Below are 72,089 nucleotides of genomic sequence, written 5' to 3' on the forward strand. Positions count from 1 at the left end.
GTGTACCGCCAGAATCCAGAAACAATTGAACAGCTGAAGCAGTACATCTCATCTGCATGTGAAGTCATTCCGCCAGACACGTTGTCAAAGGTTTCGGGTAATTTCATTCAGAGACTACGCCATATTATTGCTACGCATGGTGGATATGTGGAAAATATCGTACTATAGAGTTTCCCAGACCGCAGCGCTATCTGTTGTTGAAAATTGTAACTACTGTAATTTCGAAAGTTTGTCTGCCTGAAAATGTACTGTTGTCCCAAGCATATTGCAACAAACGGTGTATTTCTATCACTGCTCGTTTAGTTTTTATTGCCGTTTCAAATATACCGGTCATTTTTGAAACACCCTGTAAGTGCAACACTTGCTACGCCTTCTTCAGCATGCGTTTTAAGGAAAATTCAAATATTTAGGCAATTATTCTTCCGCCATGACCGAGTTCGCTTGTAGTGTCTTTGCTGAACTTATTCTGCTTGACCCATAGTAATTTATTGTAATAAGCATGGGTTTAGGTATAACTGTGTGCTTGTATAAAATTACATTGAAGCCAGGTCTGCGCTCCCCTCTCCCTTTCCATAATTATGTGTCGAAAGTGAATCATGTTAACTAGAGAGACCAGTTGTGATGATGTATATTCCAACAGACACACGGCTAGTTATTGAAATGCCATCGGTACTGAATAAATATCAGTTAACCTATACCCTCGACTGATTATTTCCTCCCGTCATCATAAAGAATAGATGAAAGTAAGTACCACAGTTGAAAGCTGGGTCATGAAAGTAAATAACGGCTCTATGCTCCCTATTAAGCCCTGCACAGCTGCCTTCTCTAGTGGTTCCAAAAAAAATGCGTTATCCGTTGCGTTCAAATTCTTTACCCGTTGGTTAAACTCTCCCGTTAGAAATTATTAATACCCGGCAACAACTCGCTGGGGCCTGTAATTTCGTGGACCACACAAATTTGTTAATCCATTACTATACAAGGTAGCTTGCAGGAGCTGTAGGTCATGACTAGCGACGGTAATGCTCCTACCATGTCGAGTTATACCATTGACTATAACACCGCCAGTGGGAAGGCTGCGTTGCAATTTACTATAGTCACGAAAAAATTACGAATATGAAAGACACGAGCAGAGCACGCAGATATCGTATCACGGCTACCTGAGACTAAGACACCCAAATCAATGTCGCCGCAGTCCGTGCGAGTCTTATGTGTGTGGCGGACAACTGCGAGTTGAATAGCTGGCAGCTGGAGTCAGGAGAGGTAGAAAGAGAGAGAGAGAGAGAGAGAGAGAGAGAGAGAGAGATGGTAGGTCAGATTGACGCCTGGAACACATAGCGTCGAGGCATTTTAAACGCATGCAACTGTCGCGATAGATTTCTGGCAGCTTAGAACCAGGACTACACGAGCAGGGACGGGCAGCTATCCGAATGTTGTTCACACACTGTAGCAACAATCTGCCACCATAGATTCAGCAATCAGAGCGTAAGAGATAGCTAAGATTATCTGCTCGCTTTTCGTCGTGTTTGTTAACTGTATTATCAGTTCAAATGGCTATGAGCACTATGGGACTTAACATCTGTCATCAATCCCCTAGAACTTAGAACTACTTAAACCTAACTAACTTAAGGACATCACACACATCCATGCCCGAGGCAGGATTCGAACCTGCGACCGTAGCGGTCGCGCTGTTCCAGACTGAAGCGCCTTGAACCGCTCGGCCACACCGCCAGGCGAATCATCAGTACAGAGGCATTATCGTCATCACAGTTACGTAACAAACCATTAGGGCAATTAAATGAATGCATAATATGGAATGATAAAGTCTGTTTACCATTAGGATTGATAGCGTTCAGAAGCATTAGGACCCATAGGTTAGGAAAGGATGGAAACGATTCTCTGAGTGACAGATACATTACATAAAGGAGATTTATTTTAAAAAAATTCACAACCTAACACATTACAGTTGTGTGCTCTATAGAAAAATTGCCCTTCATCCTCAAACATCTCATAGGAACAAATTATTATCCTGAAAGATGATAATTACTCAAACTATAATAGCTTAAGATTATTAAACTGCTCTTAAAATACTTCTTGATCCAATAGCAAAGAAGCTGACCGAATTAAAAATTAATTGAACGCAGTAAACAGTTCTTCACAAGCGCTACAAGTAAGTTGTCTGAATTGAAGCTACACTACGAACACAAGAATATTCGCAAGTCCCAAACTCTGGGTACCGAAATCGCACAGCTGGTGACTCTACGTAGGTTGTAGTTTTATAAGAAGGAAGGAAGAAAGATTGGGTTTAACTTCCCGTCAACGTCGAGTTCTTTAGAGACAGAGCACAAGCTCGGACTGTGTCAAGGATGGGGAAGGAAATCTGTCGTGCACTTTCAAGGGAACATTCCCGGCACTTCACTGGAGCGATTTACGAAAATAACGGAAAACCTAAATCTGGATAGCAGGACTCTCGTATTTTGAAAGAAAACTCCACCAAAAAGTTAGTAACGGTATCATCAACTAAATTTTAACACATCAGTATGTTACATGGGTCGTACTCAGAACACCAACTACTAACGAACATAACCATACACTGAGCAAATTCCGCCGAATCCATCTGGCACCCAGGTCAACTCTGAAATTTATTATTATCAACCAAAATAATTAGAAACAATTCCTCCCCTTTTGCAACGCTCATTCTGTTTCTAGGAGCCTTTCCTTGCATGCAGATACTCGTCTGATAGGTTTGCAAGATCTTCATACAGCGTAGAATATATCTCATAGTACATTTAAAACAACGCAGAATTAAAAACGGCACTACAATGTTTCACTAATGTATGTGCTCAGTGCAAGATTATCACAAATCAGCAGAATCAAGCGACTACAGCAAGTACGTTGTACATGTTTTTAATGCAATTCCGCCGTCCGCGGTGGCCGAGCGGTTCTAGGCGCTTCAGTCGGGAACCGCGCGACTGCTACGGCCGCAGGTTCGAATCGTGCCACGGGCATGGATGTGTGTGACTTCCTTAGGTTAGTTAGGTTTAAGTAGTTCTAAGTTCTAGGGGACTGATGATCTCAGATGTTAAGTCCCATAGTGCTCAGAGCCATTTTAACCATTTAATGCAATACCGGCATTGGCTACCACTGACTACAAAGGAAAACAAAATGTATGCTACGTAGTGAAGGTGAGCCTAATAGCACATGCGCAAGTAGTTAATGCAGCGTACATCAACTTTACTCAGATTAGTAATACATGGCGAAGGCGGGTATGAATAGAGCATGGCAACTGAAAGAATGCGTACGCAATCCGAGTGTACTTCAAAGGCTCATGTGGGGTACCAAATCTAGCAGTTGCCTCACGAACAGTTACCGTACGTGATAGCAAGAAGCCATAAGCTGAGACACAATGATCATTATAGATCTTTTGAAGGTAGGAGATGAGGAACTGGCGGAATTGAAGCTGTGAGGACGGGTCGTGAGTCGTGCTTGGGTAGCTAAGTTGGTAGAGCACTTGCACGCGAAAGGCAAAGGTCCCGAGTTCGAGTCTCGGTCCGGCACACAGTTTTAATCAGCCAGGAAATTTCATCATTATAGAGTACCTGAAAACACTGAGCGTGCAACAACGCTGAAGTAGACAATTCCTATACATCTTATTCGCTCACAAACTTCATGCTCAGTACACTTGTGACCAGTATACACTATGACAACATCCAGTGCACGGCGCCTTCCGTCCAAAGCCAGAGCCAAGTTCTCTGTTCTGATCGCGCAATTCTTGCTTACTCGCTGTCGCAGATCGCTGCTGCCCTTCTACAGGAAAAATTGATATGAGTGGGTGCCGTCATCTGCCGGGAGGTTCCTTACGGGGCAGGTCCGGCCGCCTTGGTGCAGGTCTTATTACATTCGACGCCACATTGGGCGACCTGCGCGCCGGGTGGGGATGAAATGATAATGAAGACAACAGAACACCCAGTCCCTGAGCGGAGAAAGTCCCCGACCCAGCCCGGAATCGAACCCGGGCCCGTAGGACGGCAATCCGTCAAACTGACCACTCAGCTATCGGGGTGGACTGCCTTTCTACTGCTACACTGTCACAGATAAGGCCTCACTTCAGTCAAAGTGGTCACCTCAGCCTCCATGCAGATTATGAATAAGCGCATGGCCGAGGTGAAAGCCGACAGGGGCCCGCGATTACCAGTTTCTAGGAAGGTACGTCAGACCCACCCGGGCAGTCAACTGCGGACACGGGCAGCATCCGGTGCCTTTTGTGTCTGGCAGGTTGATTCCTTGGGAGGCTAGGTGAGTGCCCTGCAGGCTTAGGATGTCCTCCTGAGCCTTGCACTTTGGCGACCTTTCTCGTGGAGCGGTGGTATTGAGAAGGGAATCAGGGTAGAATTCTTCTGGAAATTTGGCGGAGGTCCGCCCAAGAATGCGTTCAGTCCGGCTTGGGCGGTGCCAGCCATTTACGAACTCAGGATGTCACTTGCGACACTCTGACGCACATTTAAAGTATCGCTCTGCGGAGAAGACATTGTTTGACGCGGGAAGTAATTTTTACGCCAGGATAGCGTGGGAGTCCAAAGCGCATCAAAACATTCCTGATTCGGGACAATCTCCGCGTGAATGGGGAGATATTGTAGCCCAATACGACAGTCGCTAACGCCAGAGCACGTTGTGTGGGTGTACACAGCTTTTAGCGGCAAGCTGGCCTACTGGAAGATTGCTTTATACCGTGCCCAGGAGGGAGCTACGGGGCTGTTATGATTACGCCATTGGCGTGGTTTACTAGCGCTGCCCGACGGTTGGAGATGATAACGTTTCGGCGACTTTCCTCGTAGAGAATGGAAGCAGGGGAGGATTTTTCTGGGAATTTGTCGGAGGTCCGCCCGAAAATATGATCTTGGTTGGTGGCGGGCGCCAGCCCGGATTCTCCGCTCAACTTGGTGCAAGGCTGCATTTGTTGTGGTTTTAGTAGCTCCGCACCTACGAGCCGACTGCATACCGCACGTTATGCAGTACATTGGTGAGCATATTACTGATTTTTCATTGAGAAGATTAGTCTTCACCGCAGCGAATCTATCTGGCCTGCAGCTCATATATTTCAGCCAATCTACGTCGTATTGAACTGCCAGCAACGTTTCCACAGTCTCTTTCAGTTCAAGATACAGGAATCAGATAGCATTTATGTTGCGGTTATTTTCTAAGAGGCATCTTGTTAACATGAGCGCCGCCTTGCCATTTATTAAATTTGCCAACTGTCGATATCATCCATCACCGTCAATACTGATTCGTTTTTATCAAATCATTTTGACCAATGTTTTATTTCTGTGTTTTCATAGTGTAACAAAATTAAGTCTGAGGAGAAGAAAATGGATACCTTAGGAGATCAGGAGTCTATACTAAAATTCCCAGCTTAAGATCACTGCTAGGAGGGAAGGCACAGTTTGACTGAGATATTAACTCTGCAGCGGAATGTGCGCTGATATGAAACTTCCTGGCAGATTAAAACTGTGTGCCGGACCGAGACTCGAACTCGGGACCTTTGCCTTTCGCGGGCAAGTGCTCTACCAACTGAGCTACCCAAGCACGACTCACGGCCCGTCCTCACAGCTCATTCTAGAAACATCCCTAGGCTGTGGCTAAGCCATATCCCCGCAATATCCTTTCTTTCAGGAGTGCTAGTTCTGCAAGGTTCCCAGGAGAGCTTCTGTTAAGTTAGGAAGGTAGGAGACGAGGTACTGGCAGAAGTAAAGCTGTGAGGACGGGGCGTGAGTCGTGCGTGGGTAGCTCAGTTGGTAGAGCACTTGCCCGCGAAAGGCAAAGGTCCCGAGTTCGAGTCTCGAGGTTTCACACAGTTTGACTGTTTGCGTTGTAAAGTCTGATGCTCGAATTTTACTCGTGGTAAGCCTTAAGGATGGTTCTGGCGCTAGGATGGGATTCCGGGTCAGATAGTCCATTAATGTAAATTGAACTTTACCTCTTACTACTTTCAAACTACTGTCGAATTTTGTAAGTAAGTGAAATTATGTACCCCAGAGACGTACTAAGTCTCAGCTTAATCTGTGATAATGACTGCAGGCCGAAGACATGAATTAAAATTTCTACGGACGTCGGGAATCGAACCCGAGTGGCCTGCTAACTGACACATCACTCACTACGGCATCACCCAGCACTGCAGCCAACATAGCTGATCAGATTACCCTAGTATGTTTCCTGTTCCCCTATACAAACCCCAGTTCACGTCTCAGCCCATCTTGATGTTAAGTTTCTTAACTCATATCAGTATTGCAGAGGCTCTCCACCATCACCTTTGCAGTGACTGAAATGAGAATAATATTGCCTGCACCTGATTAATAGACGGAGGTGACCGAAGTCATGGGATAAGGATATGCAGATATACATATGGGGGTAACATGGCGTACACAATGTATATCAGTGCAGTGCATTGGCAGAGGTGTCATTTTTAATCAGGTGATTCAAGTGGAAAGATTTCCGACGTGACACTGAACACGGAGTGATAGCTGGAGCTAAACGCTTGGGACATTCTGTACAGTTCGAGCGAATGGCGTTGCCACGCACATCGCCCGATGTGAATCCCATTGTCATTTAGGGGACATAATCGAGGGGTCACGCCGTTCACAAAATCCTACACTGGCAATTCTTTCACAACTATGGACGGCTACAGAGGCAGCATGGCTCAACATTTCTGCAGGGGTCTCCCAACGACTTCACGTCCATGCCACGTCGAGTTGCTGCAGTACCTCGGGAAAGCGAGGTCCTACACTACGTTAGCAGGTATCCTATGACTTCTGTCATATCAGGTCAGATCGTTGTTGCAGAAGCAACGAGAAAAGCATGCCAAATTTAAAAGAACGAAAAATCCCCAAGATTGGCAAAGTTGTACAGAAGTTCGAAATATGGCGCGTACTTCAATGCGAGATGCTTTTAATAATTTCCACAACGAAATTCTGTCTCGAAATCTGGCAGAAAACCCAAAGAGATTCGGGTCATACATAAAGCACACCAGTGGCAAGACACAATCAATATCTCCACTGAGCGATAACAACGGTGAAGTCACTGATGACATTGCCACTAAAGCAGAGTTATTAGACACGGTTTTCCGAAATTCCTTCACCAAAGAAGACGAAGTAAATATGCCTGAATTCCAATCAAGAACAACTGCCAAGATGAGAAACATAGAAGTAGATATCCTCGGTGTAACAAAGTAGCTTAAATCACTTAATAAAGGCAAGGCCTCCGGTCCAGATTGTATACCAGTCAGGTTCCTCTAAGAGTATGCTATAAAGTAGTTCCATATTTAGCAATTATATACAACCACTCGCTCACAGAAAGATACGTAACTAAAGACTGGAAAATTGCTCAATTCACACCAATACCCAAACAAAGGAAGTAGGAGTAATCCACTGAATTACAAGCCTATATCACTAACGTCGATTTGTAGTAGGGATTTAGAACATATACTGTATTCGAACCTTATCAAGTACCTCGAAGAAACCGATTTATTGACATGTAGTCAGCACGGATTCAGAAAATATCGTTCTTGTGAAACGCAACTAGCTCTTTATACACATGAAGTAATAAATGCTATCGACAGGGGATGTCAAATTGATTCCATATTCTTAGATTTCCAGAAGGCTTTCGACGCCGTTCCGTACAAGCGTCTTCCAATCAAACTGCGTGCCTACGGAGTATCTCAGTTGTGCGACTGCATTCGTGATTTCCTGTCAGAAAGGCCATAGTTTGCAGTAATAGACGGAAAGTCTTCGAGTAAAACAGAAGTAATATCCGGCGTTCCCCAAGGAAGTGTTATAGGCCCTCTATTGTTCCTGATCTATATTAACGACATAGGAGACAATCTGAGCAGCCGTCTTAGATTGTTTGCAGATGATGCTGTCATTTACCATCTTGTAAAGTCATCAGATGATCAAAACGACTTGCAAAATGATTTAGATAAGATATATGTATGGTGCGAAAAGTGGCAATTGACCCTGAATAAAGAAAAGTGCGAAGTTATTCACATGAGTAATAAAAGAAATCAGCTAAATTTAGATTACGCGAAAACTGACACAAATCTGAGGGCAGTAAATTTAACTAAATACTTAGGGATTACAATTACAAATAACCTAAATTGGAACGACCACATAGATAATATTCTGGGTAGAGCAAACCAAAGACTGCAATTCATTGGCAGAACACTTAGAAGGTGCAACAGGTCTACCAAAGAGACTGCGTACACTACGCTTGTCCGCCCTATTCTGGAGTACTGCTGCGCGGTGTGGGATCCGCATCAGGTGGCACTGACGGATGACATCGAAAAAGTACAAATAGGGGCAGCTCGTTTTGTATTATAGCGAAATATGGGAGATAGTGTCACAGACATGATACGTGAATTGGATGGCTATCATTAAAACAAAGGCGTTTTTCGTTGCGACGGGATCTTCTCATGAAATTTCAATCACCAGTTTTCTCCTCCGATTGCGAAAACATTCTTTTGGCACCCACCTACATAGGGAGAAATGATCATCACGATAAAATAAGAGAAATCAGGGCTCGCACAGAATAATTTAAGTGCTCGTTTTTCCAGCGTGCCGTTCGAGAGTGGAACGGTAGAGAGACAGCATGAAGGTGGTTCATTGAACCCTCTGCCAGGCACTTTATTGTAAATAGCAAAGTAATCACGTAGATGTACATGTAGAAATATTATCTACGCCTGAGGTACAGGCATCGTTATCCCCATTTCGTTCAATGCTAAATTGCTATTCCAAAGCCGGAGAGCTTCTGCAATACCGATACGAGTTAAGAAGGGGAACATCAAGATGGGCTGAGGCGTAAACTGGAGTTTGTATTATGGAGGGAGACATACAACGTATAAGCCATGCAGCTGCTTTGGCTGTAGTGCAAGGATGGTGCAGTGGTTAGCGCATATGCCTGCTGAGCAGAATATCCCGTTTTGTATCCCGGACTTGGTAGAAATTATAATTCGTTGCCTCAGCCTTCATTCATTATCGTAGATGTTGTAAACGTTCAACCAAAAACGGTCGCGAGACCATTAGCGGCATCTGCTGTCAGAGACTTATGGGAATAAATTCGCGACTCTGTCTCAAATGCTATATATCTTTTGCCGAAATCACCAAAATATTGTTAGCAATGGGGACAGAAAACATCATGGAGCCGGTATTCGCAGAGGTAGATTAGGCACATGCACTTTCAGTGTGCAGGCTAAGAAGGGCACGGGAATTTAGAATAATGCAGAACCATTTTCTTCACGAATAATCTCACTTGGCTCCCACAGGCAGCAGATATGGCTGCTCTGAAGGCACGCTTGTACCTTTTAATATCCCACAATCATCAGCGAAATGCATTTCTACAGATAGGTAAGCTTCTTTGTGTGGGTGGATATACCTTTAGGGGGAACCACAGAGTTCCTTACGCATTCTAGTGGAACTATGACATTTCAAATCTATAAGGTTGTGTACGTTCTTAAATGTTGATGAAGTGGGTTCCGATTTCAGGAATGTGACATTCTCATAGGATGTTACAAGTTGACGAGATGCATTAAGTCAACTGAATTTTTTGTTTACCTGGGGTAATGTACAGAGTGAAAATGATATCACGGTCCCGCATTGAGTGACAATTTTGTTGTTTTAGTATTTATTTTTATTCCTCTTCCATTTACATTTTTCCCCAGAAATGTGTAATGTCAAGGTATTATGCTAAAGCGTAATGTTATTACCTTTCTAACTGCCATCCCTACAATTTAATATTGCTTATTAGTACAGGTGATACCACCCACAGATTTCGTTGCTCAGCTAAATTCTTTGAATTTACTATCCCTAACTGTGTTAAACCCTTACTGTGTTAACTATGCTCAAGGGCTCAGGTGCACCTCGCATACACTGGTGTAACGTGCAGTGCAGAGCTATGCACTGAGCGAGATACTGGTATCACATTGGATTCTCGTTAAGCAAAGCGGCATTTTAAATCCCCATCCGACAATCCATATTTAGATATCAGCTAGTTTCCATAGACTGAATAAGGCAAATGTGTAACTGGTTAAATAGGGCATCGAATACACTGATCAACAATGGATGTGGTTCCCAAATGGGAGTAACATCTATTAACTGAAGTCGGTATGCAGATTCCAAAACTACCAACAAAAATCGCTAATTGGGTCTAGTTTCTGAGAAATCGTGTTAGGTTGGTCACCCTCAGTGTTCTTTTATATTATATAAATAAAACTGTTTTGTTTTAGGCTTTCATCATTCGCTGTGAGCTAGTGGTTAGTACTGCAATAAAATGCCACACTCGTGTGTGAACATTTAGTTCTGTTACAAAATTCCACACTCATGTGTGAACGATATTGACAATTTCTGTTACATTTATGGCGAGTTTTTATTTACGACACGGAAGAGGTAGCTGACGCCTTTTGTCTACAAAGTTTATCAGTTGTACTTTGGATGCAAGGAGATGCAGTAGAGAGGATAGGCTCCTCATTTCAGCGGTAATACCTGTGCTGTGCATCTAAGAGAGTGGCTCAATGGGAAGCAAACATCCATACGATTTGAAGTGTAAGGAAAGAACCATATTGACGACTGTAATTTTTGTGCAACACTATCAGTCAAAGGCATGACAATGGCAAAGAAAAAGATGATTGTGTACCTCAATCCCCTAGACATTGGATGTCGACGAAAAAGAACATTTATCATCTCCTGATGAACCTGTAATGCAAGATGAAGAGTTTAGAGTTAATGAGTCAGAGATTCATCGTCCTACACAGGAACAAGTCGATGACCTTGTTCGGGATATTGACTCAGCAAGGCCAAAACAGAACTTTTGAGCACCTCGCTGAAAGGGTGGAAAGTAATTTTTTCTGGCGTAAGCGTCTCATGTCGACTTTTTTTCAGTGGATGGAACCGTCTGTGTCTGCAATAATGTTGATTGGTTGCTGGAAGCATTGGGCATTGAATACGACCCACAGGAAGGGAGGCTTTCCATAGATACTTTAATGGTGAGTCTGAAATGTGTGCTTCTACATAATGGGAATGCGAAAAACCTTCATTCCCGTTGTTCGTTATGCACAGATGAAAGGGACATTCAGCTCATTGAAGCATATTCTACAACTATCTATAAGTGGAAAATCTGTGTTTATCTGAAGGTCGTAGCGCTCCTCCCAGGTAAGCAATTAGTATATTCGAGTTCTCGTGTTTCATTTGCGAGTGGCGCAGACGTGTAACTGACAAACATTACATTGTGAAAGTGTGGCCAAAGCGAAGCAACCTAGAACCAAGGAAGATGAATCTATAGTGTCTATAGAGTCTCTTGCAGACAGGGAACAGATTCTGCTGCCTCCACTCGACAACAAACTCGGTCTCATGCAGATTTTCCTAAAGGCCCGGAACAAGGAGAGTGCAGTCTATAAGTGTCTTCAAGCAATGTTCCCCCAGATGACAGATGCTAAGCTCGAGGAAGGTATACTTATCGGCCAACGAATTAGGACAGTCCTGAAGAGCCATCATTTCACTGAACTACTGGACGAAAGGAAAAAAACAGCATGGTGCTCCTATAAAGATGTGACCATCATTTTTCTTGGAAACACAAAAGCAGAAAATTGTGTGGAATTGGTGGAGAACATGGTGACATCTTTAGAAACCATGGGTTGTCTCACCACTCTTAAGTTGCACTACTTACACTAACACTTAAACTTCTTTTCAAAGTCTTTTCATGCTATCAGCGATCAACATGGGGAGAAGTTCCATCAGCATGTCGCTACGATGGAGAAGTGTTATCGGGGAAAATGGAATCCTAATATGTTAGGACCGCTAGACAATCAACAAGAAGACTTCAGAAACTCCTTTCAAACTAAAATCTCTAAAGAGGAAAATTTGAGAGTATTTTCTTTAAATGTGCATAGATATATACGGAAATTATGTTCGTAATAAATATACTGAAGTGACGTGTTTGTACATAAGAGATGGAAATTCCGTATACAGAAAGCAAATAGAATGGTTAATGTTACATATACACACTACTGGCCATTAAAATTGCTACACCAAGAAGAAATGCAGATGATAAACGGGTATTCATTGGACGCATGTATTATACTGGAACTGACATGTGATTACATTTTCACGCAATTTGGGTGCATGGATCCTGAGAAATCAGTACCCATAACAACCACATCTGGCCGTAAAAATGGCCTTGATACGCCTGGGCATTGAGCCATACAGAGCTTGGATGGCGTGTACAGGTACAGCTGCCGAAGCAGCTTCAACACGATACCACAGTTCATCAAGAGTAGTGACTGGCGTATTGTGACGAGCCAGTTGCTGGGCCACCATTGACCAGACGTTTTCAATTGGTGAGAGATCTGGAGAATGTGCTGGCCAGGGCAGCAGTCGAACTTTTTCTGTATCCAGAAAGGCCTGTAAAGCAACTGCAACATGCGGTCGTGCATTATCCTGCTGAAATGTATGGTTTCGCAGGGATCGAATGAAGGGTACAGCCAAGGGTCGTAACATATCTGAAATATAACGTCCACTCTTCAGAGTGCCGTCAGTGTGAACAAAAGGTAACCGAGACGTGTAACCAATGGCACCACATATGCTCATGCCGGGTGATACGCCAGTATGGCGATGACGAATACACGCTTCCAATGTGCGTTCACCGCGATGTCGCCAAACACGGATGCGACAATCATGATGCTGTAAACAGAACCTGGATTCATCCGAAAAAATGACGTTTTGCCATTCGTGCACTCAGGTTCGTTGTTGAGTACACCATCACAGGCGCTCCTTTCTGTGATGCAGCGTCAGGGGTAACTGCAGCCATGGTCTCCGAGTTGATAGTCCATGCTGCTGCAAACGTCGTCGAATTGTTCGTGAAGATGGTTGTTGTCTTGCAAATGTCCCCATCTATTGACTCAGGGATCAAGACGTGGCTGCACGATCCGTTACAGCAATGCGGATAAGATGCCTGTCGTCTCGACTGCTAGTGATACTAGGCCGTTGGGATGCAGCACGGTATTCTGTATTACCCTCCTGAATCCACCGATTCCATATTCTGCTAACAGTCATTGGATCTCGACCAAAGCGAACAGCAATGTCGCGATACGATAAACCGCAATCGCGATAGGCTACAATCTGACCTTTATCAAGAGTCGGAAACGTGATGGTACGCATTTCTCCTCCTTACACGAGGCTTCACAACAACGTTTCACCGGGAAACGCCGGTCAAATGCTGACTGTGTATGAGAAATCGGTTGGAAACTTTCCTCATGTCAGCACGTTGTATGTGTAGCCACCGGCGCCAACCTTGTGTGTATGCTCTGAAAAGCTAATTATTTGCATATCAGAGCATCTTCTTCGTGTCGGTTAAATTTCGTGCCTGTAGGACGTCATCTCCGTGGTGTAGCCATTTTAATGGCCAGTAGTGTATTATAATTATACTGCAGCGATCATCATCAGATCTACTTTCCTTGGTGGTAGCAGGAATTCCTGATGTGCTGACGTTGAGAACACCGCTCAACACCAGCTCGGACGGGGTCTGCCCCACACCAGGGATTCCTACTACCACCAAGGAATGTAGATATGATGATCTTTGTACTAGATCTAAACGGGTCATCAACACATGAATAGTAACAACTTATACGCGATCACGGCTGTGTTAGTAAATAATCCTAAGTTATCTTTTTTTGTGAAGCTTCATTCAACAGCAGGTTTTACCACGTGTCTCCTCATCCAGTGACTTCATATTGCTGCAGCTATCTATGATGGCCTTTTCAACGCACCCATTCAGCATTTAGAATTGAATTGCCCCTTAGTGCACTTCTAGTCATAGCTCTACACCAGTACAGTGCCCACTATAGCAGATGTGAACAAAACACAATCAGGATCATATTAAAAATTGTTACCCATAGTGTTCTGTGTTCATAAATGTCTCGAAAGACACCTGGTGTCGGAACAAAGCGTACTCGGCTGGTGAACCCACTGCGTGGGCAGACGCCAATAGAGAGAAGATGGAACATGTGGTGTGAGGCAAAGACAGAGGCCATAGTCATATTAACAACGCAGCCAAGTATTCTTCTCACAGCACATATTGATCATCTAACCAACTTCTTAAGTGCATTAGCTCCTAGCTTGCTTTACGAACCAAGCCTAGTCAGCAATTTTGTAGCGCAATATTTCTGAGGATGGGTTTGTTTCCAAATAATTCTTCTGTTACCATTCATGATTTTCTTTTATTTACATTTCACACGACGCGTTTCAGGAAATGATTCCCATTTTCAAGTGCGTTCCTCTCTATTCTATTCCTGTTTTGTAACGTTTTGGATGTGTGTGGTTCTACATTGTTCTGTTAACTTTACTGCAATCTATACAAAATGTGCCATTTTTCAGTTGATTATCGATATTTATATATAGTCAGTGGCGATATTTGGAAGAACGTGTACTTACAGTTGTCTAATAGTCCATTTCATCATTTGTTTTTATATGCACTGGTTCATGGTATGGGCTCCTCTTGTCATGTTCTAGTTCATGAACCACGGGCAACGTATGGTATGAGTGGCCAAGTAAGTGGTCCTGACAGTCGGGATACCAGTTACTTTGGAATAAGGCTGGGCATCTCGGACATATTCTGAGTCGTGGTCACCTTTGTGCTCAGACGGCAAAGACTACCAAATCCACCGGTTAGTCCCTCAACCGTTAGGGATAAAACTCAATGGGACCCGGGGCAAGTAAGGCTAGCAACCTGTTTCCCTGATACTTTAAATATGATGGTGGCAACAATCAGAGCAAAATGCCTCGGACTTTGGAAGTGACGGAGTCCCACCTCTAATTGACAAACCAAGGACTCCTAAGATACGACTCGGCAAACGAATAGTAACGAGTTGGGGAACTATTAATATCAATGGAGGCTACTCTGGTTAATATCAATGGAGGCTACTCTGGGAAGAAGGTAGAGCTGGCAGAGGCTGCAAGTAAGATGGGGTTGGACGTTTTAGCTGTTACTGATATTCGGGTAAGGGGTGAGAAAGAAGAGGAAGTGGGAGAATACAAGGTCTACCTGTCAGGAACCAAAGAAGGAATAACACGATGGGGTGTAGGGCTTTACATCAGGAAAGAAATGGAACCCAGCGTAGTTGCAATAAGGTACGTAAACGAACGACTGATGTGGATAGATTTGACAGTATCTATCAAGAAAATTAGGATTGTGTCAGTATGTTCGCATTATGAAGGGCAGATCAAGATAAGATGGATAGTTTTTATGATGCACTCAGTGATGTAGTTGTTAGGGTAAAGGACAAGGACAGTGTTCATCTCATGTGTGATTTTAATGCCAGGACTGGAAATCGAACAGAAGGGTATGAAAAGGTTATGGGTAAATTTGGAGAGGATATGGAGGCCAACAGGAATGGGAAACAACTCTTGGATTGCTGTGTCAGTATGGGCTTAGTAATCACAAACTCCTTTTTTAAACATAAGAACGTTCACCGGTATACTTGGGAAGGCAGGGGAACCAGATCTGTCATTGACTATATAATAACAGATCAGGAATTCAGGAAGGCTGTGAGGGACACACGTGTATTTCTGGGGATTCTTTGATGACACTGATCACTATTTAGTCTGCAGTGAAATTGGTATTGTGAGGCCGAAAGTGCAGGAGGTCATGTCCACATGTAGGAGGATAAGAGTGGAGAAACTTCAGGATAAGGAAATCAGGCATAAGTACATAACAGTGATCTCAGAAAGGTACCAGTTAGTTGAATGTAGTCAATTACAGTCATTGGAAAAGGAATGGACAAGGTATAGGGACACAGTACTAGAAGTGGCTAAAGAATGTCTTGGAACAGTAGTTTGTAAAGGTAGGATGAAACAAACAGCTTGGTGGAATGACACAGTCAAGGCAGCCTGTAAGAAGAAAAAGAAGGTGTATCAAAAATGACTACATACTAGAACTCAGGTAGACAGAGAAAGTTATGTTGAAGAAAGAAGAAAAGCCAAACAGATAATTGCAGCATCCAAGAAGAAATCTTGGGAAGACTGTGGAAACAGGTTGGAGACTTTGGGTCAAGCTCCTGGAAAACCATCCTGGAGTGTAATTAGCAGTATTCGAAAGGGAGGTAAGAAGGAAATGACAAGTATTTTGGACAGGTCAGGAAAACTGCTGGTGAATCCTGTTGATGCCTTCGGTAGATGCAGGGAATATTTTGAAAAGTTGCTCAATGTAGGTGAAAATACGATCAGTAATGTTTCAGATTTCGATGTACAATGGGATAGGAATGATGATGGAAATAGGATCACATTTGAGGAGGTGGAGAATATGGTCAATAGAATGCAGTGCAATAAAGCGGGTGGGGTGGATGAAATTATGTCGGAACTCATCAAATTCAGTGGAATATCGGGTCTTAAATGGCTACACAGGACAACTGAAATGGCGTGGGAGTCGGGACAGGTTCCATCAGACTGTACGAAAGCAGTTATCACACCAATCTTTAAACATGGTAACAGAAAAGATTGTAACAACTACAGAGGTATGTCTTTAATCAGCGTTGTGGGTAAAATCTTCTCAGGTATTGTTGAAAGGAAAGTGCGAGCATTAGTTGAGGACAAATTGGATGAAAATCAGTGTGGGTTTAGGCCTCTTAGAGGTTGTCAGGACCAAATCTTTAGCTTACGGCAAATAATGGAGAAGTGTTACGAGTGGAACAGGGAATTGTATCTATGCTTTATAGATCTAGAAAAGGCGTATGACCGGGTTCCTAGGAGGAAGCTATTGTCTGTTTTACGAGTTATCGAATAGGAGGCAAACTTTTGCAGGCAATTAAAGGTCTTTACACAGATAGTCAGACAGCAGTTAGAGTTGACGGTAAATTGCGTTCATGGTTCTCAGTAGTTTTAGGGGTAAGACAAGGCTGCAACCTGTCACCACTGTTGTTCGTATTATTCATGGATCATATGTTGAAAACAATAGGCTGGCTGGATGAGATTAAGATATGTGAACACAAAATAAGCAGTCTCGCATATGCAGATGACTTAGTTGTGATGGCAGATTCGATTGAAAGTTTGCAAAGTAATGTTTCAGAGCTAGATCAGAAATGTGAGGACTATGGTATGAAGATTAGCATCTCCAAAACGAAAGTAAAGTCATTGGGAAAGAGATATAAACGGATTGAGTGCCAAGTAGGAGGAAGAAAGTTAGAACAGGTGGACGGTTTCAAGTACTTAGGATGCATATTCTCACAGGATGGCAGCATAGTGAAAGAACTGGAAGCGAGGTGTAGCAAGGCTAATGCAGTGAGCGCTCAGCTACGATCTACTCTCTTCTGCAAGAAGGAAGTCAGTACTAAGACTAAGTTATCTGTGCACCGTTGAATCGTTCGACCAACTTTGTTGTATGCGAGTCAAAGTTGGGTGGATTCAGGTTACCTTATCAATAAGGTTGAGGTTAAGGATATGAAAGTAGCTAGAATGAATGATTGCAGGTACTAGTATATGAGAACAATGGCAGGAGGGTGTCCACAATGAGGAAATCAAAGAAAAACTGGGAATGAACTCTATAGATGTAGCAGTCAGGGCGAACAGGCTTAGATGGTGGGGTTCATGTTACACGCATGGGAGAAATGGCTCTGAGCACTATGCGACTCAACTTCTGAGGTCATCAGTCGCCTAGAACTAATTAAACCTAACTAACCTAAGGAAATCACACACATCCATGCCCGAGGCAGGATTCAAACCTGCGACCGTAGCTGTCACGCGGTTCCAGACTGAAGCGCCTTTAACCGCACGGCCACACCGGCCGGCCACGCATGGGAGAAGCAAGGTTACCCAAGAGATTCATGGGTTCAGCAGTAGAGGGTAGGAAGAGTGGGGGTAGATCAAGGAAAAGGTACCTGGTTTCGGTTAAGAATGATTTTGAAGTAAAAGACTTAACATCAGAAGAGGCACCAATGTTAGCACTGAATAGGAGATCATGGAGGAATTTTATAAGGGGGGCTATGCTCCAGATAGAAAGCCGAAAGGCATAATCAGTCTTAAATGATGATGATGATGATGATGATGATGATGCAGTCAACAGAGATTATGTTACTGGTCTTCCACACACTATGATATACTTATGTATAGAGGATATGTATCTTAACAATCTCTTTCATAATTTGCTTGTTTCGTTTTACAATAGTGCTTCTTTCTATGTGTTAAGAATTTTTTTAAGTATCCTGTCGAAGCATCTGTAGAAATTCTCTAGCATTGCATCTCCTCGTTTTCTATTACGTGAATACATCTCCAGTTCTAACAGAAGCATCTTATTCCCTTTATTTAGTCGTTTGACATTTTGCTGTACTTTTCCACATGAGAGCCCTCTACAGTGTATTTGAGCTGCTAATTCTGATATTGTGTTGCGGATATAGGAATTAATGTGTTCTGCTTACGTTGTGTTGAAATCGCGCTCTTTTCGACCTAGGTAGAACATGGAGTATTCCTTGCATGTTACTTTATATATACATTTATGTTTTATTTCTAAAAAAAACCTTTGTTGTCACAGTAGCTGGTCTTCACAGACCGTTTCTAATGAGTCAAGTCAGATCTTTGACGATGGTGACCAAACGTTGCAGCACTGCTCTTATACAAGACACCAAATGACAATAGGAAACTCAAGGTTCTGTATTCTCGACGCTTAGACTTCCGTGTTACACCTACGTGCTGTTCACACGGCTATGGTGTGAGAGAGAGAGGGCGGGGAAACTTCGCACAGCTTGGCGGAAAATGCTGAAAGAGCCCGACACTATCTCGCCTTATGACGCAGCCCCTTGCATGGCTTGCACAGCCACGCAGAAAACATATGGATATGAATAGGCTGCAAAGGCTGGTGTGTGCACACGCTGGATGGTCTGACTACGCGTCGCACAGCATTGTGAAGTAGCTAACTACTGTGTTTTATTAATCCAGGGAAACGAGCCATACGCCCGCTTAGTCACAATCGGCGACTGCTGGCTTGCGTGAAATTGATTGAAGACTCTGTGGGCAGTGGGTGATACGGACCTACTGCCGCGCCCTCGACTACGTGACATTGACTAAGTGCTCTAGTATTAGTTACTTTGTACCACATCTTAACCCCTCCAGTACTAAGATACCCACTATCAAGACCAACAACATGTGGCCTTCATAAGAATATTTGATAACTGTGAGAATTTGATAACTGTCGTGTCCCTATTCCTGAAATTGCAAACCAATGATCCAACGGCTGCAGCCAACTAAAGTTCGTCATTTGATTTTTGGACCAAATATGGAATTCTCACAAATATTATCTGCCGTGTAATTCGGTCTTTCTCTCAACACGAACCATACTTCGTCAAAGGACGTGTTGCGTGACACAGAGGGTGTCGCCAGCGTCACATCCTTGGATGTACAGGAACGTTGCATTAAAGGCCAGCGATTCTGCCGCCGTCAACAGTACAATATGGCTGAATAGTGGCTGAGCAAAGTGTTTTCACTACCATTCCATTATTATGGCTAAGTTAAGGTACTGGCCAAAATCGTCCTACTGGGATACAGATGTCAAGGAAGCTGCGGAAATGCAGTTAGCAGTCAACCTGTCTAAACATTCTGCGTGGTGTCTGTTTGTTCTATATCGTGTCTCCCTACCACTTTCGCGCAACGACGCTCTGAGCGTGTTTTTTAGGGAATTGACTAGTTTGAACCTGGGACCTGTTGCTCGTAAGGAGACGTCAGACCGCACATGACATGTAGAATTCAGAAGAGTTCAGTGAGACTAGCGATGATATAACCAAATACTTAATGATTTCAGCGTCAGCTCCACTGCACTCCCTGTAAAGAAATCTTAATACTAACTAAATTTAGTGGAAGGGGTTCAAGGCTTTCCTATTTTTAGTTATCTGGTAAAATAACGTCGAAAAAGCAGTTAAGTTTACCATTGGAAATTTTATTCTACTCACAAAACATCGTTTATAAATTGCACTATTGATAAAAGGAAATGTTTTAATACAGGATGGTAAAAACCAACTGCGTTCAACAAAAATGTGAATGAATATTCCCTGAATGGGTTTCCAAGTTCTACAATGGATCGAAGGATGACCTATGCCATATCACATTTATAATCTAGGTTTAAATTAAGTTTCAAAAGAGAGAAAACTATCAAAATGGTCTACAGTGACCCTCAATTATCTTTAATTACTTATCTAACTTGTCGTAAATTACAGTGGCTGATGTGGCTTCTCAATAACTATATAACAGAAAAATCATCGAGTTTCAGATTTTTTACTTCAAGTGGCAAATGTGAACACCATGAGCTTTAATTGACGATCGACACTAGTATTACGTAAAGAGGATGTAACAGATGAGACTTCTGCAGATCTGAGTGAAGCCTTATGCGCTCAAAAATGCGGCATCACGTGCGTTCATTACCTTGTCGGTGTTCGTCAGGGGGCGGCGGCCGGCGCAGCTCCGCTCACCTCACCGTCTCCGAAGCAACTCTCTTCTAACTTCTCCTTACTACAATTTACCGAAGTTGGTTTAAAAAAAACGATCTGGCTGTGTTTTCATCTGTCCAGTCATGGTCTCAATGTTAACCTTAAGCTCCGCCTACCAAAATTCTGTCTATCCAATGAGAAACGTTATACTTTTTGTGGTGGGGCAATGTTTTTAAAGTTTGCAACGTAACAGAGAAGCGAAAAAGTCTCTCGCTAAAACTTGCAGCTGGTGTGGTCCTTGAAGCATTGTCGTAAGATCTATACTGTTCTTCTGGAGGGCTCTAGCTTTTAACATGGGCTGGGGGGCGGTCCTAACGTAACAGAGACGCGAAAAAGTCTCACGCTAAAAACTTGCAGGTGGTGTGGTCGTAGCGGTTAGCTGGCGACGTGGGTGTCCGTCCCTTCTCGCTTAACACGGTTCTGCTCTCGGCTTCTGTTCTCGTTTCTCCCCTCAGAACTTTGTCTGTCTCATGGTGGGAAGGTATGACATGCATTTAGGCATTCTTGTTTTAGTCTGTGGTATTCCATTTGCTCACTCGTTACTAGTATTACTTTGGTTAATTTAATGTCACGATTTATTCAGAGCTATGTGACATACTACTGGATTTGCTTATCATGTCAGGGTTTTCATGGAAGGTGTTTGATTTCCCTGACACCTTACGTATCACCACCCTTCGAACTTAATTTAGGCACTGAAGTTAGGCAATGATTGAATCGTTGTCTAAGTCAGTCAAAAATTATTGCTTTATCTAAATTTTGTTGCCTACTGTTCAGCCACGTTATTCTGGTTCTATGCTAGTTTGTATTACTAATTTATATTTTTATATTCTTCCACATTATTCTTAAAAATGACGAGAAGAATATTTTTATGCTATTATTGATTTTAAATTATTTTCTTTCTTTATTTAAGTGTGAAGTTTGTTTTTTAAGAAGTTTTTTATCGAAAGTGAGGAGTCTTTCACATCGATTTTCTTAGAAATATATTTTTTTTATAAATGTAGTAATTAAGTAAAATCTATTCCTAACACATTTTCTAAATATCATGTACAAGTAAAATGTTTTTATTTCTAGACACTCATTTCAACATTGTTACACTAAAAAATAAGATTTATTTACAAGAATTGCTTTGACAAAGAAATATACATACACAAGTATTGAGATATTATCTTAACAAATGGTACAAATGTTAAAAAAAAAAGAAAACATCCAACAAGATAATTTTTTATTCTTTGTTTTTATGAGGAGAAAATAAGTAAAATATAGTTATTCTTTTATTTTTATGAGGAGGAAATAAGTGGCATAATGTTTTAGTGTTTATTATGCCTTACTTTTGTTCTTTATATACTGTCCATTTCAGAACTAATGACTTATTTTTATCGATAGTCTATTTTTTATTTAAGTCCATAGTCAATGACTGTTATTTTGTAGTTTATTAGCTGTCTGGTGTGCTTAACTTATTTAGTTTTCCACACGTTTCTGTTGCACAATTCCTACATCACATAATTTGATTTCACACATTCACACAATCCTATGAATATTTAAGCATGAGGTTGGCAAATGTTTTTGCACGAAGGTGATGGACTTGAGCGAGACGGATGTGGGCAAGTATTTGATGTACAGCTTCGTTCGTCATTCCTTGTTGGCTTTGCAAGTGTGTGTTGCTGTTGTGGAGGTCCCATAATGGAATGGAGCTGTGAGTGCAGAATCTTGTGGTTTACTGGTTTGTATGCGTGAAAGTCATCGTTATGTGTCGCTGAAAGCGGTCAATTTTCGTTGTAATACTTCGCAGACGACTAGTTTATAATAGGATAGGGATTTGGGAAGGTATGTCGTCTATTCTTCACCCATCTTCTTTCTTGGTCTCAATCTTGCGAATCTTCAACTTCTGTTCTTACTGTTTTTTCTCTGCTTCTTACTTGATTCTTGGTTCTTCTCTGGGCAGGATATGGAAATATTTATTGATAACTAGTCGCTTTGAAGTTCTCCTCCTAGTAAAAGTTTGATAAATGGTTTGGACATGTCATTTCTACTTTGTGGATGTTTTCTTCAGTTTCGTGCATCAGCATGCTGTTTAATAGCGGTAATGTGACTTTTACACATATCTTTTTTTTTTTTTTTGCCAGTGGTGGCTTGCCCAAGCGGTCTTCTCGTCGGGCCGCTTTTTGCTCGCTCCGCTGAGTGGGGGAGCTCGGAGACCCTTCCGGCGTTTGGTGTTCGGTGTCCCGTCTCTGTAGGGCTCCGTCACTGTGTGGCTCCATGTTCGTTCCAGCAGGGTTCCGCCTAGCGGTTAGATTTATTGCCCACTTCAGTTACAAGGGCCTTCTGTTGGTCTCACTGTCCTTTCCCTTCTCTCGACACTTCTGCCTTGTAGGAATCGTGTCTTGCTAATTACGTCCTTTTCTTTCTTGATACTTCTCACGTTGCAACTTGTGGGTCGTTGCATCTGGTCTTTGCTGGAGTTTTTACAATGGTTCTTACAAAAAATTTTACTTACAATCATCTAACATATGTCTAGTACCTACATTGTATTATGCCTTCTTAAAAAGCTTTAGAAATTTTGGCGCCCTTTCCATGTTACAATTCTAAGATATTTTGAGTCTTAACTTCTACAAGAATCCTCAAATTCGTTTTATTTTTATTTTTTGTGTAGTGTCATGGTGTATAGCATTTTAGTATTTCATGCTGTTAGACTATCAACGCTTTATCCCTTCAGCTTAATCTATGGTACTATTGGTGTTATTATTGAAATTACTTTCTTTTTCCCACCTTCCTATCTCTTCATTCTTCTTTCTCCTGACGATCTTTTCTGTAACATAATCTTGAAATATTGTGCTGATTATTTACCAGTAATAAAATTAATCTTCAAACTTGTACTGAAAGTGCTTAATACTGCCAGTCTTGGGTAAAAATACCTCTGCTTTATATCGTAAAATACCCTCTAATTCTCTTTTACTGTGTTCCGAAATACCTTGAAGTTCTTGCAATTTTTCGTCGATTTCTTTATGGACTTCTAACATGAGTTGAGGCGATTCCCCCTTTTGTGCATACCATTCTAATTCTTCATCCTCTTTATCTCGCGTCATTCTTAATTGTTTGTTTATAATTGGTATTTCACCTAATTTTAGCTTTTGCTCAAAAAGAAGTGTGACATTCTCGAATGTTACGCTACCTTTCCCTATATCTATTATCGCTCGTCTTTCATTTAAAAAATCTGCACCTATAATCAAATCTACAGTTAGTTTAGGTATAATCACGAAGTTGGCTTCGATATTTTGACCTTGGCACGAAAGAGTTAACCTTGTTTGTCTCGTAACTTCCGCAGCATTGTTTCTAATAGGACCTCTTACTTTAATCTTACGTGTTTTCAGAACTGGCAATTCCTCATTGGCATTACACTGCATGAATAAATTTTCTGAGATCGCAGTCAGTTCACTTCCGCTATCAATTACAATATTCACTGGGATATGCTTTACCATGGCCTTCACAATTGGTTGAATTTGAAGGGGTTGGTTCTGTTCTTCTTCTTCTTGCATCAACGTATCCTCCACTGAATCATACATGAGTCTTCAGGAATTTCCCTTGTGATTTCGAACTTTCTGTAGGATAAGCTTCGACTGCTACTTCTCTCTCTTTTATTTCCTCTTCTCTATTTCTTCCTTCATTTACGCTTCCTTCAACATCCTCTACTTTTTCCTCATCCTCGTCTATCTTCTCCTTCTTCGTCGCTACTTCCACATAATCGCATCTAAATGCTCTAATTATCGCTTCATAGCTTCCTTCATTATATACATTGGGTTGTGTGCCCACTCGTAACTTATTTTCAACTTCTGTCGACTGCGCATTATCCTAATTGAGTTCGCTTCCCCTGGTTTCCATATCAAATAGCTCTGTAATACTCATTACTTCGTCCTTTCCTCCAACATTCGTTGTGCATGCCTCTGGTAATTCATCTTCCTCGTCAGTATTCTCCCAATTAATTTCGTCCCAACACGATATTGTTATTTTCTTGTCTTCGTTTTCATCTGGTCCCTGCGGATTTGTTTCTTCCTTCTTCTCTTCTCGTGATAAGATTTTTACTTCTCTGTTCAAGGTGCTGCAATTGTCCTGGGTCGGTGCGTCATTCTCTTTGGCATGGGCGCTTAGCTGTCAATTCGAACGTTTATCGGGGTTTGGTGGTCTTACATCCACCTCTTCTATCTTTATTCTCTTCTCTTGTTCAGCTTGTTGATAGTGGTTTCTTTGTTGATAATTTGTCGGTCTATTTGTTCTCCAGTACCCGTTCCGGTTGTCGTTATTCGCTCTGTAATAGTTGATGCCGTTCCTGGATGAATTATAGTTATTGCCATATTCTCTTCTAAATCCATAACCGGTTCTTTGTTGAAATCTATTGTCGTTTCTTGGTGCGAAGTTATCACATGGTTCGTAATTATTGTTTCTTCGTACTGTGTCTTGTGGATTCCATTGCTTTTTGCATTCGTTTTCACGTGCGCTCCGTCTTTTTCTTGCGTCATCTTCCGAAAATATGCACTCTAGTTCCCTTAGAATAGCTTTAAATGCTTCGACGTCATTGCCTCCGCGCCCTACTAATGATTGCTGGTATTTCAATAGTAGCTTCATCGCGCATAATTTAATCAACTCTCCGTCACTGTATGGTACATCTAAGCATTGATTTTTCTTTGCCATTAATTCGAAAAATTTCAAATATGGGTTCTGTAATAATTCGTACTTCACTCTGTTCTGTGCTTCGCTGGACCAATATCGTGAGAGAAACGTCTCTCTGAAATCTTCGCACGATCGGCATGTCGCTGCAACATTCTGCATGGTTTCTGCGACTGTTCCTGACATGTGTGCACATAAAAAGTCTAATTTGTGTGCTACCGTCCAGTGTTCTGGTAATCCTACTCGGAATTGATCAATAAAAGTTCGTGGACGTAATGAGTTTCCTTCTAGAAAGTGTTGAAATTTTCTGACTGTGAGGAAATGATCGTTGTCGTAGTTCGCCATAGTTCCATATGAAATTCGCGATTCCTCGCCACTTTTGTTTCTCATCATTTCTCCCGTCGTTCTTTCCGGTTGTGGTAGAGCCATTGGATATTGTCCACTGTAACTTTCGCCTACCCTTGCGTAGTATCGTTGGAGTGGTACGCAATAATTTTCTTCCAACGGTTGTGAACGTGTAGCTGAATGCATTGGACTGTACTCTTCGCGACCTGGCTTCCCATTGTCACGTATTGGTTGGGTATCTTGTCTGGCTAACCTTGCTGCTTCATTGCACGATCCAAAATGTCTTGAAACATACATTTGTGGTTATGCATGTGTTTGTGATGACGTTTGTTCATCAAGAATTTCGAAACGTGTTTGTTGCTGTGCAGGCTGTCTGATTTCACGTATGTTACTTGCCGCCTGTGATTGGAATCGCAAATGCGTAATATCTTCGTTAATTGCTTGTTTTTCCGGTGCTGTTACAGATACGGATGTGGTTGCAGACTCTGTGCTTGTTCAATCCTGTTCACTACGCTCTTCAATGGTTTGCAATAACTCTGTTCGCAATTTCTGAAATTGTCGCTTCGTTTGCGCTTCTATTTTGACTATGCGGTTATCATATCTTTTCAGCGCTGCTTTTGTGATACGTTTGTGTAACACACTGTTTTCAACAATTTCACGCCCTGTACCTGCTGCTTGTCTAGTAATTACGTTTATCTGATTCTCTAGTTTCTTGACTTCTCCCTGGGTGTTGTTACGTAATGTTTTGATCTCGTCCTGAATGTCATTACGCAATGTTTGTACGTCCTCTTGTACCTTGTCAATGTCTGTTCTCAATTGATTGTGACCTGTTATTAAGTTTACTATCACTTCTCGAGATTCTTTTGCCTCGTCTTCAATATGACTTAGGTGTAACTGAATTTTTTTTGTTTTGCTCTTTAATCTCACGCATTTGTCTCGTGGTTTCTGCAATTTGAATTTGAATTTGGTTCGCTATGTCTTTATTTTGCCTTGTCATGGTTTCTGTAATTTGTTGTAGTAATTTTCCCAGATTGGTGGGTGCTATTGCGTTTTCTTCAGACGTCCCACGCTCTGTGTTTTCGCCCAATTGTTGGTTCGCAACCGATTGCATTGAACTGTGCTGTGACACGTTTCTGCTCGCATTCCTTGTACTCTGTGGTGAGGGAGCTCTGATCACTTGTACTATGGGTTCTACGTATTCAAGACGCAAGTTAGAATCCTCATCGACTGTCTCTCTACTTTCCTGCTACTGTGTCGTATGCTGACTTACGTTTTCTATGCCTTGACGTACATTATCCTCGTTATGGTGCGTTATATGTCCTATTTCTCGCGATACTGCATCGCCTGTTGTACTGTCCTCTATTCTCTGTCCGTTTTCATGCTGGGTCTCTACCTCAATTCGGTCAAGGTCTCAATCTGCCATTGCTAATCTTTCCGAATCCCTTATTTTCTGTTTTAAAAGCAATTCACGCGCCCTACTTCGAGTCAACATGCGCTCATACGATCTCACACGTTTCATAAAGTTTTTGTTCACACGACTTGACACTACCAAGACTGACAATCCATTCACTTACTTGTTGGGTCAGAACCAACTTGACAACGATGTATCCGCCACCTGTGCGCTTGCATTGAGGAGAAAACTTAATTCTAACAATATTAAAATTCATAACTTAATTATGCTATTGTCTCTGCCAGACTCACTTTTTCTTGAATATTTTTACCATCAATCGCTGCAGCTACTGTTTTCGACTATGTATAACCTTAAAAAAAATTTTTTTTTACTACAAAAATTTTTCAACAGGATATTTTTCTCACCTGGTTAGCTATGTGGTCGACCTTCAATCATGGTAGTTTACCATTCTGGCAGGGTCGCCATTTTCTAAACATTCTGCGTGGTGTCTGTTTGTTCTATATCGTGTCTCCCTACCACTTTCGCGCAAAGACGCTCTGAGCGTGTTTTTTAGGGAATTGACTCGTTTGAACCTGGGACCTGTTGCTCGTAAGGAGACGTCAGACCACACATGACATGTAGAATTCAGAAGAGTTCAGTGAGACTAGCGATGATATAACCAAATACTTAATGATTTCAGCGTCAGCTCCACTGCACTCCCTGTAAAGAAATCTTAATACTAACTAAATTTAGTGGAAGGGGTTCAAGGCTTTCCTATTTTTAGTTAGCTGGTAAAATAACGTCGAAAAAGCAGTTAAGTTTACCATTGGAAATTTTATTCTACTCACAAAACATCGTTTATAAATTGCACTATTGATAAAAGGAAATGTTTTAATACAGGATGGTAAAAACCAACTGCGTTCAACAAAAATGTGAATGAATATTCCCTGAATGGGTTTCCAAGTTCTACAATGGATCGAAGGATGACCTATGCCATATCACATTTATAATCTAGGTTTAAATTAAGTTTCAAAAGAGAGAAAACTATCAAAATGGTCTACAGTGACCCTCAATTATCTTTAATTACTTATCTAACTTGTCGTAAATTACAGTGGCTGATGTGGCTTCTCAATAACTATATAACAGAAAAATCATCGAGTTTCAGATTTTTTACTTCAAGTGGCAAATGTGAACACCATGAGCTTTAATTGACGATCGACACTAGTATTACGTAAAGAGGATGTAACAGATGAGACTTCTGCAGATCTGAGTGAAGCCTTATGCGCTCAAAAATGCGGCATCACGTGCGTTCATTACCTTGTCGATGTTCGTCAGGGGGTGGCGGCCGGCGCAGCTCCGCTCACCTCGCCGTCTCCGAAGCAACTCTCTTCTAACTTCTCCTTACTACAATTTACTGAAGTTGGTTTATAAACGTGTACAGCTATATAAACTAAGTGGATTTAAATTACAGAGAAGAATAATTGGTGAAACAGTCTTCAACCGAAAAATGTGTGGTGACGTTTCTAGTATATCCATAGAATGTAAGAATTCAGTTGGAAAATTTATGAATTCGTTTCCATCAACTGTTGTGTCGATTGATTTAAAAGACATCAAATCATCGGGCAACAACTGTAGCAACTGGAAATTAATTTAGGCAACAGAAACATTTCTTGCTGCCAAAATAGCACGTTTACTGAGCCTGTTATGATCCAAGCAATTATTCAATGTATCCGGGAAGACACTCTCAATTAGCTCACTTTCTGTCTCAGCAGCAGGGCAGAAATTATCTGGTAATCTGATGCAATGTGATGCAGTTCAATTTCACTGTTTCCTAAATCCAGCAATTGATTAGAAAATACTTGTGCCGAAGGATCATTTTACAACTGTACTCGAATATCCATGGTCAAACGAAGTGTCCCGACACTTCGACATAAAGACGATTGTTTCAAACATGCGTTAATCTCATCGGCAAAAGTAGGGTGAGCAATGACTGCTAATGTCTGACGGAAGTCACCAGACAATAGTAAGATAGTACCACCGAAAAGTTTACCGTTGCCTTTCATATCTTCCATAGTTCTATAGCAGGCTTAGAATGAATAATTATGACCCATAGCACACTCATCCCAAATTGTAATCGAACTCTTTTACAACACTGCACCCTTTCCGCTCATTTTTTTAATGTTACACATTGCGTTTGGTTTTTAATGAATGTCTAATGGCTACTTAAAGACTCAATGTGCCGTTCGCGCATCATCTAACAATGTGGCAGCAATGCCTGGCGATGAAATTGCAGTTTTCTGTCACGACCGTATCTTCGCAAGGTTTAATGATTTTAAAAATGTCTTACCGGTTCCACTTGGTGCATTTAAAAAGAAAAACCACCTTGTTCAGCATCAACCGTCAACATTATCCGATTATAAATATTTTTTTGTTTCAGCTGTCAGTACTGGCTCATTATTAGCTATAATTTTAGCTAAGTCAACGTCGTTATACTGTTTTTCTCGTTGCAAATCCCTTTCAACTAAGACAATGGCCGGGCGATCAGATAATGACTAAGTGGAAAATCTGAAATTAAAATACATGTACCTTCAAGCAACACTAACGCTTCATTATACATTTCTGGTGTGAAATTTAGATTTGGACATTGGTTTGTTTGTTTTGCTCGGTGCAATACGTCGTCAGTCATATAGTTTTTGTATTTTTCCACAAAGTCGATCACTGTGTTGGATAATATGTAGTCAAAATAATTGCAAACAGATGACGAATACTATTCGGCGTTGATGTCAACGCTGCATCAGCGAGTGTCAAGTCCCAATGATTTCACAAAAATTCGAAAGTTGTTGGTCCAGGAACCTTCACCAACAACAAACTCAAAAAAAGTATTCACGTTGTTTTGGATTTACTGTGTAAAGTCGTCCCAATGACTTATCTTTAAGTGTGCCTGGGATTGGTCGATTTGGTTTTCCTTGTTTACGTGGCTCCCACTTTTTTCCTAATTTATTCCATGTGAAATAGCGTGGAACATCAGCAAGGTTCGTAGGAGAGCTTCTGTGAAGTTTGGAAGGTAGGAGACGAGGTATTGGCGGAATTAAAGCTGTGAGGACGGGGCGTGAGTCGTGCTTGGGTAGCTCAGTCGGTAGAGCGCTTGCCTGCGAAAGGCGAAGGTCCCGAGTTCGTGTCTCGGGCCGGCACACAGTTTTAATCTGCCAGGACGTTTCAGCATATAATAATGTTTTTGCGAATCGGCCGAACGCATCAGATCTTTGAAACAATGCGAAAACTTCAGTTAGTGTCTTTTAGGTGGCTCAAGTGCTCTTTAGAGAATATTTCCTTTCGTAAAATATACTTTGACGGTTTTCCAGATGTACTGCAGGTTGCTGGATAGAAGCCTCTCTTTCGTATAAGGGAAAACTAAAAATATACCAGTTAAGTTCGTTGCTGCAAATACACCTACTCATCTGGTATCTTGTTAATTAGACATTTTTGTTTATATTTTGTTCTTCAAATACGGCCATATCACTATCTTCATTAACGGGTTTGGAAATGTAGTTAATTGATTTTACGGAACTGCAAATGTCGACATTGGTATGAGCCTTAACTGTATTTGAATCTTTCAGTGAGTATGGTAATACCCATTGATTGTCAATTTCAACTTGATATGTAGAATTTGACATTCGCATTGTGAATGTGTGGCCACCATTCTCAGCGTTTCTGTGGTGGTACAATGGATAACCGTCGATATCGGTAATAGTATCATTTGTGTGTTGTTTTGGGAAACGCTTCTTACATTTTCCATCTTCCACGCATGGCGATGTCATTTTAAAAGTACCGCATGGTCCGTAGATCATGTGACTGGTTACAATAGCAAAGAATTCTGGGTCAATTTCGGCAGAAATTATTTGGTCACTTTCTGCTGGACGGATTTTATCTGCAAGCCAAATCAGTATGGAAGAATGGGGTAAAGCTCGCTTTTGTCACTCAACAGAAAACAGCCACCAACGTTTGTTACCAAAAACCGAATGTTTTACTATTAAATCAATTAATGATTTTAATTTTTGTTTGAAGACACATGCAGTGATATCATGACGATGTATTGGTTGTTGGCCTGGTAATAACGAAGTTTGTATTTCCTCCTAATTTTTCGATTGCATGTAAGTGTAATAAACAAATCAGGACAACCGTAATGACGTACGTAAGTCATCCCATCTTGTATGAATTTCAATGTTGCTTGAAGATAAAATAAATGGAGTACCGATGTCAGTGGTGTTTAAATTTTCATCGATGTTTTCGGTAATAGCATCTCGTAAATGGATTATCCCTCCGTTCGTAATGTAGTCTGGTTATATCTAATAAATCGTAAACGTTCACTTTCAGTCTTAGCGTATGTATCCACAACGTATTGATGGTACATCTGACGATATTGAAGAGTATAACTGTCTTGAATGAGTCTAATAATCAATGGGTGCGCGCAGTAGTTCATTGAACTAACTTTTTTATTCGTTTCATTACCTAAAGAAAGAGTAATTAAATAGCTAGAAAAATTACGAATAAGAAATTAAAATCAATAAAATAAGGAATTAAACAGTTGAATATCAAACGTGCCAGTAACTGGGTCACACTGCTTGATGTTGATGTGATATTCATCCTGCCCTTGCCAGAGTATTAGAGGATACTCGAGTGCGTCACACATGCGGTGTAGGTGTAAAATTGAACTAACAGTGCTCTCTCAACGCGTGAAAAATGGTTCAAATGGCTCTGAGCACTATGCGACTTAACTTCTGAGGTCATCAGTCGCCTAGAACTTAGAACTACTTAAACCTAACTAACCTAAGGACATCACACACATCCATGCCCGAGGCAGGATTCGAACCTACGACCGGAGCGGTCGCTCGGCTCCAGACTGCAGCGCCCAGAACCGCACGTCCACTCCGGCCGGCTCAACGCGTGATTTTATGTCTCTGTTGTCAACTGGATCACCAACTATAATAACATCAACTTCAACTACGGTTGGCGCGTTGAACCTGCCAGCGTGTTCTCCTTATGGTCGAATTTGATGACTCAACCTTATGATACACCTGCCCTTGGATTTTGAATTTACTTCCAAAATTACGGCCATCAGATGCGAGATTGCAAATTCTAGTTGCTCCAGGGGACTTCCTGTGAAAGAAAGAATTGAATTTGCCTGTCTTACGTAAAAATAATTTCCATTAATCTGATTTACCAGCAAGAAGTGATCGTAAAGGTTCTCGCGGAGGAGGAAGGTTTGACAGCACAACATTTCCTGATGCATAACACATACGGACTGCTTCATTGCGGAATTTTAACTCTTGAAAATATTGGCACAGCTTGTCCATCGCACCAATTGTAGCTTTAGTATGTGCAGAGTAATCGATGTCTGGTGCATACTCGAACGCAAGACACGCTGGTCTGCAGCATCTCTCTTTCGCGTTCTCTGTATGTAGCTATGTACCGTTCTCGATATATTTTATCGCAGACGTTCATCACGCTGTTCTCTAGAATTTTGTCTACGTATTTCTGCTATTCTGATTCGTTGAGCTATGTTCCTTGTCGCGATTTGTTCTTCCAATTCATGAGCTCTCTCAACACGCTTGCGTCGTGCATGTCTGCTACACTAATTGTTAGGATTAGATTTTTTTTCGCGGCATTATACTGAAATGGAAAAAATGGTAATATTTATTATTTTAATAAATAAATTAGATCAAAATTAATTAATGTATCAATTGACAATTAACAGACTACAAAATCAAAATAAAATACGACTAATTAAATAGAAAGCAAGCAAGAAATACAGGTTTCGAGGCGGCACGAAGATCAACGGAATGAAATTTTCTGTGAGGTTTTATGTTATTATTATTTTTCTACATATATCACAGTTTCTAAATAAATGGCTTCATACCTCTTTTCTCACAGAATCGCTTTTCTATATGTAAAACATGTCAAACTAAAAGACATCTTGCAAAATCTGTAGTACTAAAATCCCATGAAATGCTCACTGCAAGAATATGATTACCTAGAATACTAGAGAACTAGGCAAAGCTTCACAATTGATAAATAGGAGTATGTGTGGGAATTGGATATACATCCTAATCGCCCCTCCGCTCACTTTTTCATCTCCTCCTTCCCCTCTCTTTGTCCATATTCTCCTCGTCTCTCCTCGCTGTGTCCAACACCTCCTTCCTCCACTCTCTATCTCCTTCTCACGCTTATCTCTCTCCACCTCATCCTCCCACCGCTCTCTATCTCCTCATTCCCCCTCCCTGTTCCCATCTGATCCCCCACCGTGCTCTCCTCTCTGAATATCTCCTTTCCACCCGCTGCCTGATCTTGAGCCTTGTTAATGGTTACTACTTGCAAAACCTCAATTGGGAATTCGAGTCGCTTGAAATTAATGAGTAACTCAGTTGGATCACTGGTATACAGAGTATTTGAGACCTCCCCGGCAGCTAGACGAGACGGTAGTATCTTCAATGACAGTATTTCGCACAGTGTCATACTGCACTTGGGTAGGATTACAAAGTTTAAGAAAATCGACTAAAACAAAATTATAACTAACTTTTTTCTATTAAAACGACTACAAAAACAAAAGAAAGAAAACGCATATTCTTGGGCCCGGATATAAGGGCGGGAGGGCGGGGTGGACGAGTGGCGGGTGCGGGGGGGGGGGGGGGGGGGGGGACCGGATTATCCCCCTCGGCCGGCAATTTCAGGAGGCCCCAAATTCATATTCTTGAAGGAAAAAGAAACCTTGTCCCCTCAAGCGTCTAGCATTCAGGCCCGCTGGTCTGTCGATTATTTATATGATTTTCAAAAGCATGTCTGTTAGTTTTTGAACATTTTTGAACGCACTCAGAGTTGATTTCTGAACGAACCATAAGTTCATTTTTCGATGCGTGCATAGTGTAAGTGATGTCTCTGCCAGGGAAATCTCTGTCGCAGCAAGAAATAAAATACACTACTGGCCATTAAAATTGCTACACCAAGAATAAATGAGGATGATAAACGGATATTCATCGGACAAATATATTATACTAGATCTGACATGTGATTACATTTTCACGCAATTTGGGTGCATAGATCCTGAGAAATCAACACCCAGAAATACCACCTCTGGCCGTAATAACGATCTTGATACGCCTGGGCATTTCGTCAAACAGAGCTTGATGGCATGTACAGGTACAGCTGCTCATGCAGCTTCAACACGATACCACAGTTCATCAAGAGTGGTGACTGGCGTATTGTGACGAGCCTGTTGCTCGGCCACCATTGACCAGACGTTTTCAGTTGGTGAGAGATCTGGAGAATGTGCTGGCCAGGGCAGCAGTCGAACATTTTCTGTATCCAGAAAGGCCCGTACAGGACCTGGAACATGCGGTCGTGCATTATCCTGCTGAAATGTAGGGTTTCGCAGGGATCGAATGAAGGATAGAGCCACTGGTCGTAACACATCTGAAATATAACGTCCACTGTTAAAAGTGCCGTCAATGCGAACAAGAGGAGACCGATGCGTGTAACCAATGGCACCCCATACCACCACGCCGAGTGATACACCAGTATGGCGATGACGAATACACGCTTCCAACGTGCATTCACCGCATGTCGTCAAACACGGATGCAACCATCATGATGCTATAAACAGATAAACAGAACCTCATTTCATCCGAAAAAATTACGTTTTGCTCTTCGTGCAACCAGGTTCGTCGTTGAGTACACGATCGCAGGCGCTCCTGTCTGTGATGCAGCGTCAAGGGTAACCGCAGCCATGGTCTCCGAGCTGATGATCCATGCTGCCGCAAACGTCGTCGAACTGCTTCGTGCAGATGGTTGTTATCTTGCAGACATCTCCATCTGTTAACTCAGGGATTGAGGCGTTGCTGCACGATCCGTTACAGCCATGCGGATAAGATGCCTGTCATCTCGACTGCTAGTGATACGAGGCCGCTGGGATCCAGCACGGCGTTCCGTATTACCCTCCTGAACCCACCGATTCCATATTCTGCTAACAGTCAATGGCTCTCGACCAACGCGAGCAGCAATGTCGCGATACGATAAACCGCAATCGCGATAGGCTACAATCCGACCTTTATCAAAGTCGGAAACGTGATGGTACGCATTTCTCCTCCTTACACGAGGCATCACAACAACGTTTCACCAGGCAACGCTGGTCAACTGCTGATTGTGTATGAGAAATCGGTTGGAAACTTTCCTCATGTCAGCACGTTGTAGGTGTCGGCACCGGCGCCAACCTTGTGTGAATGCTCTGAAAAGCTAATCATTTGCATATCACAGCGTCTTCTTTCTGTTGGTTAAATTTCGCGTCTGTAGCACGTCATCTTCGTGGTATAGCAATTTTAATGACCAGTAGTGTACTTTCCCACAGACAAAGGGGAATGGGGCTAAACATAGCTGGGCCGAATAAATTCAAACGGGTGAATATCAATCGCTGTTTGTTTATGTGCTTGATTGGGTGTGCGAATGGTAAGCGTTGTTATAATTACTAGCGAAATCCCTATTTCAGACTACCAGCGTGGAAATAAACGACTAATAGGAATAACAGATAAGAAATATTACATACTCTCTTCTCGGTGTATCCAAGAAAATGAAATTTTGAGAGAAAATTTTTGTCAGATCGGTAAATTACGAAGAGTGCAGTCCCCCGTTAGCAACCGCTTAAGTTCTGTTCTAGATGTAGCGCGGGAAACGCGTTGTACGAACACGTAATAAATCCTAGCCGGAGAACAAACGTGGGATAACTAAACCGGTGAATCTGGGAGGGTCAGTGAAGCTGACAGGTGTATAACTTTCAACAATGGCAGGAATAGTTACAGAATTAGTGATGACAAGATTGTTTGTTAGGACGAGGAAGGCGAAAAAACTGAGACATCACATTAATTGTATGGAAGAATTTGACGATCCCAAATTTATATAAAAATTTCTTACTACTACTTTTCCATTCACGCTTGAGAAACTAGAGCATATGAACTAAATGTGAAACTATTTAATAACATAAAACTTTTTGCTTGTAATAGGTCCAACAGGCTTTCGATTTTTGTACTTTGTGAACTATATTTTGTCGTGTTATTTATGCAAATGAGGTAGGTAAAAATGACCATTTGTGCCAAAACAGTCTCGCTTATTTGGCGTGTGTTGCAGTTTCTGCAATATAAGCAAGGCTTATTTCGTTTTATCTAGCAAAAAATGGTTCAAATGGCTCTGAGTACTGTGGGACTTAACATCTACGGTCATCAGTCCCCTAGAACTTAGAACTACTTAAACCTAACTAACCTAAGGACATCACACAATACCCAGTCATCACGAGGCAGAGAAAATCCCTGACCCCGCCTGGAATCGAACCCGGGAACCTGGGCGCGGGAAGCGAGAACGCTACCGCACGACCACGAGCTTTACCTAGCAGACAATGACAAAATACGCGTAATGAAATCGAGAATCCACACCACTCTTTGATACAATGCGTATCAACAGCTTCTTCAGTGTTAGACAACGAAATTTTAGTTTTTCATGTAGCAAAACGTTTAACGAACTTTGACAGGGTTATAGAGTCTTTCGCATGTTGTGTAAATCTGTAGCAATATTAGAGAGATAAACAAGCTGGAACCTTAGGACTGAAGAAATATGTACTGTCTTGATTGTCTATTGTCTCTCCCGGTTTTATGTTCCCTATTTTTAATTTTATATCACACAAAAGGAAAAATTATTAGTTACTAGGAAATAAAGAGTGCAAATTTTCTGAACAGTTGTTATTCTCCCGGTCACAAATAATCCTACCCAGTATTAATTGAGACTTGTATTTTATTTATTTTTAGGGGGTCAAATCGGCCGACAGGGAGTAGGTGAGACACCATGGCACACTTGAGACCAAATAACATGTTTTACATTTCCTCAAACATATATGTTCTATATACCAAACTCTTCAGAAAGATAACCGCTACAAAATGAAAATCTTTTGAAAACTTTTTTTTATTTTGACGTCCTATCTCAAACACTCGAGTGGGAGGGGCGCCACTATCAATATTTTGACCCAATTAAAATGATGTCTAAGGAAAAAGAATACATTTCGTAGAAACGATTTATCTAATGATTTAAATAACCAGGTGTCGCAGTTAATTCTGCTTGAAAGGAAGCGAAATCTTGCATTTCCATGGCACAGCGTATTCTTTCTCAGAGCAGTTTTTAACAGAAAATCTGTACGACGTTGTTTAAAAAAGTATGGAACCTATGTCCTCCCAGACGTTTATAAGAGTACCATGAAGTAAAACAGGCAAGGACTTCTGGACATTTTTGATGACTAGGTTAAACAGCGTCTTGTTTTTATATAGTACTATAGATACAGATAATAAGAATAATAATTATATATCAAATTGGAAACATGAGTCCTCCATAACCATTATTAACTAGTGCAATTATTAAAGTGGATAGCAGAAAGACGACGATAAACAATCCTGCAGTGTCTTTTAGAATGAACTGTCTTCAGCCGTGTGTGGTAGAATAACAGGTGTGCATGATTGATTTAGTGACTCCAGAGACACATGAACTGGTTCAGTTCACTCCTTGCCCATCTGCACTGCTTCCATCTGCGAAAACCTACCTGCCTTTAACCTGCATTCCAACTGGGGTGACACACCTACTCTTTGCCTTATCAAAAGCAGCCCAGGGAGAGGTCTGTACACCATGAAGTAAGTAACACAATAATATGGTAAAAACACCCAGGCCCCACGTTCTCCTGTTAGGCTGACGTACGTTAGCACCAACATTCACGCAAAGATAACAACACAATTCACAGAGCCTGAACTGTAGCCACTAATTCCTACTAATACTACGCTCCCATAAATATGCCAATGTCGCAGCCCCAGTCTGAGATCAAACAAAGATGCTGCTTCCACGAGGAATTGTAAACAATACGCCAGAATTTCTTGCATCAAAACACGCAATATTTTCGAAAACGGTAGAAACTGACACACTCAATCTCGACGAAAAGGCAGTCGACGATTATGTTAGTACTGAGAAAGTACACAAGAAAACAGAGGCATTGTCCTACTACCAATAGAAATGTCAGAAATTATGTAATAATATACCACTAGCTTTGTTCATTTGAGGTAACCACATCTTAATATGTAGCTATTGTCACAGTCAAAAATATGAAATTGAAATATCTATTAAAGTCACTTCCTACACGGCTGCACATAATTTGACTTTTCAAACATCAGATGAAGTACCAAACAGGTAACTGCATCACTGAGGTGTAAGTGGACAGTTACAGATCTGTTCTCAGTCAACACCCTTCATAACCTGCCTCAGACACGTTCCTTTTGAAAGCCGTTTATAACTTTTCAGAGAACTGTGACATTAGACACATCACTTTTCCGATACACGATTTTGATATTATGATCCTCCAAAACCTTCTTCAGATAGTTCATTGGTCGTTCTGTCTGCTGTAATATGTTCTTTTACTTGACAGACTGCTTATGCTTTCCCACCCTTACGGGCCAAGGACGAGTCCAACCACTTTTGAATCTCAGTTTTACTTTTTCGTCAACGTATTCCTCCGCCAAGCCTCAAGAAGATGCCCAGTGCCCTCATTTCCTCCCCATGTGGAGGCTTCCTGTCCTCGGGGAATTAACTGTCCCAATTTACTTCACGTATCTTCACGTGTAATTCAATTAAAATCCGAGTAACTCCTGATACACCTGATAGATTTCGATGTGGTATGCACCTATAAACTGCAAAGCTAACGAAGACTGTATTTATGATTTTCTTCAGAATAAACTATTCTCTCAGGCCACTTACTAAATTATATACGTTTCTTTCTGAATTGAGTATGGTCTGTGAAATAACATAGCATTGCCACTTCTCAAGTTAATAAGCATTTCGATAGACAACTCCTCCTCTGGTTAGTAATCCCTTGAGCTCTCCAGGGGTTATCTTCAGAAAGAGTATTTCTTATGATACTCATAGGTAGTAAACGAAGTGGAACACACAGACATTTCCTGTGATGATCCCATATGATCGATATAGCGTAATAAGAAGTACTCATAGATGCCAAGAAGAGGTTCCCTGGATGATATACTATAATTATTATTTACACACTCTGGATAATCTTCTATACAAATGTTACATTCATTGTTACTGAACAAAAAGAGGAAAGACGCCATGTGTGCCAGTACAGCCTACTCCAACTATTGTAGAATTATTTTCTAAACTCAGGATGTATTCTGCAGTAAAAGAGCACTGTGAATTGTTCAGGACTGCTTTCTTAAGTCCTCTTAGTAACCAATTTCAACGTGAATGACAGTTTTGTATGCAATGACCACGGTAAAGACACTGGTTACAAAATGCTGCCGTACTCTGGAAGGTAGCACAAGAAACTGGGATACTTAAAGACATTATTTGGGTTTATAAACTTTTACACTGGAAAATAAAAAAAGAGAAACTCATAAAGTGATAAATTCCGCAAGAAACAGCAAACGTTTATGTGTAATAAACTCTTTTAAAATTATACATAGGCACTGTTTTAAAATGTAGACAAGACAAATGTCTTGAGATTTACAAATTATTGACGGCTAATTTATTAACTCTCCTCACTTTATGAGAATTTCTGTTCGCATATGACAAGTTGCTTTCTTTCTTAATAATATGTAATCAAAGTAGTTTATTATCAATTTAATAACCAGAAATTGAAAAAAAGTGAAACAAAAAATGAAAATCATAAATTTAGCGACTGTGACTTACGACAGTCAATCTTGATCCATCCAAAAAAGTAAGACAACAATACAGACATCTAAAATGTGATTTTCCGGAAGTGACTGGCATAAAAATGAAAATATCTGATGATCCAACAGACATAATATCATGAAAAGGGATAATTTACTGTCAGATCCTGTGAGACGAATGTAATTTAAAAGAATACACTTGCAGCTTTTGAATTATACTGGGAGTTGCTTCATGTGTTTACTAGGTCAAAAAAATACCTTAACCCTCCGTTGCTCGCGCGGATGACACTCGTCATCCACATGACTTTCCCGCTCAATTTTGTCTGACAGGGCTGGATTGAGTTCGCGCCATTTTCAGTACCCTTCTGTTAACTCTCCGGCTGTTAGCTCCAATCACTGCTGTCTTTCAGTTACGAAAGATACATTGTTTATGAAACTTTATTGCAGTCTGGAGGACACTTATCAACCACGCTAACTCTGTTGCTACAATCTGAAATAAAGTAAATCTGCATTACTTTAATGCTTTCCTAGATTCAATCGATCTTTCACGTGCGTAAATTTAGACTACTGAAACCGATTGCAGTTACCTTCCATGTTACCTAGTATTCTCTTTATTTTTAAACTGTGGAAGAAGTGTCAAAGGCAAAAAAACATAGGACAGAGTTTAGTAGAGATCCTAATGTATGGTTGTAATGGCTCAATGAGCTGAGTGATCAAGATGCTCACAGTGATAGCGCTGACTCAGTGACTGTGGTTGTGTTCATGAAAGCGGTCATTATTCAGGAACAGAACAAGAAGTGTCAGAAAATGATGAATATGAATCACAGGAAGAAGTAACTCAAGAGGATGCATTTTTCTAGGGAAAGATGGAATGACTAAACGGAGGAAAAATAAATATTCTACCAGTGTTAGAGGCAGATCTTGTAATTACGGGTTTGCCTGGACCAAAAAGTCAAGCTCGTATAAAAAACACAGAAATAGAAATTCCGAATTTGTTCTTGGATGAAAAGATAATAAGCATTATCGCAACATGCACTAATATATACATGAAGTTCGTGGTAACTTCTCTAAGGAAAGGGAAGCTAAAGAAACAGATGCGATAGAGATCATAGCTTTCATTGGTTTGTTATATCTATGTGGATCTTTGAGATGTTCTAGGAAGAGTATATCGAAATTGTGGGATAACTCAAAGGGAAACGGACTTGAATCATGTTACTAATGCATAAGTGAAAACCGATTCAGGTTTCAGTTGAGATACCTGAAGTTTGATAATATCCGTGGTAGAGATGTTCACAGAGAGATTGACAAGTTGGCTGCTATCAGAGCTGTCAGAGAGGCACTTGAACTATTCACGAACAATTGCCAAAAATATTTTTCACCTAGTGAATATCTTACTGTTGACGAACAGCTTTTGGCATTTAGAGGAAACTGCCCGTTCAGGCAATATATTCCTACCCAACCAGCAAAGTGTGGGTTAAATGTGTTTGCTTTGGTTGATGTAAAAACAGCTTACACTCTGAATTTAGACAGTAAGGACAAGAGGGACCATGTAATGCCAGTAATTCAGTTTAAAATATTGTTCTTCGAATGGTCACACTGTTTCAGAATTTAGAATATATTATACTTTGCACAAATACTAAATGTATTATATTTAGATTTAATAAAAAATCATGAAACCAGTCATAAAGACTGTTGAAAGTGCACAAATAGACCGCTTGCTTTGTGGATGACATCAGTAATCCGCGCGAGTGACGGTTTCAGGAATTTTCGCGCGGGTAACGGAGGGTTAATACAATAAGTTTACCTTTAAACAGCAAGTATCGAAAATATCCATCAATTTCCCCTAAATCCGGTAACAGATTCCACAGAAATGGTAGACGAAAGTTGTTTCAAGTGGTTGCATAGACGCAGTTAGTTCTTCAACATATATAACTGGTCAACAAGTTACGATACGCGTTCTGGCCCTATACAGTCCGATCGGGTCCGTAACCGTATCCATGTTGCCGTATCATCCTCTGCCAATGGCATCATTTGGTGTGTTATGTAATTTCGTACAAAAGCAGCACTCTATAGCAGATTATCATTCCGTTGGATCAACAGCGTTAATTACCATCAGAATAATAAACAATAGCTAAAAGAAAAGGCAGACGAAGCACTTCAGAGATCTTCGGATCGCGCCAAACTTGGATAGCAGCCGAAGTGGTTTGGCTATAAGACCAGAGCTAGTTCGGCAGTCTCGGACGACAGACATGTTGTCTGCATTGGTTGGTATCGGTTAAGAAGTAATTAACTATCTCTGATTATTTGGGCATGTAACTGAGAACAATTTGATAGTAATTACGCTAATAAACAGTTCACTGTTTCGTTTCTTTTCTATGAAAGTGTGAAGAATGGAAATCATGGTATATAACTGCATAGTTTCTCGTATTCTGCTAATAAAAAGCGAGTGACATCCCGTTTAAAGTAACCAGTTCAAAATGTAATTATTTATACGGTACGAGTTCCTCGCATGGTCTGTAGCGTCGTCCATATCCTCAGATGTTTCCATTTCATTGAGCCCTACTGACAATATCTCACCGCCCGGGATGGCCGAGCTGTTCTAGGCGCTACAGTTTGGAGCCGCGCGACCGCTACAGCGCAGGTTCGAATCCTGCCTCGGGCATGGATGTGTGTGACGTCCTTAGGTTAGTTAGGTTTAAGTAGTTCTAAGTTCTATGGGACTGATGACCTTAGAAGTTAAGTCCCATAGTGCTCAGAGCCATTTGAACCATTTGACAATATCTCGTTTTTTCAATAGAAACTTTCATATCAAAAACTCTTCCAAAATTGAGTTATACCAGCACTTAGTGAAAAAACGATGTTGTTAGACTCGTTTGTAGCGTATTACTTCCTGATGTTACGTAGGAAAGAGTATCTGAACTTTACGAAGCAAGTGCTGATTGTAATGAGAAACTGTTGGATAACACTATATAATTAATAATTGAATCATGTACTCAACTGTTACCGTGAAACATAGTTCTTTAGTATCTCGTAACGCTTCGTATGTTTAAACGGAGGGAATTAATTTCGGCTAGCGGTATTAATTGCTTTCGCCGTGATGGGTAGCTGTACGCTTTGCAATCATCAGTTTCGTAATGAAATAAATTGGGAAATCCACGATCTGAATACATTTTATTGCTCTCGCCGTTCACCTTAATACAGTTAACGTTCAGTCGTTTGCAAATTCTCAAATACATCGCATGCTGCAATGGAAATTTGTTCACTGAATCAGTTTAACGCTGCTACTCATTACTGACCTACATTGAACAGTGTGTCAACTATGACCTAATCGGCAACCAGCAAAATCTGTCGTATGGCCACAAGTCTTCAGTAATGAATCATAGCAAAGCTCCGTGGGGCATGGCGACAGCTTAAATTAACCATTGTAGGAAGAGCGTTCGAACATGATGAGGAATCATAAAGCTTTATCCATATTTCATGGCAGACGTGACAATGGGATACGGCTGTAGGTTTTTTTGGAGACACTCGCTAGAGATTGTACGTTTTGTCTGCCGCGATTCCTCAGTGCTACTGCTGCTGTATTTTCAGTCGAAGAAGCTCATAAAATAATGGCCAATTCGAGTTCGTAAGCTTATTAACTAAGAACAAAAAGCTCGGATTAAAAATGGCGTACGACTGGATACAGTACTTCGTCCCCATTGATCATTACATACATGGAAGACGTAACTACGGAAGTAAAAGATAATTTTAGGAGCGGGATTAAAATTCAGGATGAAAGATTGTTGTTGTTGTTGTTGTCTTCAGTCCTGAGACTGGTTTGATGCAGCTCTCCACGCTACTCTATCCTGTGCAAGCTTCTTCATCTCCCAGTACCTACTGCAACCTACATCCTTCTGAATCTGCTTAGTGTATTCATCTCTTGGTCTCCCCATATGATTTTTACCCTCCACGCTGCCCTCCAATACTAAATTGGTGATCCCTTGATGCCTCAGAACATGTCCTACCAACCGATCCCTTCTTCTGGTCAAGTTGTGCCACAAACTTCTCTTCTCCCCAATCCTATTCAATACTTCCTCATTAGTTATGTGATCTACCCATCTAATCTTCAGCATTCTTCTGTAGCACCACATTTCAAAAGCTTCTATTCTCTTCTTGTCCAAACTATTTACCGTCCATGTTTCACTTCCATACATGGCTACACTCCATACAAATACTTTCAGAAATAACTTCCTGACACTTAAATCTATACGCGATGTTAACAAATTTCTCTTCTTCAGAAACGCTTTCCTTGCCATTGCCAGTCTACATTTTATATCCTCTCTACTTCGTCCATCATCAGTTATTTTACTCCCCAAATAGCAAAACTCCTTTACTACTTTAAGTGTCTCATTTCCTAATCTAATACCCTCAGCATCACCCGACTTAACTCGACTACATTCCATTATCCTCGTTTTGCTTTTGTTGATGTTCATCTTATATCCTCCCTTCAAGACACCATACATTCCGTTCAACTGCTCTTCCAAGTCCTTTGCTGTCTCTGCCAGAATTACAATGTCATCGGCGAACCTCAAAGTTTTTATTTCTTCTCCATGGATTTTAATACCTACTCCAAATTTTTCTTTTGTTTCCTTTACTGCTTGCTCAATATAGAGATTGAATAACATCGGGGAGAGGCTACAACCCTGTCTTACTCGCTTCCCAACCACTGCTTCCCTTTCATGTCCCTCAACTCTTATAACTGCCATCTGGTTCCTGTACAAGTTGTAAATAGCCTTTCGCTCCCTGTATTTTACCTCTGCCACCTTTAGAATTTGAAAGAGAGTATTCCAGTCAACATTGTCAAAAGCTTTCTCTAAGTCTACAAATGCTAGAAACGTAGGTTTGCCTTTCCTTAATCTTTCTTCTAAGATAAGTCGTAAGGTCAGTATTGCCTCACGTATTCCAGTATTTCTACGGAATCCAAACTGATCTTCCCCGAGGTCGGCTTCTACTAGTTTTTCCATTCGTCTGTAAAGAATTCGTGTTAGTACTTTGCAGCTGTGGCTTATTAAACTGATTGTTCGGTAATTTTCACATCTGTCAACACCTGCTTTCTTTGGGATTGGAATTATTATATTCTTCTTGAAGTCTGAGGGTATTTCGCCTGTTTCATACATCTTGCTCACCAGATGGTAGAGTTTTGTCAGGTCTGGCTCTCCCAAGGCCGTCAGTAGTTCCAATGGAATGTTGTCTACCTCGGGGGCCTTGTTTCGACTCAGGTCCTTCAGTGCTCTGTCAAACTCTCCACGCAGTATCGTATCTCCCATTTCATCTTCATCTACATCCTCTTCCATTTCCATAATATTGTCCTCAAGTGCATCGCCCTTGTATAGACCCTCTATATACTCCTTCCACCTTTCTGCTTTCCCTTCTTTGCTTAGAACTGGATTTCCATCTGAGCTCTTGATGTTCATACATGTGGTTCTCTTATCTCCAAAGGTGTCTTTAATTTTCCTGTAGGCAGTATCTATCTTACCCCTAGTGAGATAAGCCTCTACATCCTTACATTAGTCCTCTAGCCATCCCTGCTTACCCATTTTGCACTTCCTGTTGATCTCATTTTTGAGACGTTTGTATTCCTTTTTGCCTGCTTCATTTACGGCATTTTTATATTTTCTCCTTTCATCAATTAAATTCAATATTTCTTCTGTTACCCAAGGATTTCTACTAACCCTCTTCTTTTTACCTACGTGATCCTCTGCTGCCTTCACTACTTCATCCCTCAGAGCTACCCATTCTTCTTCTACTGTATTTCTTTCCCCCATTCCTCTTAATTGTTCCCTTATGCTCTCCCTGAAACTCTGTACAACCTCTGGTTCTTTCAGTTTATCCAGGTCCCATCTCCTTAAATTCCCACCTTTTTGCAGTTTCTTCAGTTTTAATCTACAAGTCATAACCAACAGATTGTGGTCAGAGTCCACATCTGCCCCTGGAAACGTCTTACAATTTAAAACCTGGTTCCTAAATCTCTGTCTTACCATTATATAATCTATCTGATACCTTTTAGTATCTCCAGGGTTCTTCCATGTATACAACCTTCTATCATGATTCTTAAACCAAGTGTTAGCTATGATTAAGTTGTGCTCTGTGCAAAATTCTATCAGGCGGCTTCCTCTTTCATTTCTTAGCCCCAATCCATATTCACCTACTACGTTTCCTTCTCTCCCTTTTCCTACACTCGAATTCCAGTCACCCCTGACTATTAAACTTTCATCTCCCTTCACTATCTGAATAATTTCTTTTATTTCATCATACATTTCTTCAATTTCTTCGTCATCTGCAGAGCTAGTTGGCATATAAACTTGTACTACTGTAGTAGGTGTGGGCTTCGTATCTATCTTGGCCACAATAATGCGTTCACTATGCTGTTTGTAGTAGCTTACCCGCATTCCTATTTTCCTATTCATTATTAAACCTACTCCTGCATTACCCCTATTGAACTTTGTGTTTATAACCCTGTAGTCACCTGACCAGAAGTCTTGTTCCTCCTGCCACCGAACTTCACTAATTCCCACTATATCTAACTTTAACCTATCCATTTCCCTTTTTAAATTTTCTACCCTACCTGCCCGATTAAGGGATCTGACATTCCACGCTCCGATCCGTAGAACGCCAGTTTTCTTTCTCCTGATAACGACATCCTCTTGAGTAGTCCCCGCCCGGAGATCCGAATGGGGGACTATTTTACCTCCGGAATATTTTACCCAAGAGGACGCCATCATCATTTAATCATACAGTAAAGCTGCATGCCCTCGGGAAAAATTACGGCCGTAGTTTCCCCTTGCTTTCAGCCGTTCGCAGTACCAGCACAGCAAAGCCGTTTTGGTTATTGTTACAAGGCCAGATCAGTCAATCATCCAGACTGTTGCCCTTGCAACTACTGAAAAGGCTGCTGCCCCTCTTCAGGAACCACACGTTTGTCTGGCCTCTTAACAGATACCCCTCCGTTGTGGTTGTACCTACGGTGCGGCTATCTGTATCGCTGAGGCACGCAAGCCTCCCCACCAACGGCAAGGTCCATGGTTCATGGGGGGGGGGGGATGAAAGATTACGGCAAGTGAAAGAGAGGGAGAGACAGAGATATGTACGAGAGGGATTTCCGAGTATATGATAATTCACTTCCCTCGAAAATTTCCGTCATCCATGTTACCACAGATGATGTTCCACTGATCTCATTTGTACTAAGGCTGCAGTACACGCGAAGTTCCTAGTAGCTTCCACTGCCTTGAGTGGAATATATGGGTTCTGAATAATGGTCCCCAACCTGCAGTCTTTTACAGTGGTCCCCTGAGCAGTAAACCGCACGTAGGTCGTGAGTCCGATATCTTGAGGTTTTTATAGACTTTTAGCGATAAACTCTTACTGTACAGATAATTAAATTTTTAACTGGTTTCTTTAAACGGGGTGCCACTCGCTTTTTGTTAGCAGAATATGAAAAACTGCACAATTATAGACCACTTTGTGAATCACAAATAATTTCCATTTCTCACACCTTCACAGAAAACAAAATAATGAACAGTGTACTAGCGTAATTACTATCAAACTTTTCTCAGTTACATCTCCAAATAATCAGATATTGCTCATTAATTTCTTAACCGATACCGACCAAGGCAGACAACATGTCTGACCTCCGAGACTGATGAACAGCTATGATCTTATAGGCGAACCACTTCACCTGCCATCAAGGCTAGATGCGGTCTCAAGAACTCCGAAGTGCTTCGTCTGCCTTTTCGTTTAGCAGGTATTTATTTTTCTAGTGGTAACTAACACTTTTAAACCAGTGGAATGATAGTCTACTATCGAGTAATGCTTTTATATGAAATGCAAGTAAATTCGCTGGTTAGATTTTCTGATATTAATAACTGAATTGTATCATTTTGGCACACTACTTCCGACGGTAGCAGCCATCCGGAAAGAAGGACTACAATGTACGCTTTCTTTCTTACGATTCACGTACCGAACAAACCAACTGTCACGGGTACCTCACACCACCTTACATCATCTTCCCATTGCTGTTAGTCAACCGCCTTAAGAAGAGCTTCTAGTAGCTGAATATGTTGGCTGCAAAGCCAGAAATATTACTCATCCCCTTCCTTCTCATTTTTCCATAAATTAGGACTGGTTCCGCAGACAACAATCAATTTTGGGAATATCCAAAACTTTATTCCATTTTTTTATAAATTTTTCAGTTATAATCTCTCAAGAACCATACCATTCCACTACACTGGTGATTCCTCATGTATTGCAATACTTGAATCTGGTTTATATTTTTTTCATTCTCAAATTAATTAATTTATAGAATCATAGACTTAATTATTTTGTGATTAGAAAGGAGTAATTGTTACCCTCAGTAAATTCATGTTTAACTTTATACGCCAAAATCATTAATTCTTAGTTAACTTTCTATGCTACTAACATTATTCTTTAAATAATAAAGATTTTCAAAGTGGCATTATTCTGCTCCTTTAGGTTGTTACTAGTCTTTTGTTAACTTACAATCTCTCATTTCTGCTTGAATACTCTATATCAGTCCACTACCTTACAACTAAGTTTCAGTCAAATTTTACGCTGCTCTTAAGCTACTATCGGCGTACTGCCGTCCATTAAATTCAAAACATGTTTCCCATTAGAAGTGAAATTGCTATACAATTACTATCGGCTCATCACCGTCCTTTGAATTCAGTGGAACATTTGCCTCATAAGATGCTTTCGTCGCGCCATTCTTAAGACTTTTCCTCACTGTTATGTCGACACCACGCCGTTCTGCACTTACTTATATTTGAATGTGTCATCAAGAAGCCTCTTCACATCGTTAGAAATAAAACACACATAATACCTATATATTTCACAATTACGTGGAGGTGGAAATTATTGCACTCCGTACTTTTAGCAGAACATACGCAAGCAACCCATATTGATGCTCCTGTTGTCCATTATGTGGTCTTGCATTGTGAAACTCCAGATTTGCCCAACTGATGATGAGTCTAATAACTGTCTGTCCATTCTCCCATCTAGTGTTATTCACAAGAGATCTCCCCCGCATACTCTTACGGATTTATGGACAGCCCTGCAAGATTCATGATGTCATTTCCCTCCAGCACTAATTCAGACATGAGTTGAGTCCATGGCACGTCTTGTTGCGGCACTTCTGTCTGCTCGTGGAGGCCCTACACGATATTACGCAGGTGTACCACATTCTTTGGTTCTTCACACTATCTACAGCTCCAGTATAATTCAACGTAACAAAAGAAAATGTCTTAAATTAGTATCCTAATACGTTCACAAAAATTACATAAACATATATTCGTACGCTACTACAATATAAACACATAATATTTAAGTTTTGTTTTGATTTCGGTTGTTTATAAACAATGTCACTATTTACCCCCTGCCACGAGATGGTGCATCATTGTTTTTGTTTCGATCACATCTCTATCCACTGTTTACATACAGATGAGGCTCTTAAGAGCACGGTGCTTCCTCGAACTATCTGTTGCTATTAACCCTCTTCAGTAATGACTCACGCCGCTAACCGGCTTGTCCTGCTACGCTCTGTGATTCCAGCATACGGGGCTTATCGTTTTTCACAATACACTCAGAGAACCTTACAGAATCTTGCTTCTGGTACATCATCGATATGGACATTCACAGCTGAAGGCCCACTCGTGTATCCTTGACGAGTGCGCGACACAAAGCTTTACGCCTCGCCTGGGCCCGTCAACACCGACATTGGACTGTTGATGACTGGTTACATGCTGCCTAGTCGGACGAGTCTCGTTTCGAATTGTATCGAGCGGATGGACGTGTACCGGTATGGAGACAACCTCATCAGTCCATGGACGCTGTATGTCAGCAGGGGACTGTAAAGGCTGGTGCAGGCTTTGTAATGGTGTGGAGAGTGTGCAGTGGGAGACACATGATACGTCTAGATACGATTCTGACAGGCGACCTGTACGAGAGCATTCTGTTAGATCACCTGCATCCATTCATGTCCATTGTGCGTTCTGACGGACTAGGGAAATTCCAGCGGGCCAATGAGACACCCCACACGTCCAGAATTGCTACAGAGGGGCTCCAGCAACACTCATCTGAGTTTAAACACTTCCGCTGGCCACCAAACTCTCCAAGATGTACATTATTGAGCATATGTGGGATTCCTTGCAATGTGTTGCTCACAAGAGATCTCCTCCCCCGCGTACTCTTACGGATTTATGGACAGCCCTGCAGGATTCGTGGTGTCAGTTCCCTCCAGCACTACTTCAGTCATTAGTCGAGTCTGTGGCACGTCGTGTTGCGGCACTTCTGGGAGATCGTGTAGGCCTTACACGATATTAGGCAGGTGCACCACTTTCTTTGGCTCTTCACTGTATATTGCGTCAAATGTGTCTTTCTCATCTGTGTTATGCAGATGTATATTCTCCTTCTCCTGGGATATTTTGTTTTTATCATAGCCTGTTCCTTTGTTGTCGCTCTCAGAACAACGAAATTTTCTCATTTTTAGTTTGATAGTGAAGATAGTTAAAGAAGAGAGATATTGTTATGAAGGGGAACAAAAAACAGTAAGAAAAGAAAATGAAGTATGTTGTTGGTTAAGTCGGGCACGTGTTGGCGTCAGTTAAATAGCAACACATAGAGCGTTATTGTCCCTTGAGATTGAGTAGTCATAATATTTTTGATGTCACTGATTGACATTTCATCTAATATTTTTATGGCGATATTTCCGTGCTGCAATAAGGCACTTCTTTCACAACTTTCTGAAATGCAGCTATGTAATCTATCCCCATATGACTCTTCTTAGCACCGAACTGATAGCTCTGTCTCCCGTAGACGAATGGAGTATACATTTGACCATTTTCTGCTAGCGGCTTCTCAGAGAAGCTGACTGTCAAGTGTGTGTTTATTGATATCTTGACGCCACTGAACTTCGGTCCATGACCTTCTAGTGTCTTATTCCTATCCATTTGTGATATAATGACCTTTTTACCATCAAACCTTCTGTCTGTAAATACTTCACAAAACACCTCTCGATCTGTTTTTTTTTTCTGCAAGACCATACTGGAACAAATTGTTTATATATTTTACATGAATTACTGACCCCTGTTCTCATGATACTGCTACTCCTTCTAACCCACTGGCCACGAATCTGATTTTTTGTTGTTTAGTCAAGTTTTCAGGAGTGATGTTCTCAAACTGTCTAATGAAAGCTACTGTGTGTATAGTTCCGGTGCGAGAGAAATGATGGAATTTATACGCATTAGCGTGATTTGCTACGTCATTTACATGAACAATGCCTTTCTTTCTTGTTCACATGAAATTTAAATTTTTCGTTTAACTTTATTTTCTATCTTATCTTGGATCTGAGGAAGTAGTTTCTGCTTTATTTCTCTTCAAATGGCTCTGAGCACTATGGGACTCAACTGCTGAGGTCATTAGTCCCCTAGAACTTAGTACTAGTTAAACCTAACTAAGCTAAGGACATCACACACATCCATGCCCGAGGCAGGATTCGAACCTGCGACCGTAGCGGTCTCGCGGTTCCAGACTGCAGCGCCAGAACCGCGCGGCCACTTCGGCCGGCTTTTATTTCTCTTAATTTACCCTGTATCGTACACGTGTTATTAACCTTACAAGAGGATTCTACATGTGAAATAATACTGCTAAGTATTCCATGGTCATTACTCTACTGTATCTCATGTTTACATGCTGTTGCCATACATTCCAATGCCATTAATTGTTTTTTGTGTTACCCCATTTTCATCCTGCAAATCCTTATTTAACTTTTTGATTTCATGGTCAAATTTTTCATGTATTTGTGACGTATTAGCTTCTAAGCTTTGTTTTTATAATCTATTTTCATGCAACATCCCTCAGTTTTAGTGTCAATAAATGTAACTTTTGATCCAGTGCATCGAACTTAGCGTTAAGTTGAGCTATTCCCACATTAACTTCTTTGTCCGTCCCCGGTAGCTGAGTGGTCAGCGTGAAGGAATGTCAATCCTAAGGGCCCGGGTTCGATTTCCGGCTGGGTCGGAGATTTTCTCCGCTCAAGGACTGGGTGTTGTGTTGTCCTAATCATCATCATTTCATTCCCATTGACGCGCAGGCCGCCGAAGTGGCGTCAACTCGAAAGACCTGCACCAGGCGAACGGTCTACCCGACGGGAGGCCCTAGCCACACGACATTTCATTTCATTAACTTCTTTTAACCCCTTCTCTGTTTACTTTTGTGCTAGTTTTTGTTCTTCCAAAATTAATTTCAGCATACACCTGATATCCTGATCACTATCCTGGGTTGGCAAAGTGTCAGCTGATACTGTACTATGATTTAATGCACGCAACTCATCTGTTGGCTCATTAGTAATGTCGATGTCAGAGTAATTTCTTCATTATTAGTGAACTCAACTTTCCCAGTGAAATCATTGATAGTTACTTCACAATTCCCAATGAGATCATTGTTTATTCAATTTACTATTTCGGATTCATCACCACAGTGAATTAATTTCGATTAAATCTGACGTATCATTAAACCCGTATCTGACTTCTCCACCATTTAGTTGTATCAGACCCTCCGGATCGTCACTACTACCGTGCGACTGAACTCCTTCTCGGCTTTTGAGAGCGTATCTCATTTCCTTTTTCCCTGATAATTTACTAATACTAATGCTCCAATTAACAATTTCTTTCTTCCTCGACGTGTTGCCGCTGATTCTCGGAGCTGTGGGCTGCGTGGCTAGCTGCAACCTTGCTGTTGAGGTGTGCTGAGGTTGAGACATCAGACGCGCCCCACATTGCTAACTGCGCCGACCGCTTAGTGCTGCCGCCACACCTGGTGTCCGTGGATGTCTGGTAGCATGAATAATCCCCGAAGTGATGATTTATAACGTAATCATATAGACCGCGCGCACGACGTCAACTTTTATGCTTGTAGCACTTCAGCACTTCCTGTTCCTGATTTACACCGATACTACGTTCATGATAACAAAAAAATTCATCTTGCGGCATCAATTATTATAGTCCAACAAAAGTTCAAAAACAGTCAAAGGCTTCTTATCACAGTTCTTATGCTGCTCTCTAGTCATTTCTACTTCACACGTATCACAGTCCCTACATAGTTCGCTGGTCGGTTACGGTTCACAGTTCTCGCTAGTAAAATGTAGCCTCATACTTCTTAAGTACATCGATTTCAATTATTACCCTACCAGATATGTCATGTACAGCAACTGGAAGAAAGAGAGATTTTGTTTCCGAGAGGGATTTCCGTGTGTATTATAAATACCTTCCCTCGGAAATTTCCCTCCTTCGTACCTCCTCCGTGTTACCACAGATGATGTGTCACTCATTTTATTTGTGTTAAGGTTGCCGTACACGTCAGGTGACTAGTTGCTTCCACTGTCGTGGGTGAAATGCATGAATTCTGAATAATGTTCACCAACCTGCAATCTTCTGCAGTTGTTGTCCCCTTCGCAGAAAACAGCACATATTTTGCTGTAATAAACTGTTAGCAAGGAACTGGTATTGTATAAATAAATTTTGAACTAGTTTCCTTAAACGGGACGCCACTAGCTTTTTACTAGCAGGATAAGATAAACTGCACGACTTTAGCTCGCTTTATGAATCACAAATAATTTCCATTCTTCACACTTTAAAAATAAAAAATAAACAAAATAATGGAGTGTGTATTAGGGTAATTACTATCAGACTGTTGTCAGTTATATGTCCAAATAATCGGAGATTGCTAATTGGGTTCTTAACCGATACCGACCAAGGCAGACAAGACGTCTGTCCTCCGAGATGGCCGAACCAGTTCTGATCTTACAGCCGAACCACTTCGCATGCCCTCCAACTTATGTGCTATCTGAAGATATCCGAAGTGTTATGTCTGCCTTTTAGTTTGGCTATTGTTTATTATTCTGCTTGTAATTAGCACTTTTGAAATAATGGAATGATAGTATGCTATTGAGCGATGCATTTAAATAAAGTACTAGTAAATTCCCTTTTTTGTTTTTCTAATATTAATAACAGAAGTTTATCAGTTTGGCACGCTGCTTCCGAACGCAGCAGCCAAATCGCGGAGAAGGACCACAATTTAGGCGGTCTTTTTCATGAAACCCGTATGTAATAAACCATTTGTCACCGTTAAGTCACACCACCTTACTTCGTCTTGCCACAGCTGCCTTCTCAACTACTCTAAGAAGAGCTTCTTGTATCTGAAAACGATAGCTGTAAAACCGAAAATATTGCAAACCGTGGAGTTATGAATGCGGTGACGCTAATGTTTTGCGTTACGTAAGATGGCGACGAGGGATTCAAAGTTATGACATAATGACAACTCTCTTCCTTCTTTTACCTTCATGGTATTAACAGTGAATACTGAAATATTTTGGAAGCGTAGGGACGTGACAGAGTATACCTATGAAAAGTGATTAGTTTTCTTTTTCAGGAAGTGACTCAAGTGATCACTACTTGCGTAGATGAAAATTTACTGTTTTTTTAACTAGGTAACTGTACTCGCTGTTGTCGGTGTTAGCGGTAATCCTTGGTCGGTCTAGTAACATGTATAATAAGGGGAGTTGTCATGACATCACGAACTTAAAACCGACGTTCGCGACATTAGTACTGCCATGTATTATCTTTCAGTGGACATGTTTTGTTAAAATGCCAGCTTGCATCATTTACAGATTTACTAATAGTTGTGAGTGTAGTCTAAAGTGTAAAGCCATCACGTTTCATTCGTAAGCTGACTCGTTCAAGCGATAGTTTCCTATAGAGACTTAAAGTTTAGTTGCGGTGGTTATTTTTATTCTAAAAGTTTACCGGCCGCTGCGACCGAGCGGTTCTAGGCGCTTCAGTCCAGAATCGCGCTGCTGCTGCGGCCGCAGGTTCGAGTCCTGACTCGGGCATGGTTGTGTGAGATATCCTTAGGTTAGTTATGTTTAAGTAGTTCTAAGTCTAGGAGACTGATGAGCTCGGATGTTAAGATCCATAGTGCTCAGAGACATCTGAACCATTTGAATTTCTAAAAGTTTTATTTCTGTTATTCGACTTTAGATTTTCTGTCAGCAAAACTGCAAGAGCGCTCTGTTTGAACGCTGTGAGGAGTCAATACTGCAGAATTCCCAAACGTAGAAAAATATGTTCTCATCATTTCGAGGATATAGAGGGAACATCGGTTTCGTCATTCTGTATAAAGGAAAATGCTGGATTGTGAAAGCATCCTTTTCACAACACATACTTCGCTTTTTGGTTATTCGAAACAAGTAACGAAAAGAAAGTTACATTAAAGAGGCCAAATGCTTAGTATTACTGAATCACATTACATTTAAGATCAGAAAAAAGCTTGAAAAAAAAAAGTTCAAATGTGTGTGAATTCTTGTGGGACCAAACTGCTGAGGTCATCGGTCTCTAGACCTATACACCACTTAAACCAACTTACACTAATTTATGCTAAGAACAACACACACACCCATGCCCGAGGGAGGACTCCAACCTGCGGCAGGAGGGGCCGCGCAACTATGACATGGTGCCTTAAACCACGCGGCCACTCCTCGCTGCAAACGCTAGAAAATGCCTTCCTGACTCGGTGTTACTCGCAAAAGCATTGTAACGTTTATTATTTAAAACAACTGTTGTATGGACACGACAAACCAGAGGATGAAGAAGCAAATCGTAAACAGTAATCTGCTAATGTTTAGGGGCTACTAACACGGCCTCGCCGGATTCGAAGCTGTGTACAGTGTAAGTTTGTAGCGTCATCTCCATTTATTATACGCCCAAGAACAGAAATCAACGTACAGAGAGAATCCTTGAATAAAGTTACGTAATTACATTTTTAAGATAATTTTTTTGAAGAAAAAATGCTGTTCAGTCCCCAGAAATCGACTGCAGGAGCAGAAAATAACCTGTCTAAATGACAATATCATCTATCTTCGGAGGTATTATCGTTAGGCGTGATCCCTGGAAAGAAAGAAGCGGACTTAAATTTTGCATCCGAGCTATTCAGGATATAGTCGTATGACGGTACGTCACATAAATGGACATTTCGAGAAAGGGAAAGGAAGTTTTTGTTATGAGACGTGTGAATTATAAATTATTTCAAGACTGTGTACGTGTGCGCTATGTATAACAAATAGTAAAGAACGTAAGTTATTATTATCAAAATACAAATAGCGATATAATTAACAAAACAGTTTTTTGGTATAATCTCTGTGTAACATAGGCCATGAAGATCAGAGACAACGGTTTGATTGAACTATCTATCCTGTTTTGTTTCGTCTTGCGGTAGGCCGCCATTGTAGTGCTGTCTGATAATTAACGTAAGTTTTATCTGTATTTTTGAAAAATATAATAGAAATTGTTATTAGAAAGTGTGTATTATAGACCTAGTTGTCACTTCTCATGATTGCAACCATTAATTATAATTAACAAAATTTAAACAGAACGTTGTAGTGCAGGGAGCTCGTCTCCCCTAGCAGGATTTAGTCGGCCATTACGCTGATTGTATTATTTAATTAAAATTTCAAGTCATAATATTAAATGTAAATGAGTGAGACTTCTCAATTTTGATCTTTCATTGATTTCGAAGTTAAAATTAATTTCAGTTAACGAAATTCACAGCACTGAATGAGTTCAGTATGTTTCATTTTGGCCGCCTAACGGCAGACGAGATTCTCTCCAGTTTTGCCTTGCAAATAATGAACAATAAATATCGAAAAGCATTACATTCCGCAATATCTCAGTTAATCTTTGTGTAATTTGGTACATAAATAATCAGTAGCCCCTGGACCGATACTAATAATTACAATTTGCGTAAGAATACGCATATTTTCTTTTCCAAATAGCAGCGCTCACGCAAACTATTTATTAGAAGGCGGTGAGTCACGCGCCGTGTTTAAAAAATATTATATCGTACGTACTTCCGGGCAGCCGATGTCCGTACGAGTGTTTCGCGGTATAAGTTAACAAAAAGTCTCATGCTAGCCCTGAATATTTAAAGCGACCCCAACCAAAATCACAAAATATATAATTATAGAAATAAAATTATACCCTTATACCGTGATAGTCGGCCAAAATACTACATAAGTTACTGATCCGCAGTATTCCAGTAACGAGATCGCGACGTAATCGCTGTGAGAATTCCCCAGCCTATTAGCTACCCAAACGCGGTAGCTAAAACGGTTCGTCACGAAACAGCGGTCTGTTAATCGAAAACCTCAGTCACGGCTATCGGGCTATCGCTGCAGCCACTCTGAAGCAAATGCAGCTCGTAACGGATACGCAATGATTTTCCACTCTGCACGTGTGCTCCGGTGTGTCGCTCACTCGTTGCGAAAACCGGAGCGGTGAAATCCTGTCATACCGTCCCGTTTGCAACTGAAACTTCACTCGGGTGGGATCACGGGCCCGTAAAATTTCGCAAGCGCTGTTCCCGCGAGCGAGTGGCGGGTGGTGTTCGGTGCAGACGGTATTGCTCCCGCAGTGGCCAGCCGGCCATCAAACGCCCGCCGACGGAACTGCCCCCGGGCTACGGCGTGGGCGGGCCTGCCCGTGTTATTCCGCGCTGAGCTGTGGCCTGCGGTTAGTCGGTCAGCCAGCCAGCGACCAGCAAATCATCGCTGGCGTTTTCGGCGTTCGCCATTGGGCCAGCCGTTTGCACTGCTTCCTGTGACAGGGCACAAACGGACAATTACCTGCCCGGCAGAGGACCACTCTACAATCGTCGGGCGGATTCATTTCTCCAAGCTGGAATTCTCGGAGCTCTTGACACAATTCGATTTTGATTCTGGACCACTGCTAGCGTACCCATTGGCTGCGTGCGTATATGTATGTGTGTGTGTGTGTGTGTGTGTGTGTGTGTGTGTGTACGTGTGGGTGTTTTGCAGGAGTATTGCGTTTCTTAGGGAGAGGGGGAGAGAGAGAGAGAGAGAGAGAGAGAGAAAGAGAGAGAGAGAGAGAGAGAGAGAAAACTGGGTGAATTACAGTGAACAGTGTGCAATAACCATACAGTTACATACTTTTATTCACCAATAAGTTGTTAATTTACGAGCTTGCGTCATTTACAGGTCTACTAACAGATCTAGGTATAGTCTAAAGTATAAGTAAATCATGTTTCATTCGTAAGTGCATTCGTTCAAGCACTACAGGATGTTTCAAAAAGAATGTGCGTATTTCAAATGCTTATATTAATTAAACTTTAAGACATTCGAATACGAAACTTTACACACATATTTATGAACATCTCAAGTTCAGTTTACAGATGTTCAGTATGTCCTCCATCAGAGACAGGAACAATATCACATCGATACTCAAATTCCTCCCATACTAGGGCAAGCATGTTCTTCAAAATGGCTCTGAGCACTATGAGACTTAACTTCTGAGGTCATCAGTCGCCTAGAACTTGGAACTAATTTAACCTAACCAACCTAAGGACATCACACACATCCATGCCCGAGGCAGCATTCGAACCTGCGACCGTAGCGGTCGCTCGGCTCCAGACTGTAGCGCCTAGAACCGCACGGCCACTCCGGCTGGACAAGCATGTCCTTTGTCACTGATGTTATGGCAGTACGGATACGGTTCTTCAACTCTTCCAGCTTCTGTGGGAGTGGTGATACATAAATGTTGTCTTTAAAGAATCCCCAAAGGAAGAAGTCAGAGGGTGCCAAATCCGGTGACCGTGGTGCCCAGCTCAGACACGCTAAGTTGCCAGCGTCTTGACGACCAATCCAACGGTTCGGTATTCATTCAGATATTCATGCACTTGGCGACTCCAGTGAGGAGATGCCCCGTCTTGTTGAGAAATGAGTTTTCTTCGTGTAGCCTCAGAAACAACCTGTTTTGTAACATAGCGAGATACTGCTGACCGTTAACTGTGTTTGCATCAAAGAAGAATGGGCCGTAAACAGATGATCGGGATCTTGCACAAAATACATTGACTCTGGGCGAATCTCATACAAGTCCTATGGCTGCATGTAGGTTCTGTAGGCTCCAGTTTAGAACATCGTGTTTGTTTATATGACCACTAACATGGAAAGTCGCTTCATCACGGAACACAATCCTATGTGCAAAAGTGTTATCACTGCCAACAGCATCAAGAATCTCGTTACAAAATGCCACACGTTTGGGTTCGTCATCAGGACGTAGAGCTTATAACAGCTGTAACTTGTACGGTCCCATAACCAACCGACATCTTAAGACATGCCAGATCGTTGTTGTAGGCAGTTACAACTCCCGACTGGCACGAAGAGTTGATTTTGAGCGACTACGTTGGAAAGCAGTTTGAATTCGTGCAACATTTTCTTCAGGAATACGAGGGCGGCCAGAACTCTTTCTTTACATACACATCCTGTACCTAGAAAATGTTGATACCATCTGCGAATGGGCCACCCATTCGAAGGATCAATTTGGTACCTCAGCCAGAAACGTCCTTGCACTGTAATCACGGAATTGCACTCAGCAAACTCGAGAACAGAAAATGATTTCTGCTGAGGAGAAGCCATTTTAAACATATGACTGCTACCAAGCAAAACAGAAGACAACTGACATCTAGCGGCTATTAATATAAACTAGACCATGTAATCGTTTCTCCAATAGCCGAACCGAGGCGCAGCGATCGATAGTTTGGAAAAAAATAATACTTTGTAATACGCATATTCTTTTTGAAACACCCTGTAGTTTCCTATACACACTTAAGTTTAGTTTCGCTGCTTAGTTATAGTTTAGTGGCGTTCAGTAAGTAGTCCAATACAAGTACAGAGCTGCTAGACGTGTGCCAGTAGGCGCCCATCTTGGGTCCGTCATTGCTGTCAGCGCCTCACGGAAACTTGCAATTCCCGTGGGTGATATCGACACGTGATACCACACAAATGGTAATCAATAGAAATATAATAAGTAATTGCACTGCACAGATAGATCGATTTACGTAAAATAATACACTCTCCATACACTCTTTGTACCCACATCTTCTGTAAAGATGTTAAACTAAATTTATCTTTCAGATCCTCAAGGCGATTGCATGATATTCTTTTTAATTATTCATTATGGCAGGCTTCACTAATCTTTATGCCCTCCTGCAAAGCTACTCACTCCAACGTGCTCCTTTCTTCTTCAGGTCGCTCTCTGGATGGTTCTGCAGCTGAAGCTAGGTAAGCTAAATACACCGTAAAAATTCATGGTACAACATTTGAATCAAGCCATGGCAGCTCCGGGGGCCTGGGGGCGAGGCAAACCAGCGTATCTGCCCCCCGCGGCAATTTCAGAGGGCGCCAAATTCTTATTCTTGAGGAAAAAAAGCTTATTTCACAAAGCGCCTAGCATCAAGCGCACTTTGGTCTATCGATTATTCCTATGATTTTGGAACGCATATCTGTTGGTTTTTTGAACATTTTTGAACACATTCTAAGTTGATTTCTGAGCGAATCATAAGCTGATTTCCGAATGTGTGCATAGTGTACGTGATGTCTCTGCCAGGGGAATCACCGGTACATCTAGAAATAAAAAATCTTTCCCTCAAACAGAAGGGAACGGGTCCATACGAGCTGAGCCAAATAAACCCGAAAGGGCGAGTGACAATGGCTGTTTGTTTATGTGGTTGATTGGGTGTGCGGATGATAAGCGTTGTTGTAATTATCTAAAGAACACATACCATTGATGACCGTGCAGCTTCTCTAGAATAGATGATAATTAATTGAAACCCTCAGCTGCCGACAGGTGTTATTGATATACCTCGGTGCGGACAGCTAAAAATGTGTGCCCCGACCGGGGCTAAAATGTGTGCCCTCACCGGTCGGGGCTTACATTTTCAGCTGTACCCATCGACGTATATCAACCACGCCTGTCGGCAGCTGAGGGTTTCAATTGATTATCATTTTTGATTATAGTTATTAGCCAAATCCATAGATTCAGACTATTAGAGTGGAAATAAAAGAATAAGGAGAATAATAGGTAAGGAAGATTACACATTATCTTCTAGCTTTGCCAGATTGCTACACTACTAAGGGCTAGTTTAACAGTCCCCGGTTAGCCGCCTCTAAAGTTCTGTTCTCGTAATAGCGCGGAAATCGCATTGTATGAACTCGTAACAACGCCGAACCGGAAATAAACGCGGGATAATTTAACTGGTGATTGTAGCAGGATTAGTAAAAGAGTCGGAAAATAAGTTTTGAAAATGACAGGAATAGTTACAGAATTAGCGATGACGGTATTGTTTGTTCGAACGAGGAAGGAGAAGAAACGGGGACATAACACAAATTATATGAAAGAATATGGCGATTCCAAATTTATTTAAAAATTTCGTACTACTACTACTTTTCGATCTCACGCTTGAGAAACTGAGCATATGACTGATATATGAAACCATTTCCTAACAGAAAACTTTTTGCTTGTGTAGGCCCAATTGTCATTTGACATTGGTACTTCGTGAATTATTTTCACTTCGTGAATTACATTCTGTCCTATTATTTCTGTAAATGAGATGGATAAAAATGATCATTTGTGCCAAAACATTCTCACTTATTTGGTGTGTGTTACAATTGCTACAATATTAGTAAGGTCTCTTTCGTTTTACCTAGCATACGGTGACAAAATAGACGTAATCAATTCGAGAAACCACACCAGTCGTGGGTACTATTCGTATTAACAGCTTTTTCAGTATTAGACAACGGCATTTGGTTTTTCATGTTGCAAAACGAGGTAACAGATTCTTTCGCAGAAAGGAAAGCACGCCGTGTAAAGCTGAAGAAAAAAATGGTGGGACCTAAGGATTGAAGAAATGAGTACTGTCCTGCTTTTCTCTTGTCTGTACTGGTTTTAAGATTCCTGTATTTAATTTTATGTCATACACAAGAGAGGAAGTTATTAGCTAATCGGCAATAAAGAGTGTAATTTTTCTACTAAAGAGTTCTTATTCTCTCGGTCACAAATAACTACACGCAGTATTAATTCTGAGTTCATTCTAAGGGTGTCAGTAAGTGAGTGGAGAATGGAAATGTCGGAAGACAGAATGCGCAAGTTCCTGCAACAAAGCAATGAGGACTGGAACATTATAAGATGTTTTCGCGAACAAAAACCAGCGAAGACTGCCATCGAGGGACCAGCTGAATTACTGGTTTCCGATCCGTTATTTAAAACGAAAATATTTGGACAGACTTACGAAGCGCAAAACTCTATCGATATACCGAACAACGAAATCCCAGACGTCACTATGAAGTTTTTGCCCCGGTTCGGAAATATCGTAGATCCGGGGATGATCCATGTACTTGAAAGTGAAGCAGCTGTTTTTTTTTTTTTCATCTGTGGCGGATATTCCGAGATAATATCGCTAGCTTTGAAATGTCTGTAACACCTGAACAATAAGCAGTGAAGTACATTAGCCATAACATATTCAAGCCAAATTGTCCTGCAGACAGTAGTATATTGCACCCTAATGTAAAACATGCGTTAGTAAATTACATTCGAAACAAAGATTGATATTAATCTTGAACTTAATAATTAGTAATGGTGCAATCCTGTCTTGTAATTGAATTGAGCCATTTCTGTTTCATGACATCATCTTTAACAGAACTGGACACATGGACCTTGTTTTCTGTTCATACTTACTGTTACCTTTCGGTGCACAACACTTCGGAATCATACTGAAGATGAAACTGCACAAACATATATTATGTTGCACACAAACGCAACTTAGTAACATATTATATGATTTCTGTCTTCTTATATGCCAATCACACAGCGCAATGAGCTTTTTCTTATAACCAACGCATTTTTTGTACAACTCAAAACTCAAGACAGCTGTTGCGTCAGCCATTTCTCGCTGACGTCACAACTTCGAGTTCTCGCAATTGTACGGCCTTCCCACCTAGGTGGCTTTGGAAGTGTACAGTTTTTAAATCACTGCGTGTTGCTGCGACAGTCATTTACTCCTTGGAATAGCTATTTTTATTCAATTGTTTGCAGTATATTGATGCTGAAGGCTCAAGTAGCATGCGGATTATACCCTCATGCCTTAACACGTCTTATTATCCTGTCCCTTCTTGTCAGAGCGTTCCAAACGTCCTTTCTTTGCTGATTCTGCAGAGAAACGTCCTTATTCTTTATGTTATCACACCACTTAATTTTAAACAATCTTTTGTAGCGCACATCTAAAACGCTTCGATTCTCGCCTATTCTAGTTTTCTCATTCTCCGTGATTTACAACCGTAAAGCGTTGTGCTCCAAGCGGACATTCTCAGAAACTTCTTCCTTAGATTAAGGCCTATGTTTGATACCTGTAGATTTCTCTTAGAAAGGAATGCTCTTCTCCCTGTGCCAGTCTGCTTTTTGTGTCGTCCTTGCTTCATCTGGGGTGGATATTTTGCTGACCACGTAATACAATTCCTTGACTTCGTTTGCTACGTGATCACCAATTTTGATGTAAAATTTCGGTCTCTTTTCATTTCAGCTATTTTTCACTACTTTTATCATTTTCCGGTTTACTCTTAAACCAAATTCTGAACTCGTTTCACTGTTCATACCAGTCAATAGATCCTGTAATTCACTGCGGATAGCATGTTTTCAGCGAATGTTATCACTGATATCCTTTCACCCTAAATTTTAATCACTCTCTTGAACCTTTCTCTGATTTTCATCATTGCTTCTTCGAAGTTTAGACCGAACAGAAAAGCTAAAAGACTGCATCCTTGTCACACACATTTTTTCAGTCCGAGCACTTCACTGTTGGTCTTGGGTCTTATTGTTCCCTCTTGTAGCTATAGTACATTACCCGACTGTCCCTTTGGCTTACCCCTATTTTGCAAGTAAGTCCGAACATTTTGCATCATTGTCGAAACCCTTTTCTAAGCCGACAAACCATACGAGCGTGCCTTGAGTTTTCTTCAGCTGCTTCCATCAAGTGTGACGTCAGAACCGCCTCTCTAGTATCCTTAACTTTCATAGACACTAACCGCTCGTCACCTAACAGATCTTTTCCTTCCTTCTATATATTCTTCTTCTGAGCAACTTGGATGCATCAGCCGTTAATATAACTGTACCATTGGTTGTCACACTTTCTATCTTAGGGATTGTGTGGATGATATTTTCCCAAAGGCTGATGGTAAGTTGCTCTTTTCATAGGTTCTACATAACAAGTTGAAAAGTTGTGTGGTTGCCACCTCCCCAATTGATTTTAGGCATTCCGATGGAATGTTATCTGTCCCTTCTGCCTTATTATATCTCAAATCCTCAAGGCCTCTTTAAGTTATGACTCTAAAACTGCCTCCCCTATGTTTTCCATATCGACACCTATTTCTTCTGCCACGTTACCAGACAAGTCCTCCCCCTCATAAAGACCTTCGATATACTCTTTCCATCTGTCCGCTCTCTCTCTCTTCTACGTTTAACAATCGAACTCCCAGTGCACTCTTAATGTTACTAACCTTCCGTTTAATTTCAACAAAAGCTCTTTTGACTTTTCTACATGACGCGTCCGTCCTACCAGCGCTTATTTCCTTTCCCAATCCTTGACATCTTTCCTGCAACCAATTCACCTTAGCCGCCCTGCACTTCCTATTTATTTCATACCTAATTGATTTATATAGCTGTATTCCTCTCTTTCGCTAAACATTTACATACTTCCTTCTTTCGTCGCTCAGTTGAAGTATTTCCTCTATTATCCAAGATTTGTTCGCAGTTACCTACCTGGTACGTAGGCTTGTCTGTCCGACAACGGTGATTACACTTCTTAGAGACGCCCACTCCTCTTCAACTAAACTGCCTAGAGTATTATTCCTTATTGCAGTACCGATACCCTTAGTGAATTTCAAACGCATCTCTTCATTCCTCAGTACTTCAGTAACACACTTCCTTCCACACTTATTCTTCCTATGTGATCTGAGTCTATGTCTGCACCTGCTTATGCCTTACAATCCAATAAGTGACTTCGAATCTCTGTTTAATCATATTGCAATCCAGCTGGAATCTTCCCGTGTCTCCAGGTCTTCTCTGGACACACCTCCACCTGCTGTGATTCTTGAACGGAATATTCGCTAGTTTCCTCTTGCATTTTTTGCAGAGCTCAATTAGTCTTTTCCTCTCTCACGTCTACTTCCTAGCTCCTATTCTCCAATGACAATTTTTTTTATTCCTTCCCCTACAACCGCGTTCCAGTCATCCGTGATAAAGTGACTTACATCTCCCTTCGTAACTGAGTGGTCAACGTAGAAGGCATTTTCGGTACTGTCGAGGATTTTTCCTTAATGGAAGGACTGTTACAGGGTGCACATAGCCTCGTGAAGCCAACTGAGGGTCTACTTGACCGAGTAGTAGCGCCTCCATGTTTTGAAAAAGTCTGCCAGACGGCCGGCAGAGCTGTGTGCTGACCACATGCCTCTCCGTACGGCATCCACATGACGCCGTAAGGCAGAGGATGGCACGGCAGCCGGCAGACATCTCTTGGGCCTTCACAGCCTGACGAGGAGCTCATTTTACGTTCTGAATTACCCAGTCAACATCCTCATATACTTTCTGTATCTCTTCATCTTATGCCTGCAACGTTGGCTAGTACACCTGAACTGTCGTTGTCAGCATTGTTTTGCTGTCTAATCTGATAGGAAGAACCATATCACCGAAATGATCAAAGTAGCGTTCTCTCTTCCCTATTCATTACAAAAGCTACTCCCGTTCCACCATCCTCTACTGTTGCTGATATTACTTTATATTCGTCTGACCGAAAACCTTATCATCTTTCCATTTCACTTCACTGATCCCCCACCGTGTTTTTGACTTTTAATTTGCCATTTCAGATATTTAGCTTTCCTACTTTGTTCAGACGTCTGAAATCCCATGCTCTGACTCGTAGAATTTTATCCCGTTCTTGGTTGTTCCTTCTTTTTCTGACGGTCACTTCGCCCTTGGCAGTCTCTTCCTTGCTCCCTCCGCCTCCCCCCACCTCCTCCCGACACACACACACACATACACACACACCCACTGGAGACCCGAAAGGGTGACTAATCCGGCATCTTTTGCCAGTGGAGAGAAAATCACGACACTATTTCTGTTACAGGACCTATGTCCTGCCGATACACGTTATGTGTTTTTAATGGAGTGATTTCCACTGAAACATCACGCTGTTGATCATTGCTGATTCTTCCTCCTATAGTTTCCGCCCAAAGGACAAGAGAGTGCCCTCGACCTCTTTCCGTTCCCCCGCCCTTTTTGACGGTTGTCGGCAGACGAGGGTGATTTCTTATGCCGGAAGTTCTTACCGCCTATTGCTGATGTTTTTTATCCAAATGTAGCGGAGGACCCGGCATTGCGCAGGTATACATTTATAGACGTGAGTCTACGCCCGTACCACGCAGCATCTGGGCTTGCGCTTACTGTTTATTACGTCATATCTGCTGAACTATGTCGTATAGTGATATAATGTTGTACACACATTCAGCGGCGTACATAGATACTATCTGCAAAATGTTTTTTGAATGGAGTTAGTAGTATCGAAGTAATAAATGAAAACGCCGTGTGTGATGCGGCAGTTGTTCACGCATCTCACTATATATGATGTCGCATCTCCTGGACTACTTGTCGTGCAATCACATTATTTTGCACTTACATGCAGTGGTTTATGAGCATACTGTCAGTAAAATGTGTCACCAATACAGTTGGCAGCAAAAAGAGAAGTAATAAATTACTTTTACTGCGTAAACAGCAGAAAAGTAGTAACTGATAAATATTTGTCCTTTCATAATTTGGAACTATTGTCAGCAAGAAAAAGATTTCATTGAGGTTAGAAACTTTGTGTAACGTCTGTTGCACTTCGCTAAGTGGTCTAGTTCTCAAATACTGGATGAATGAAAACTGGGAATTCACGATTCACGGGTTACACTTCCTTTTCGCTCCCATCCCCACTCCTTTGATAGGCAGGTGGTTCTTAGCCCCACAGTGATTGTCAACTGACAGTAAGGTATACGCACACACACACACACACACACACACACACACACACACACACACACACACACACACTTACACACACACACGCATCCATTTTTTATATATTTATGGATTTAAGCAGTGGCCCGACTCGAATACAGGACAGAAGACATTTTGATTGCCAGTCAAAGAGGCTACAGCTACACCAAAATGTACACAATGGTAAAATAAATTGTGTTGGTAAAGATCGTCCGTCATAAATACTTGCAATTACTTTTAACTGAATCCCGTTGCAAAAATGTAAGCGGCCACATACTCTCTGAATGGTATAATCGTATGGCGTTATTGATCGGGAGACACTGTTTGGGGTTGTTCTGCCACCTAATGCTTGTTTTCTTTTTAACTGAAGTCACTTCAGTGACCCGTTCGTCCATGATGAAGAGATGATTAGGAAAACCGTAACACCCAGTCCCTGAGCGAAGAAAATCTCTTACACAACTGGGAATCGAACCGGGGACCTCGATATCTAATGATCTGACTGTGGACAATCATGTTTAGAACTCAGCAGTGACTTCTCAATTGCAATCATTCCGCGTCCCAAGCATTCTGCAGAATAACATCGTCAGAGAAACGCTACAATAGATTGCTTCCAAATTTTTTTACAAAAGTGCAGCCAGCGAAACATTGAGACTCTCTTTCCCATAGCGTTATAACTTGTCAAAGATTTTAAAATACTTCATTCATAAACATTCGAACGCGCATCGAATCCAGCCATGTTCACGCTGGATGCTCATAACCAGCACGTTTGTTAAGCAGAGATTGCCTATTTAAGAAACCGTTCAGACTTCACATTACATTCACATATGCCAGCTAACTCATTCACTCTAAATATACTTTATATGTCTGAAAGCAAAATAGTATGCACAAATTCAAAAAGACTGTTCGCCGTCAGTTGAGAACATTGTAAATATAGGAACATACTATAAAGTGGTAATATTAAACTGTATGGTAATAAACAAAGTTGTTTCATGTGTAAGAAATTGTACTTCGTTTTGTCCACGTCTCCCTCTTCCTCAACATTACTGAGATTCCTCTCCCCCCCCCCCCCCCCCACACACACACACAACCCACAACCTTTTTCCCCCTCTCCCCATCTCCTACTCTCTTGCCACTAGGCATGTAATGGTGTGTAAGCAATTGCGCCAGTGTTTTAGTGTAAGCAGCACTGTACTTGTAGCTGTTATTTCTATGAGTAACCATTCACTTGACGAACGAAACTCATTTATGTCAAACGTGGTTGTTCCTCTGTAGTTTCTCCTCTAACTTCAAGTTTATACCTGGTGAGAAATTGTTCTCTAAACGCCATTAAAGCTTTGATAGCGATCCTCCCAAAAATTTACGTCTTTTTAAGGTAGTGAACTCTGACTTTCATTTCACTATACCTTTGAATGCAAGTTACTCGTTCAAAGTAGTCATCTACAACTATATCATAGCCTCACGTAAGAGAACTTACGTTCAGCAGTGCCCTAAGCTCCTACAATACCTTGAGATTTATGAGCTAAATATGGACCAGAATTTACTGTAATGCCGGTATAGCACCTCGTTAATGAAAGCGTACAGTGGGACTTTTCGATGGTGCGCCATCGCCATTAACTGTTGAGTGGCTAGATATGAAGTAATGTTAAACTCGAGCACTTATTTTACGCTCACCTGACTGGAGCTAACGCCTCACGTTACTGGCCGCGTAAGGTAAATGTGGTACCGTGGTTATCGAGGGCCCCTCCGTATAAAATCTGAAAGCTACCAACAAAAGCTACTAAAGCAAACCGAAATTACCTTTTAAGAAGCTGATACTTAGGAAACGAGTTAAGTTGTTTTACTATTCCCATACGTCTTCTAAACCTTACATTACCGTACACAAATATCTACATTAATTTTTCATTCTTTTCTTTTTCAGAGATTTATGAGTCATTTTGACAATCTTTCCCCAGTTACTGGAGGTCTACTTTATTGCAGTTTCTTTCACGCTGGGGATGATTACAACAATATTAAAATACATCAAAACGAGAAATAAAACATTATTCAAAATAAATGGGAGAAAATTCTAAAAAGAAACGCACGGCAGTAAAATCGTTAAGACTAGTCATGCAGGATATCTAAGTGTTTTTGGTGGATTTTGGGACGCGCTCGTACAGCCATCTCAATAGCAGAATGTCAATTACGACAATACGAACGTGAGGGAAACTCAACATCCAGTACACGAGCAGAGACAATCTCCAACCCAGCCGGGAATTAATCCCGGGCCCCTTCGGCAAGGAATCCGCCGCGCTTACCACGCTACTATCGAGGAGACCAAGAATGTTGAAGTCTGTGAAAATTAGTTTGGTGATATTTCAGAAAAAACACTCAAGTGGAAACCTTAATAGCGTAAGAACATGGCTAATATACCGATGAAATACTAAAACAATACGTTTGCCTTCCGTGATTCCTGCGTGCCATTTTGGGCGACTAGCAAATACTCCACAAATTACTCACCAAGTTCAACATGATGCCCACGTGCTTCAAAAAGAAGTAAACTCAAGAGAATACCATCCAACACAGTTCTGCATCGGAATATTAAAATGCACCACTACGAATTATAAACCCTCCAAAATACTATCTTCCCTAAGTGCAGCCTAAACCCTGAAGAATTAAGCACTGACAAGAAAGGAAACCTTTACAAAAGCGACGTGAAGCGCCTATATTGCTTCGACATGAATCACGCAGTTTCGGTAGAAGAGACCATAAACTGTGCAAACGTTGATGCACGTGGATTTCTCCCTCCCTCGCAGTATGTGGCCCTAATCATTTCCAAGTTAACATATAGGTTAGGCCTCGTTGTACGATTTAGCAAATTTTAGCAAAATACTATTCAGTAAACATTATTTGTCAAAATGGTAGACATGTTACCACATCACAAAACAATACATCAATACACCTAGGAAGAATTGCGTGGTGGTTTGGGCCTATTCACACACACACACACACACACACACACACACACACACACACACGTATGCAGGAACATCCCAAAACTTTAATTTAGATTTTCCTCACTCACAATGTATTAAAATTCTTTGCTAAATCTAAAATTTAATTTGGACACGATATGTGTAAAGGAACAGTAGCATAACCAATTGAGAAGAAAAGCGATTTTATAAATAATTATCATCTTTCTCTTAAGAAAAATTTAAAACTTTTATTCAAAATGGCTCTGAGCACTATGAGACTTAACATCTATGGTCATCAGTCCCCTAGAGCTTAGAACTACTTAAACTTAACTAACCTAAGGACATCACACAACACCCAATCATCACGAGACAGAGAAAATCCATGACCCCGCCGGGAATTGAACCCGGGAACCCGTGCGTGGGAAGTGAAAACGCTACCGCACGACCATGGGCTGCGGACTTTTATTCAAAGATAACTTTACTAAATGTTAACAGTTCCACAATGTTTCACAACAGGATGGATCTCGACATGCCTCTACATCTCAAATGTGAGCTCAACACTAAGCACTTTAACGAAATTGAAAACATTGCCCAGGCACGGTCCAACATGCTCCATCCCATAACAAGGCCAAGTAGATTAACATTAGGTGGAATATGCATAAAAACTCATATTAATATCACACAGTAATCATTTTAAATCTTTCAGTAGCCAAACTTGGATGCACACAGTTGGTATGGCTGACACATTAATGACTTGTTAATTAGACCACCTTAAGCAAATAATCTGCTAAATCAAACATACAGTAGTGATGCTAAAACCACCACGGGGTCTTTCTTTTGTTTGCCAAGTAACCGGCTCCCTCATATCCAATGACTGACACCATATAACATGTTCATGGCACAATTCGTTCAAGGGAGGCATGCATTACCTAAATTGAAATCAAACACTAGCATTCAGAATTAATTCGCTGAATGCAACTGCTTTGACATCATTTGTATTAGGTGTAGGTACTCTACCTGTTAGTGACATATGAGAACTTGTGCCGGACCAGGACTCGAACCCAAATTTCCCTCTCTTCGCAAGTAGCCACCTTAACCACTTCACCAGCTGTGCAGCTGAACAGATTCAAACCTCCGTATGTCACACTGTCTAAATCCTATATCATCGTTTGCCGACCTAATGCTCGCAACATTACAGAGAGTCCCTCCAACAGGGATATTGAGTCAACGAGTAATCAAGATCAATGTTGTTACCATCGGGTGCCTGCCTGGGCTTGTAACATTTATACACATGTGTGGAAGAACAGACAACGTTGACGATCCACAGCTGTACGAAATAATTAAAAATTAATGTGCTGAATGTGAAGGCCTTGACGTCAGCGGTATTAGGTACAGATCTACTACCAAATAGTGACATGTGAAAATTTGTTCTGACCAGAACTCGAACATGGATTTCCCATTTATAGCAAACGGCCACCTTAACCATTTTGCCATACAGTGATGAATTCGTTTAATTACGATATAGGATGAAGACAGTGTGAGGTTTCGAGGTTTTGGCAGTGCGGGGAGCGTGAACGGATAGGTCAGTTCGTTACAGCAACTGCTCACAATAAGTGGGAAACCCAAGTTTGAGTCCCAGTCTGGCACAAATCTTCAAATGTCGCTACTGGATAACAGGTCTAAAGCTAATGCAGCTGATGTCAGGGTATTCACATTCAACGAAATAATTTCGAATTATTTCGTACAGCTGTGGATTATCAGTATTGACTGTTCTCTCAGACATGCTTGTAAACATACTAGCAGTTCACTCTTTAGATACACCATATTCTCGCCCCAAAGCCGAAATAATTTCGATTTACTTCGTACATCCGTGGATCATCAACACTGTCTGTTCTTTCAGACATGTATTTAAACATACTAGCACTTCACTCTGAAGATACAATAAAATTTCGCCACAATGCTTAAATCACTTCTGAAAACCACTGCATATTCCAAAACGGGCAATAAATAAAGTGTATATTACACGTGGCAGGGCTGTCTGATACACGATTCACATCAAAAGAACACAGTCTTTCCCAGTACAGTACCTTATAGTTCATTGTTGGTGAACAAACAAAATTTCCACATTTCTCAAATAACCGGCACAATCCATGCTGTCGATTCTTGTGCTCACCCACACAAAATTCGTCACAGCAACAGAGAACTTCAAGCCCGACCATCCAAAACCATTGGCTAGTGGTTTCCATATCAGCTGTCTGTTCTTCACAAGCCACAATCACTCTCTCCAGTGAGCCACTGTCGAGACTACTCGACTCGCTCTCCACTTGCCTGCACGAATAGCATCAGTATCAGGTCTCAGCGTACCGATCATTCCCAGTGGAGGATACGTTGCACACTTCCTTCAAACGATCGCCCAAGCGAGGTTCAAAACGTGCCAGGAACTGGCGCAGACTGAAAACAAAAAAAGGCACATCTTTGTGTTGGATGCTTGTGACTGACCACACAGCACTCTGCCGATCTGGG

This window comes from Schistocerca piceifrons, chromosome 7, assembly GCF_021461385.2.
Source record: "Schistocerca piceifrons isolate TAMUIC-IGC-003096 chromosome 7, iqSchPice1.1, whole genome shotgun sequence".
NCBI lineage: Eukaryota > Metazoa > Arthropoda > Insecta > Orthoptera > Acrididae > Schistocerca > Schistocerca piceifrons.